A 72,089-nucleotide genomic window follows, 5' to 3' on the forward strand; every position below is an offset into this window, starting at 1 on the left:
CAGACTAATCTATTGCACAGCAGACGCACGAACCCAAAGAGTCCCTCAAATCTGCTAGCCACAGGATGGAGCTAGGATTCGAATGCTAGACCTGGGGGTTCTAGATTAGGCCGTTCGACCAACACACCACACCACGTGGTTATTTATGCCAGATCTTGAAAGAAAGAAAAAAAAAAATTGTGCTAGATCTCTGCATCATGTCAAGGTATGTTGCCACCTGACGAAATAATCAACGGAAAATGTCAGCATTAAAATCACAGTAAGAAATGATAAACTTACGTATATAGTATAACTTGCATGGTAATATAGGTATTGATCCGTTATCCGCCCTATTTACGGTTTACGCATAGCTCACGCGTACATACTAAATATCTTCATGCTTCCTTAATTGAGTTACTATCCAATCTATCATCTGAATGATCCATTTTTAGGTTTGCAATTAAGAATAATGCGAAAAAAATGGCAAAATATATAGAAACTGTTTAGCTATTAGAACATATTTATGATCACTTTTGTTTGTACGTATATAAAATTTTTATAAGTTGGGGAAGAAAACAAAAACCACTTATATCTTAATGAAAAAACAAAAGGGTGCAGTTATTGCCACCCTACAATTTTCTTAGTTCACCCTACATACATTTGAATTATTGAAAGACTATATTACTCAACCACAAAATGACTAGTAAGTATACTAAATTTCTAAAATACAAATCTGTAGGGAAAACGAAATACACAACTAATTAATTACATACAAAGACTACTTAATTTCTCATTGAATAAAATCAATCTTCAACTTCTCCACCCAAATTAAAATTTATTACTATTTTTTTGTCTTTTTGTTGCCTCCCCAACATTAATTCGTTATTCAGTTCACAAAATTATTAGTGTTAATTTCATCAAAATCTTTCTAATACCTTTTAAAAAAAAAAACCCCCACCCCATTCCCACCCTTGGTGGGGCTCGAACTCTTGACCTCTTATATATGAGACCAAAGCCTTACCACCCCACCAAACACACACACCCCATCTTTGCAATATCCTTTGTGAACATTGAAAATATAAATTTAAAACACAAAAAAACAAAAAATCAATCCCTTCTTCATTGCTTATAGTTGTTAACTTGCTAATCTTTTGACATGGATTGAAATAGACGAACATTGAAACAGAAAGAAAAAAAAAATGGAAGTAAATCAGATTATGATTTCATTAGGAAACTTTAATATATTTTAGTTTTTATTGGTATAAATTAAATGAGAGATTTTCGTTAATTTATTTATTTATTTATTTAGATATGTCATATAATCTGGAAACAGAAATGAGTTAGATAAGTAAATTTAATAATCAAAATTAATATGTAGGGTGTAATGAGCATGTAGGGTGAACAAAGAAAATGGTAGGCTGGCAATAGCCGCACCCAAAACAAAAACCACTTATATGACCATTTTCTTTATCAGTACTTCCGTGGAAAAATTTACAGTGCATTGATGCTATATCAACTTAATTATTTAAAAAAAATGCTATATCAACTTGATTAATGCATGGTAGACCAGGTTTAGACTTGTCTACCACCAATGGAGTTGGCCAATCGTTTTGTAATTAATATTGATCTACGGTTTGTATTGAAAATAATAATAATAATAATAATAATAATAATAATAATAATAATAACAATAATAACAATAATAAAACAACAATAATAAGAACAATAAGAACAATAATAATAATGATGATGATGATGATGATGATGATCACCTTGATCACCTTGAGGACCTCCCGGTGTAGGAGGCTTTCGTACGCCGATTTTCCTTATGCCCCAATGAAACCTACTGTTTTCTTCTGCAAGCGGATAAGAACAAGAAGTATAATGCTCTGCTTTCTTCAAAATTGAAATCTCAATCTCACTACATTATTTCACAATATATATGATCAAACGTACCGCTTATCTCTTATTATTTTCCCCAGAAAGGGCGCTGTTTAAATGAGCTAATGGATGTAATTTTAGAAAAATGAAGAGTAACTTGAGAGGAAAGGAGAAGGGAGATAGAGGGGCTAGAGAGTTCAACGTACTTCTAAGAAAGAACTTCAATTACAACTTACAAATGTAATTACTGATATATGTTAGTAAGTGGAGAGAACCTTACTGATTTTTGTTGCTGGGGAAAAATCAGAACACACTACTAGTGTATTGGATGCAAGCAACAGCAATAGGATGAACGGAATCATGTAAACAGCAGAGTTTTTGTGAACCATTTTACCAACTTGTATATGCAGCAAGCGATAAGTTTGGTCCAAATTTAATTGTTGCATGTGATCTTTGCTCGCTGCTAGCTTGTATATATAATGCGGATGATCGACAACCTTATATTTCATTAGTCACAATGGTATTTTTTGACTTGGAAATATTGCATTCCAAAGACGGTCATGATTTGACTCTTTGCTTTGCGCGCCGATGTATTAGACTAATTCAATTCCACTCGGTAACAAATGATCACATTCCATGCGAAATTTCTCATGTTATTCCCTGGAATTTGACTTACCATTAGGCCATGTTTGTTTCACAGAATCTGGACATTGGAAAAAGAAAGTCTTTCCTTTAGTTTGGGATGGTCAAGGAAGGGAAAATTATTCCCAAATGAAAAGAAAAAGAGGAGGAAACTGGTTCCCCCCACCCACCTCAGGAAATTGATTCCCCCCTGGCCCCACCCACTTGCAAAATTATATGACTAAATTATCCCTGCTCAAAATCATTATTTGATAATATAACTAACTGTACTTGTTGTTTGTATGATTTTTGCACTACCCCTGCAATGAAAACTAAAATGTGTATTCTGACTACATTCCTAGTCTTTCCAAACACTGGAAAGGAAAATTGCTGGGAATTGCAATTTCTCATGCCTATGGAAAGAGCAAGGAATTGATTTCCTTTCCTTTCCTTTCTGCGAACCAAACGCGGCCTAAAAGTGTTGAGATTTGGTGTAAACATAGAAGGTGGATTATAGACCTGCCGCCGCCGCCCTGCCGGCTATGTGCGAAGGTAGGTGCATTTCCACATGTTTCAATACTTATCTTCGTATTCTTGCCTCTTCTATAATCTCCTCAAGGCATTTTTACGAAGCAGAAAAATGTAAAGACGTGAATTTTCTTACTGACAGATACTGTAGTTAAACCTTTGCTCTATCCGAATATGACAGCAAATTATGTACAAGGACTCTAATTGACTTGGGATATAAGTAATGGAAACTTCAATTATTAACTCATGAGCATTGCTTATTACAAATGAAATAGCCAGTTATAGCTGGGAATAACGAAGAAAAATAATCATTTGCATTATTCGTTGAACTTATTAATATAATTAACAGACTAGTCTATTGGGAGCTGGGAGGTGGAGGAGGTTGGTATGTAGGAGGACCTCCAGGTGCTCCACAAGTCTTACTGCAGATACAATGACGAAGGAGAAAGCCTTTGCATGAGCCACGCTCAAAACCATCCTGTTGGCAAGTGACGTAGCCATCGTGATACTTTGATACTCGCATCCATCCGCCCCAACTTGCACCAGCATCTCTTTTTTAAATTTACAAAAAATGAAATTGATAACCGAGTTATATGAATTCACACATGTTCAGTGAGAGAGAGAGAGAGACCTGATGGCCAGGGGTGTAACTAAGTCAAGGGCTGGTTGGGCTATAAGTGTTTTGGTCGAAAATTTCCCAAGTATATCTATAGCGCAGGTCCGTACCCAGCCAAATCAGGTTCTTTCGAGAAAGGAAAATTTTCTGCGTGAATCATCATTCGTCTTTCGTCTTTATCCTTCATCCTTTGTCTTCTGTTTTCAGCCTTCAGCCTTCGTCTTCCGTTTTCGTCTTTCGTCCTTCAGTCTTCAGCCTTCAGATTTTCAGTCACTATAACACGTACGGGACAATGACAGCTGGAGGCTTCCCAAAGTGCCAAGTACCTGGGTTTTTGCTTATTTATGGGTTTGGTTAGTGTTCTTGGGTTTTCTTGTTTCTTTTATCTGGGTTTGTTTAGAGAGTGCAAAAATGAGTAATTTGGTCTGAAGTTTTAACATATTGGTGGAAGTGAATTATGGCTTAGAAGACAGAGCAACCCTACTCTTCTATCTCATTTTCACAATACACACACACACACACTAATTAACCCTACTTTTTCTGCACCAGTTGTTGGGATTGTGATTCATGTGCCCATTTCAATGATGCATACTCAACTCCTACACTTGTGCATGTATAGTTGTACGAAAAAAAAAATTTGGGCTTCACCCAAGAGAAAGAGATCTAAAAATATAGCTCATACCATTTTCAGATCCACCACTGCTGATGGCAATAAGAGAATGAAGAGCAACAACATGAGCTCAAAGAACCTGATGTTTTCCACATGGAATGCAGCTATAAAGTTACCAAGCATCTAAGGATCTGTTTGATGGTTTTTCAACATACAAAGACCCCCATTTTATAGTGCATGCATGTATAACAACTGTGATTAACTTACTAACTAGATAGCATCTACTTAAAAAAAAAAGCATATAGAACTTTATGTACTTTCTTTCATTTTCTCAAATCTCAGGGACTTTAAAGTTGTCTTAAAAAAAGTTCTTTCAAACAAAATCCTGAGTTTTTATGATTTGATTATCAAATGTACGTCTATATAGACTATAGAGGAGAGAAGAACTTTCGTCTTATATATATTATATATATATATATATATATATATATATCAGATCCTATCCAGAGTGAGCCCTCATTTTGAAATTAACGTGTGAGGTTGAAGTTTAGGGTCACTTTTTGGTCTCATATCCACATCTCGACCGTTCAGTTTTTAAATATTAATGTACAGATTATCTCTGCAAAAATTCAGCCAAATTGATGGCCTTTAAAGCATTGATAACTGCCTTGAAGCTAGTACGGTTCAGGGTAGACAAATTCAATTCGTCCATTGGTTTAAGTAAGTTAGATATCTTAAAAATCATTAATTTGGCTGAAACTTTGCAGAGATGATCTATATATTAGTACCTAAAAACTGAATGGTTGAGATGCGGATAAGAGACCGAAAAGTGACCCTAAACTCCAACCTCACAAGTTAATTTTAGAGTGAGTCCTCACTCTGAATAGGTTATATATATATATATATATATATATATATTCTGACTTCATTGATTTACAGAAGATTCTTTTAAATTTTTTGGATTGTGTTTTCTTTTTTTTGGCAATGCGTATTGGATTATGTTTAATGAGATCCAAGTAAAATTAGGGGAAATCAATATTGGGGCCTTGGGGGAGTACTGAGAAATGAGAAATCAATGTACCTAGAAGTCGATCTAGGTAATTTATCATGTTCGTTAAAGATTTCATGAATGAAATAGCTCACTATTTTCATAACATTATATGTTATTTTCTGCTGTCAAATTCAATATGGTATATCAGATTTTCTTCTCTGGCAAAAACGAGTTCCTTAAATCTCTTATATCAGAAAGTTCCAGTATCTTCTCAGGTACTAAGATCAACATTGAAGGACTAAAAGAGTAATTACACGAGGAATAAATCTCGATCGTCTTCTCTGCCACTTTCATGCAAATGTGCAATCACGCGCGACTGGCCACATAAAACAAAACCTTCGAACTAGCTTGGAGGTCCGGAGTCAGCGACGAGAACATAAGGATCGGAGCCGGGTATAATTAAGGCACACGCAGGCGCATTTTCACATAGTTTTAATATTCATCCTCATATTCTTTGCCTCGTGTATATTATAGCCTCTTCAACGCATTTTTACGAAAATTTCCACGACAACTTTGCAAAACTTAAAGGATGTGAAACTTTTTCATGTTTTCCCTGTTATTATGTGTAAGCCCTGTACTCTTATGTCTCTATCCGAATTTTATAGGAAATTATGTACGCATGATAACCACTCTAATTGACTTTTGATACAACCATACAAGTAATATATAGAAACTCAATTTATTCATGTGAACATGACTTATTACAAATGAATTCGCCAGTAATAGGGATAAAGAAGGGAAATAATGATTTGCATGAATATTTAGTCATTAGTTTCACTAATTAATGGGAGCTTCTTCTTCAGGAGTAGGAGGAACATCTTCTTCGGGAGGAGGAGGAACATCTTCCTCTGGAGGAGAAGGAACATCTTCTTCTGGAGGAGGAGGAGGAGGAGGAGGTTCGTAGGTAAGAGGACCTCCAGGTGATCCACAAGGCTTAGTGCAGATACAATGACGGTTGAGAAACCCTTTGCATGAGCCCCGATCAAAACCTTCCTCCTGGCAACAGATGTAGCACTCGTGATTGCGTCCAAAGCAGGGCCCCCTGAAATGTGCGCTTCGATACTCACATTCATCAGCTCCAACTTGCACCTGCATCTCTTTTACAATCAAAAAATGAGATTAATAACAATCAATCAAATTCACAAGTTAGGTCATCTACTCAAATGTACAGGGAGAGATGGAAAGAGTGGGAGAGACCTGATGGCAGCAAGAGAATGAGGGGCAAAAACATGAGGTCAATGAACCTGATTCTTCCCATTTCTTGGAGCTATGAAGTTACCAATTAAGCAACTAAGGATCGGATTGATATTTTTTATATATAACATCCCCATTTTATAGTGCATGTATACCAGATGGATTTACTTTTCACCCAGGTTTAATTAGTGGTTTCTTCTTTCCCTATGACGAAGATCATACCGTTTAGACTTCTTTCATTTACCAAATCTCATGCAACTTAAGGTTCATTCAAACAGAATGCAAACAGCGAAATTTTATGAATTGAGTCATTAGATGTATATAAAAAGGAGAGAGACTTTTTTTTTTGCAAAGAGTTTTTGTATATATATATACTAATATACACCTTTATAGACTTTATCTAAAGAAGTTTTCTCTTCTTTTATTGTCTCAGACAACCATGTGTATAGCAGTCCAGCTTAATATGATTCATCCATATGGTAAGTGTTTTCTTTTATTGGTCCATTAATTATTTGTTTCACTGTCTGCATTGCACCTCATAAAACTTGAGCAATCTTATTGATCCAGACCACGACATAGCAATGTCACTTGGTAGTCTCGGAACCATACTACTTCGTTTTTATTTTATTATATATATATATATATATATATTTTTTTTTTATAAAGCATTTTGGATTATATTTAAGTGTTTAACTAATAGCATGGAAAGATCATCAGATCATACACACACACACACACACACACACACACACACACACACATATATATATAAGCAGAGGTATAACTAGGATTAGACGATATTAGTCCTTGGTAGTGGTTTTCACAAGAGGTGCCAATTCTCTCCAAAAAGAAGAGGACTACTACACCCAGAAAAACACTACCCTCCTCCACTCTTTTATTTAATAGAAAATAGGAAGGAAAAAAATACAAGCCGGAAGAGAGAAACATTGACCAAAACCTCTCTCTGAAAAGTGAAAACAAAGAGCAACTCTAGAGTAACAAAAAAGTAATAAATGAAACAACATAACAGCAGGAACTAGAATAGGATATCTAAACACTGGCCACAAGGAGCAGACCAATAAACCACTTTATGATTAAGCAACAATAAGTGAGCATGCTGCGGCAATTAGAAAAAGTAAACCTCTCATCAGGAAGAACCCCATGCTGAACACATTGAAACCCAGCAACCGTAGACCACAATATCAACATACCATCAGCCATATATATACTTTTAGCAACCCTTTGAGAGATTGGGGAAGTCTAAGGTGTGTTGATGTTTGTCATACATCAACTTTTTAATTAATATATATTAAATTAAATTAGTTGGTGAAACCTGTTGTACAGGTCAACAGGTTATCCAATTATAATTTGACATGTGTACTTAAAAAAAAAAATTACCATACTAAGTACTCATTTATGCTTTTATACGTAATCGTTCAACAACTTGTAATGAATATCGTAAATATAGTAATTACTTTTATTACAACTATAATTATCATTAAATACGTCCAATGTGGTCTTTTGTTGTAAAATGCCTCATCGATGATATAATTTACAAAAGAAAGGACTCTAATTACAAAAAGAACAACTGGATTACAAGAATAAGGACTTGAAAAGTTTTAGGTCTAATATGATTATTTACCATATAAACAAATCATTTGTTGTAGCATTGGTAAGTGGATCGTTTTTTTTTGTAAATGGATCATATTTCATGTAATTATCATAAAAACAACCATAATTACCACTTTATACCTCAATTGTTGTAATCTATAGTAAAATGCATTGTCAAACGAGTAATTCTCTCATAGATGATGAGATTTACACAAGAAAAGTATTAATTACAAAATATAGAACTTTAATACACAATTAAGAACTCGCGCCTCATTTACAATATATACATAAAGTTTTACCACTTTGATAGCAATTCGTTGTCACATTAGTAAAATGGTTCTCAGACTTGTAATATAAAAAATTACCACAAATACGAGTTTGATTACTACTTCTACAACAATTCGTTGTCAAACTTGTAATATTGAAGAATTACCACAAATACAACCTTGGTTATTACTTTGGACCTCAATTGCCGTAAAATCTAGAAAAAACATTGTCAAATAAGTAAATAACTCCTAAAGGACAGTAATTACAAAATAGACAACCTTATTACACCATAAAGGACTCACTGCAAATTTACTTAAATATATGAAGTTTTACTATTATAGCAACACATTCGTTGTTTTATTAGTAAAGTGGTTCTGAAAACTTGTAATAATAAAGTATTAAAAAGTTAACTAAGTTTTTTTTTTTTTTTCTTTTTCCGAACTGAGGATTGGGTTCTCTATTTCCCTTTCTCTTCCGGCGTCCTTCTTAGTTCTTCCTTCTTCCTTCTTACTTCTTCCTTCTTGGTCCATAGTTAATCTTTGGCTCTCAGATTATTTGCTTCTTCTTTTTTCTTCTTTTGTTGTCATTTTTCTTCGTTCTCTATCTTTTACTTCCTCTCTCCTCCAGTCGCTCTCACCCTAAAAAACCAGATCGAAAAACATACCAAACACCAAACAACCAAATCTGAATCGTACCTTCGCCATCCGTTTCGTCTTCCTTCTCTCTTAGCCTCTCACATCCTGCTTCATTTCATATGAAACCAATTTTGGCCCAAAATCCGTAATACCCAAATCAAAAAACCTAACACCTCAGCCCCAAATACCTCCTCCAATCTCACTTGCTCTCTCGACTTCTTGCTTAGCAATCAGTTGCTTGTCGCACTCGATTTCTGTACTTGCAATCGAAATCTTGTGGCTCGTTAGGTATTTCTTGCTTTTTGGTATATGTTTGCAGTCTATTTTCGGTAAATTGGAGTTGATTTTGGTTAGTTCTTTGGTTTTTGAATGTGATTCTATTGCAGAAATTGAAAGGGGCTTTTGGGGCAGAAGAGGACTGCGCACATTGGGTCCAAGAAAGCTGAGAGAGGTAGTGATGGCTCTTCTATGGAAGGAAGAAGGTCTGGCCTTGTGCATGAGAGTTCTTCTTCACAGGTATATGCAATTTGTTTTAAAAAAATTCACCCTGTTTTGGTCTTTTTTTTATTATTTTTTATTGGATTTATATATGAATTTGGAATTTGTATGAAAAGTTGTGTTCTTGTTAATTTGTTGGAGGAGGTGTTGAATGAAGGAGGGTCAACTTGGAGGGGGTTTGAGATTGGAATATAATGGTGGCATTGAGTAATGTTAGGGGTGACCTGATGAATTTGTAGAGGTGTGGGGGTGCTGTAATTTTTTTTTCTTTGTTTGGATTTTGGAGGCTAGAAAAACAGGATGATCAATTATTAGTCCTGTTTTTTTTTTTTTTAAGGTCAGGGTTTTTGGGTAAACTTAGAGGTTGTGATGGCTTCTGTGGGAATTGAGTTTTAGAGTTTCTGTGTTGTAGTTTTATTTCAAAATTTCTGGGTTGGGATTTGGTCTTTTGGCTGTTCACTGTACAAAAATGTTTGCGGTTGAAGAACCCGTGCAATGCTAATTAAGCTTTTGTTTCTCTGTTGTGCTAATTAAGTTTAGTACATTCACTAAACTCTTAGTGCAAATTAGCTTTGGGGTTACCTTTTTACTTGTCTATGGCAGTTGGATTGGGTTTGATCGATGTTTCTCAACCGAAGCTATGATGGAGGCAAGGGTTGTTGATATTCTAAATGCAGTAAGGCTTATTTCAATAGTACTGTAGATATATAGCTTCGCTGGTATTGCTTTCATTTGTGTTGGTTCTAAAGTTTTGTCACTTTTGCGGCATGTGCTAGAGCAAGCTACCAGTATGCTTGATTAAATATTTCAACCCCTTTGCAATTGGTTAAACTATGATTTGATCCTCTTTGTTCTCTTACATTTTAAAATTTAGTATAATCAGCTTTTGATGAAAACACTATATGATTGCAGATGGAACCACTTGCATATAGGAAAATGGAATTTGAAGAATTTTGTGCTGCTGCAATTAGCACGCATCAATTGGAGGCCCTCGAAGGATGGGAGCAGATAGCATCTACTGCTTTTTAATTTGAGATTCCAGGGCTGGCAAAAGAACTGAATCGACCATTCCCATTTTCAATATGGAAGACATTAACGAGTTTAGGTGAAGGAAATCAACTATTATCAATTAAACCTGAAGCCTTTGCTGAACTGAAGGTGAAGGAAATCAAGAATGGGCGGTTGGCAATGACCTCAATGTTTGGATTCTTTGTTCAGGCTATTGTAACTAGAAAAGGGCCAGTTAAGAACCTCTATGACCACATTGCTGATCCCGTGGCCAACAATGCATGGGCATACGCTACCAACTTCGTCCCCGGGAAGTGAAGAAACCTAAATTGCTGGCATTTCATCTGCAACATTATCCAAAGTTGTTATTTTTCTGTATCCAGTAAAAAGATGCAGCTTCTTTTTGCTTGAACAACTTCTTTGTTTATTGGCCAAAAGAAAAGAAAAGAATACAAGAAAAAAGAAAAAAGAGAACTGTTTATTTGTCTAAATGCGGTGCACATTCAGGTGCTCATGTCAACAGATGCATGCTTTACTGCAATTTAGGTATATCTAAACTAGAATAAATTAAGCAGACTGCTTCTAAATGTCAAAACAGAAGTGAATAAAAATTCAAAACCATGTTATTATCACATTGATAAAGTTCCCCATCTTTCCATCTACATTAGGCAAACTAAGCTGGAATGCATTATGCATGAAACAAAAAGACAAGGAGCACCCAGTCTACATGCCTTCGGCCCATACAGTGTCTTGGGATCAATTATTACCGCAAATTTTGACAAATCTTGACCTTCTTTTTTAGAAAGTGCTTTGGCCTACATTAAAATACTGAACTTAGTCTCCTACAGTCAAATTTTGCACAGACAATCCAAGTATATACAACCTTACCGAAAAATATGCACTAAAAAACCATTGAGAAGGATCTCCATGTTTCCGAAGAATTCCAATTACAGCGCTTACCAACTGGTATCCAGGAAAAAATATGGTACAGTTATAGTTACGAAAAAGATGTAAACATGATGACTGAAACAAAAATTGTACTGTACTTGAAATTCATACCTTGTTGCTGACATATTGACCGGGCTCTAAGCATCTCATATCAGCACGGTTTAGGAAGCTATCGTCTGTTTGGAAAACCATAAAGCTGCAGAACAAATTTATGTTTTAATTTTGTACATGTATGTATCAGATTCTTGTTGAACAATGTATGAAAAGTATGAAGGCTTACTCCTTTTTATATTTTTCATATATAATTTTTCATATATAAAACTCAGCAAATCACAATCATCATCGTCAAAATCGAAAGGACCGTTGAATTCACCAATTCTCTTCAAATTTAGGGTTCTCCCATGCAAATATTCGTCCATTTGCTCATCATCTAATTTGAACCCAAGCTTCACAAATGGATCTGATATTGCTTGACTTGGCTTCCTTTCAGCGGTGAGCCGCGTATTGATCGGACTGAATTTAGTTGATTTAGTGTCCGTCCTGATTGTTTTGCCTATGACAAATTCTTCCTTAATCTGTAAAGAAAAAAAAATTAAAGTTGTTTTTTGCATCATAATATGTACACTTGTTAGTAACGGTTTTAGAAATAATTACCAAGATTTTTATTTTTTTTTAGATAAAATTCAAGTAAGAAGTTGATGCAAAACATACCTTAGGATGTGCTGCCTCAGAGTTGTCGTCACTTTGTATTTGGCATGATGATTCGTCATTAACCTCAACTTCTTTTGAACTCTGAGTTTTGAAATCATCACTTTCTTGATGGTTTTGCCTAATAGTATCATTTGCTGACAGATCTACAGTCTTTCTTTCATGATTAGCCTCGTCCCTTTTTATATTGACATCCTGATCACCATCTTGTCTCACTACTTTGAACAATCCTTCTTATATCCCTCTAAGAAGACCTCCCAATTCATCAATCTTTTCCTCCACACGCATAATGGTACTCTTCACGGATTCAACATCAGCTCGAAGGGCAACAACATTTTCTGCCTCATGTTTCTGTTCACTTGAATTATAAACTTTGGAAACCAGAATGTTTGGACTTTCATGACCCCCTTTACGCAATATCCATTTAATTAATTTTGCTGATTGCTCCTCTCCCCAAGCTGCAATTGAAGGCGTCTCACAATCAACAAGTGCCCTTCCATATCCGATGACATTATAATAATATAGTTGGAAGAACAACACACATCCAGATATGTACTTTTCTTTGTTCAGAAAAGACACATACAACGTCTAAATTCAGAAAAGACACTATTCTTACGCAGGTGCCTCCGGGCGTTCTTTGCTATGTGCCACGTACACAGATGATGATGACAACCAGGGAGTACGACTTCAATAGCCCTTCGCATTGCTTTATCCCCATCAGTCAAAACAGCAATAGGCCTTTTATTATTCATAGACGATATAAAGGTCTCCAAAACCCATGTGTAACTGTGTAAGTCTCAATCGTTTCATCCATGAGTAATGCAAAACCAAAAACTGTGGTCGATAAATGATTGTTTGAACCAACAAACAACACTAACGGCTTCTCATAAGGATTGGTTTTGTAGGTACTATCAAACACCAGGACATCTCCAAAACAAGTATAATCCACCAGAGAATTAGAGTCTCTCCAAAACATATTCGCCAACCTGTTATCTTCATCTATGCTAAACTTGCAGTAGAAATGCGAGTCTGTGGCAACTTTGCCTCTCATATATGCAAGTGCAGCTTCTGCATCACCCTCAAGTAAAATTTCTCGACGTCTTGAATCTAACTTGTTGTACAAGTCCTTCATAATAAACCCGACATTCTTAAAACCTCCTGATCTATCAACAATGTATTCATATGTATGACAAGGCTTAATAGACACTCTCTGCATAGATGTGGCCAGTGCTAAATGATGATCTTCAACTGATCTATGTGATTGAAGAAGATGCGACTCATGTGCTTGTGCAAGCTGATGTGAGTGGATCGTTATGAAATCTTCAACAATATAGGCATTAATATTCGAACGGTACCTTACTTTGAACAAGCATGGACAATTGAATCTTGTTTCTTTCTTTGGCTTGCGAACTCTTTTCTTGTTACTCATGTACTCTTCTCTTCTTTTCCCTTGAGCAGAACAAACCAACCGCAATGAAGTGACTCTCCCTGTTATGCGTATACTTAATCTCTTGTAGTCGCTTCTAACATCAAAACCCATGGCCTTTGCATAAGCATTGTAAAATGACTCAGCTTCCTCCACAGTCTTAAACTCCTGCCCTTTAAGATCTTCTGTAGACAACTTATCATACCGAACTCCCTTATATTGCATTTCATTACAGTCACTTCCATTTATCGAACTTTGGGACACCAAACCAATATCAAATATTGAAGGTTCATACGATCCATCCATGCCTGCAACAATGAAAATATTACCCAAGTATTAACAAACCATAATCAACTGACATTATGTTTGGTCTAATTTTCTAGCCCAAACCATTCTCCAAGAGTAAAATACTATAACCTATCTAAACGATTATGCTCTTGATGCCAAATAAGGTTCTCCACTTTCAATAACATATTACAGATATCAAATACTACATATAAATATAAGCACACCACACAAAAGTCTATGCTTTCATCTTCATGTTATTTATACTTTTGATTGAGAAAACCAAGTAAAATAATGCAGTTCAGAGGACTTGATGCACTATTAACATATCAACTTAATTCTTCTGTTTGGTATCATGATTGGTGATCAAACTATAACAAGACATCAATCAGTTAAGATTCACAATGGAGGAGTCCTAAAAGTGATCATAATGTGTTATTAGAAAAAAAAAAATACTCATGTCATTAACGATGCTTGTTTCAACAGATCACCTACATATTAGAGAAATTATATACCAATGAAACAACTTCCAACCAAACAATAGCACAGATTTACCAAACATATAAACACAGCCATTCAACACTTACGAGCAATTACATAGAGTTTTTCGTCTATCAGAAAATTACTAATTAGAGAATGTCTTTATTGTTAGATTTCTGTACGTTATCTTCTGTTTGTAGATTTAATGTAGGTATAAATAGGAGCATTATAGTTCTGTTATATATATATATATATATATATGTTCATGAGTACATCAAGACAATAACTAGCTAGAGGTTTACATCAGATACATTAGTCTATTATACGACATTAAGTCTTTAATTGATAGATAGCCTAACAAACTATAGCTCATGAACTGGTCAGAGAGTATGCTGGCCTTTGAAGTAAAAAATTACTATGATATCATAGTGTAGTATATGTGGTCGGACCTATTTGAGATTTTGAAATAATTATTCTGGATCCTTTATATTTTCTTTAACCATGCAATGTCGTATTTGAGTTATGATTTTCCTTCAGCCCACGAAACTTGTAATGATTCTGAATTTCTCTTGTATGTACAGTTAAAGACAGTATTTTCCTCGTTCAAAGATGTCAATGTAATTCAGTTTTCATCAATGCAAGATGCGTTCCTTGGTTTTGCTGACAAGGTAAGTCTTTATTTCTTTGACCTTTGGTTTCATACAGGTTAAACCTGTAAACCTGTTTAGTTGCTATTTGTTGATGCTGTGCAAAATTAATCTATTCTCAGATAAGGGAAGAGAGATTCAGGAATCGCGTGAAGCGATACGTTGGTATATGGTGTTGTGTAGCTGAGCATACTCTTGGCCACATATATTATGACATGTACTGGGATGAGAAACCAGGTACATGTATATATTGAATGTTGTGTGCAGGTACATATATATTACATGATGTAGTCAGATACCTTAGGTTCACAACAACACAAATCAAGAAGCATAAAACAAATAAGCCTACAAGAAGTGGGCAAAAGAAAGACATACCGTTTAAAGCCGACAAGAAGTGTATTCAAATCAAAGGATGTAGGTATGTGTTGATATCCAAATCTCGCTAGAGAGTCAATTGTAAAACAAAGTTATCAGGCTAGGAAGATATACTGCCTTGGATCCGAGTAGAAAACAATCCTGTGTATCCAATGTTCCAATCCACCTCTATGCGGATTGTAGTTTGTTGTAAAAAAAAAAAAGAGAGAGAGAGAGAGAGAACAGTACAAAGAAAACCAGAAACCTTACATAGAAGGTAGAATTCGTTTGGCATCAAACAACATAAAAGGAGAAGACGAACAAACAGAAAAGGATTCTACTTACCTAAGTATTGATTGAAACATCCACTTGTAGTGGTCGTTCTTTCTCGCTTTGTACATGAACAAATTGTCGTTCTTCCTCTTTTCCTCGTCTTCTCCTCTTTTTCAATTTAGGGTTTTTTTTTTTAATTTCATTGTAGATATGTAATTCAGAATTTTGAAAAAGAAAAAAAAAAGTTTATAAAGGCTACCTGGTAAGTAGGTCACCACTATTGAATATTTCTGACCATTAGATATATTCAACTTTTAATTAAATCTAACGGTCTAAAATATTTTAAAAACTTGATGTATGGCATACGTCAACATATGCTAGAATTTTCCTGAGATTAAAGGTTATGAAGTGTACTAGGGATTTCTTGGGATGTTATTCTTCTAGGATATGGTTTTCATGAGGTTCTAAGGAACGATTCTTTCTGTCGACCCCATAGGGGTGTTTCATTTTTGTACTGCTTGCTGAATTTAATGAAAGGACTGACCTATTACTCAAAAAAAAAAAAGGTTATGAAGCCATGAAATATATAAGATCGACAAAGTTTCCCCAACAGAATTCAAGAAATAAATCTAGGGTACGTACTTGCACATGGATCAAACGTGCTTGACCTTTAAAGCAGAATGCATATAATCCTCATTTTTGTTTGCTTTTCCTTTGTCGATTTGAGTTATTGAAAAATGCAGTGGTTGCATTTACAAAAAGAATATAATCAATGTTACATGAACTAACATTCTGGAGCTGCAAATTTATTGCACGGCAATTAATGGTGCCGGCCTTGACCCGCTTTAGGTGTAGAAGGTACCGGTACGCTTATTCTCTTCACCCTAATAATCTTCATCTCCACCTGCAACTTTGCCTGCTCTTCTGCAATTACAAAAATGAAATTAATTAAGATCTATAAGTTATAACAAGAGGTCAGGGAGGAAATTAAGGATTGCCTATTTTCTCTCCATTCTATAATTCCATTTCCTCTGCAATTACAAAAATGAAATTAATTAAGATCTATAAGTTATAACAAGAGGTCAGGGAGGAAATTAAGGATTGCCTATTTTCTCTCCATTCTATAATTCCATTTCCTCAATATTGAAATCTGTTGAGACAACAAAGAGTAATTAGCAGTGAGAGACCAACTGATTTCTGAATATCGAAAACTTCAGCATGGACTATGTTGGACGAGAAGAATAGCAATAAGATGAAGGGAATCATGAAAACAACGCAGGGTTCTCTTATCAAATACAAATCTTCCTGCTAGCTCCTTTTCTCTATCTGTAGCTACGGACGTACTTTTCGTAAGTGTTTATAGATAAAGGGAATAGACATAGCTAGCCCTTAATGTTTCATGATTTTTCATACTATTAAGGTTTTCTTGGCAAAGTCTTATTATTGATAGCCAAATTCAAACAGTCAAGGTCTTTGTGAAAGATATATGACGATACGCGCAGAAAATTTGTTATGAAGTCCGGCATCTCAAAAGTCCAGGTATGATTTGGTCAGTCAATGACACTTGATAATTTGTGGGAGGGACTCATGTAGCATGTAGACCTGGTTATGTTTCTTAACAGTTTTACTCATCTCAGAGACAATTTTACGTGACTATGAGGAAAAATGCATCTCAACTACATATATTGAATTTAATAGCTAAAATTATAACAATTTATAATTATCATTGACCCAAAGTACCAAAATCAGCCAAAATTGTCCCACTTATCCCAAATTTTTATTTCCACTTACCCTATTTTAAGTAAAATAACAATTTTACCCTTAACCAAATTGTTTATTCCCTCGATCTCTCTCCTCTTTCAGATCTCGCTCTCTCTCATCCGGTCATCCCTCTCTGATTTCAGATCTCTCTCTCTCTCTCTCTCTCTCTCTCTCTCTCTCTCTCTCTCTCTCTCTCTCTCCCCCCTCCGTCCCGGTCAAGGCCGTCGGAGCAGGGGTACTTGCCGGAGGCTCCGATGATTTCCACCTGAAATTGGCGAGTGCATCAATGCCCAGATCTGCGTCAAATACGGCAAGCCGCTACTCCAAGTCGCCGCGTGCATCGATGCAGGAAATTGGATCGTTTGATTTTTGTAGCCGTCACACAAGACCTTCATCATCAAGAAGAAGCTAGGGAAGAAGATGAAGCATAACAGGCCCATCCCTCACTGGATATGCATAAGGATCCTCTACTTTCTACGTACTCATAGTTTTTACATCTTCATAAGTTCACCTTCGCATTGTGGGTTTTCGTTTTTCTTCCATTCTATTTGCTTTTTGTGACTTCCAAGCATCAGTTACTCGGTGCTTCACAATATATGGATACATATCACAAACTGAAATTGATGCTCACCAGATGTTTGATGAAATGCCTGTGAGACATTGATATTTTTTTTTCATTATTATTATTATTGTTGAAAAAAAAAATCAGATATACGCATCCTATTGAGAAACTTAAACACAGTCATGTTCATGGTGATTTTGAACTTTTGATGTACTGCAAATTTCTTACTCTCTGTTCCTGTTACAAGGAAGTTACTTGGCAGCATACAATGCCGTGAACTTATTGTTTATATATCATTGTAAACCCATGCCCGGGTAGTCATACTGGCGTTTGTTTGTGTTACTTTCTACTTTTTTTTCTTTTTCTTATTTTGTGATACTATTTTTGCACTTTTTGTTTTCCTAAAATTTTTTAATTGAGCTTTGTACTGAGTTAATCAATATATAGTGAATAGATAATGCAGATGTGCTGCTAAAATTACTGAATTATAAAAGTTGTTTCTTGCCCCCCCCCCCCCCCCCCCAAAGAGGTCTATTGGAGGGCAATAGACTTTTTAAATTGATTTAATCTCTTAGTTTTTTTCTTTAATCAAAGTTTTATTTGTCTAATTTAGGAAGATTAGTTCCCATTCCGGCAACCGAAAGTTCTATTGGGGGGCAATACATGAATGATAGTCGTCTATTGGAGGGCAATACATGACTGATAGACGTCTATTAATAGTCGTCTATTGGGGGGCAATAGACGTCTATTAGGGAGCAACAGACGTCTATTAGGGAGCAATAGACTATTGGGGCAATAGAGGCTATTGCCCTTCTATTAGGGGGCAATAAATGTCTATTGGGGGCAAAAAAACTTTTCCGGTGAGATTTTCAGCAAATTCGGGTGGGTGGCGGCCGGCGACCGGTGACCCCAATCCGGCGAAAATTGGCCGGATTCTAGCGGCAGGTGACCGAGCTCCAGCGAAGTCTTCTATGGTTTCTCTTTCTTTCTCTAAGTTTCAAAGGGGTGAGGGTAAAATGGTATTAAAAAAAAAAATTTTAAAAAAAATCTTAATTGGGTATTAGGGAAGACCTCCTTAGAGTGTTTTGGGTAAGAGATAATTTAAAAAACTTAATGGGGTAAGTGGGAAAAAAATCTCTAAAAATAGGGTAAATGAACAAAAACCCTTTGAAAAATGTCCCTCAAGCATACAATTTTTTCTTTCTTATTTAATGAGTCATTTTGAATATTTGAACGTCGACGGTCAGGCAATCATGGTTAGAGGAGGCTGGCTATTCGTCTTAGAGGGTCATTATGTAATTTCATGCTATATATATAATCCTATTTAACCCTAATCTGACTTGTTCTAAATTCTAGTAGTGCAAAAAAGTCAGCACATACCCTAAAGGTTTGGGTTGACCTGCTTAAATTGAGTTGTTAATTTACTTTGTCAACATTGAGTTACACATGCTTGATGCTAACCCAACCGGATTGCTTATTGTTCACGTCTAGAGGCTCATCTGATTTGGGTTCGTATCAGGCAATGATCGATTAACCCAAAACTCGATGAAAAACGTGTTATCCCAAGTACTCACATTCATGGACAAGTAGCAAAAAAAAGAAAAAAAATTTCATCCAAAAATTGATACCAAGGACAACAGATATAAGTGAGCGGTTCACTACTTATAGCATGTAGAGTAAGCCATAACAAATAGGATTCAAATTTGCTATTCAAATTTGCTCACCACTTTTATTTTGTGGTGATATCACCACCCTATTAAAACTTGGCATGTCATATAAAATCAATTGAATACTTAAAATATAATTTTTTAATAAAACATCATGATTAACTATAATTGTGTTTTATAACACATGATAGTTTCATATTGAGTGATGTTATCACCACCAAAGTATTGGTGGTGAGCAAATTTGAATCCTAACAAATAGTCTTCGGTCTATAACCAATTAACCATTTAGTCTTTCTTAATTAGCCTAGGGGCCTAGCTTGCTTGCATAATGGAATACGTGCATTAATCAATTGAGTTGCGAAGCCTCATTAATTTGGCCAGCCTCTACATCCATTCTCATTTACTAATTGAATGATTTGAGCAAGCTTCAGAGACATGGCCACACCCATCATGATGATTCATATGCCTTATGGAAGTATCATTCTAACATCTAATTTGGGCGCCATCGAAAACCATATAGTTAATGCCAAGATCATGTATAAAAAGCTCTCCCCTACCTTGAGAAGTCCTTAATTTATTGATCGTCTGCTCACGAAATTAACATTGCTGCTTATCATAATACAAATCAACCTATTCCCTTATCATCATGCTGAAATCTCAACATGGATATTATTTACAATTAAACTACATTCCAACCTACAAAATCTCGCAAACAAAAATATAAACTGATCATGCATTAAGATTTATGGGATGCCTGGCCAGCTAGCAAGTGTGCCTTGTACCAACTCCAAGAAGTCAGATACATCATCATCAACCTACGTTACCTGAGTAAAAGTAAATCAAAAGTGAGCATATGCGTTAACAAACTTGTAAAACTTGAAGTAGCTAGGTAAATAGATGATCAATATTCTAGAACCGAAGCTAGTTTCACAATTACCATGGCTATCTCCAGGTGTAGAAGGTACTGGTACGCCTATTTTCCTTCCTTTAATAATATCCATATTCACATGGTGATTCCTTTTCTCTTCTGCAATATTAACAAATAGATACATGATAACATTAAACAGATAATATCATCTCAACATATAGAGAAAGGAAGGAAGGGAGAGAGGGAGAGAGAGACTAACTGGTTTTTGGAATGTAAGAAATTCCAGCAGAAACGACGTTGGATGAGAAGAAGAATAGCAACAGGATCAAGGGAATCACGTAAATAGTACAGGCCTTATGAACCATTTTTTTCAGTAGTTATTAGTTTCTCCTTAATCTCCCACATCTGCAGCTTATTTATAATGCCTGGGAAGTAAGAACACAACATAAATTAAGCTGAATCTGAATGCCAAAGTCAAGGTCTTTAGAACATTTAATTCTCTGTTGAAACTTTCATGTGTGATCTCATCTTGATGTAGCCCTTGCCCACTCCAAACTCAAGGTTTACTATGAAATTAAACTAATGAAAACTAAATCATTTTATGTGGAAAGGGTCCTCACTTTGATTCAACAATTGTTAGAAGATTGGTCATCTTCAAGACTCCAATGTCAAAGTGAATTGGTCAAATATTGAAGTCATTGTCTGGAATCAGGTAGCAGATAGACTCAAACTAGCTAGATGCATAGATATATCAAGAAAACTCATAACGCTCTAGTCAATTATTTTGTCTCCCAAAAGACCATTTACCTAGGTCAAAAATGGGATCATCTTCAACCTTCAAAGAAAAGGAAAGTGCCTGCCAATTTGATCACATCCATGCACCGAAACAGAGTTAGAAGTAAATATATGGATATGATCCAATGAGAATAATGGATTTATATTGGGTGTCATCAAATACATCAATCCATAGGTTGCAATTCCATCTAGAAAAGAACCATGTGGTGAACGCTGGAACCACAATTTATTGAATCGCATGTTTATTGACACTAATCATACATTAGTAACGAACATAACTCATAATTTCTAATAAAGAGTAGTTCAACTCTATCCAAGCAAAAACTAGACCCTAAACAGTACTGACAAAATCAAACTAGTTCTACATCCCACTTGGTGCAGAGTCAAAGAAACATAAGCCGCTGGAAGCCCTCATGACCAACAAGAAACCAGAGAGCACCTCAATAACAAGACTCTTGCAAAACTTCTACCAGTTTGGCAGGTTTGATCCTTGTTCCACATGCCAAGTTTTTGGTTGCAGAATCAATACCATGCCAGCATCAATAACGAAGGCTCAAGAGAGATTGCCATCAAAATGACTTCTTCTCATAAGAAACCAACCCATGAACTCCACCTTCCACTTGAGCAGCTCCTGTTCTTACCTGCACAATAGATTATAATCAACTGACTGTGTTTCCATCTTAGGGTTCAGAGATTGCCATCATAACACCTCAGATTCCAGCGCCAATAATAAGGCGATCATGGAGTGCAATTTTCCTTGATATAATAGGTGGCGTAGTAGGAAATCATATCATGTGTTCTATAGCATGTAAACACCCTAAACCGCCTTTGCCCATCCAGGGTGTGCAAAAAGTAACATATAGATACAGCACACTATTCCTCCCAGAAAAGAATAATAATAATAATTAAATAAGGGGAATGATTCATCATCCAGGTTTCATAAAGGACATGATAAATTGCTTTGACATACACCTACATTGCTAATGTAAAGCCAACTGGAACCTAACATTGTGGCAGCCCAGCCATGCACCTAATCTTTCAGCTCAGAGGCCCTTGATGGAAGGTAGATACCTCTGAAGTAAAAGCCCACCTGAATTCTTTTTTGTTTTTTAAACAAATCCAGCTGACCCTCTCGAATCCACTCTGGACTTAAAAAGGCCCTACCCATAACTCCAGAATCTCTGTTTATTATTTGGTAGTTCTTGATTAAGTAACCTATAACATGTTAACTTAACGAACAAAGAAAGGATGTCAATTTTTATTAACTGGTAATCCGGCTGGCACTAGCCACTAGCAATGGGATTATTGCCATAAAGAGAGATACATTTTAGAATGTAATGACACTATTCTATAACCCATTGCAAACACTTCTACAAACGTGACAAAGACAAGATGGCTCTTAATGGCATAAATCATCCAAACTAGATAGAAATTTAACACCTAGTTCTGTTCTAAAACTTAAAACGTCAGTGCTCATACATGTGACTTGTGAAACTCCATGGTATTCTGCCTTAATAGGTTTCTTCCCCCTTTTATTGGTGATTTTCACTTGAAAGTGTACAGATAAATAGAACAGATAAAGAACAGTTAATAATTGCCAGAATCGTCAACTATAACATAATTTGTGATTCAAGCATATGATAGAAATGATTCCTTGATAATAACAAAACAACAACATACGCATTATGGGTAGCCATACCTCTAGCCTTAGAACCCCTGAAGTTAAGAGGTCATGAGCAGACTGCAGAGAAGAAGCGCCGAGATCTTGGAAACCTTGTTTCACTGCTTGCATTGTGTACGGTACAAACTTTAAAACAGAACCTTTGTCTGCAACTGCACCAACCACCCCCTGTGCAATCTTTAGCTTTGCTGTATCTCCCAGATACCGTTGATCACTCCCCTTTGTCATCGCTTCAAGAGAGCCCATGCCTCGGTATTTTTTGATCCAGCGACCATTCTGGTATAGAAAAATGAAATTACTAATGTTACAGAAATACGTCTTTCAGCAGTACAAGCTAAGCATGCTGAAGGTTAATTAACAAATGCCTAAGAAATAACACACAGCATTGAGCTTGTTGAAAGCCCAAGTATGTATACACAAGTACATATGTCATTCTGATTTTGAAATAAAAATCTATGTCTATGTTCATCTGTCATTCTGATTCTGAAATAAGTACCAATTGAAAAGCCATATGAATCCTATAATACAAATATGGTCTTGGAGTGACAAAAAGATTGGCAATTTTCTCCACTTGAGGTATCTCAATAAGACTAAAAGGTCAGTTTTCCTATTCATCTACCAAACATGACGGAAAAACCTAATATGTTCAAATGCAAGAAGACGAGAGTAGAAAGCGAGTCTTTACGCAATGGCATTGTCATGTTGGATTGTAAGTTTGATTAGCATCAATGACATTGTGCCACAATAATGAAGATTAAATCAACTGCTCTCAACATGATAATGACTGAACATAAGAAAACATATCCCAGGACCTACGGTAACCCCATTATAAGTTCAGCTTTGACATATGAAAGATCCAAGATTGCATTTTAAACCCTCATACTATTGAAATTCTAGTCATCGCAGAGAGTACAACCATGTGATGTCATTCCTGACACTGTAGAATTATAAATTCGATGGTGCATCAACTCCCAGGGTTCACTAAAACAGAGGTACTTTGCAGTATTCCATATAACCATAGCTGAAGTAGTCCAAAAACCATGAGAACAAAGACCACGACATGTGACAAATCTAGAAACATACATCTTCGAGAAGAGTTTCTATACCAGCTAATAAAGGATAAACTCACTCACGTACCCCTCTAAAATTCCACAATTGAAATAAAAGATTAAATATTCAAATGATACCCATGCAAGGAAGAAAGGTGAAAGTAACAAATATATAAGATGGTGTAGGCAGTATATCTGCTTTTGCAGTAAACCTGTCGTATCTCAGGCATTACCTGATTCTCATAAGCCCCAGGGGCCTCAGTACTTCCAGCTAAGAAGCTCCCCATCATGACAGTAGAAGCCCCAAGGGTTAAAGCCTTGACAATGTGTCCAGAATTGGAAATTCCACCATCAGCAATGACAGGCACGCCACTTTGTGAAGCAACAGAGGCAACCTTGTAAACCGCAGTTGCCTGAAACATATTGCCAACATAAAAAAAAAAAAAAAAACTTCAGTACAAGAAGGCATAGCTATCACACGATCCACACTTCTTCACAAGTTAAGAATGGTATTATAGTGCTATATATTACACACCGCAGAGTTTCACACCTTTGGTTAAGTTCTATGCTGGAATTAATATCATAACAAGAGAGTAAAGCAAGCACCAATGAGCGAAAATGCCATTAATTCGACAAGTCCTCGGTCCAATGTTCATCCACTAATAATCTAAACAGTCTAATCAAACGCTACATACCTCAAAACCAATACTTGAACAAAAAGAATACATCTTTATACCTGTCCCCTCCCTACGGCGCAAACCTCTTTAGTAGTACAAATGGAGCCAGACCCCATCCCAACCCTCAACCCATCAACACCAGCTTGAATCAGATTCTGCGCCTGACTCACAGTCACCACATTCCCACCAACCACATCCAAATTCGAGTACATTTTCTTAATGTACTTGATCATCTCAATCTGATAAATCGAGTTCCTTGTGAGCTATCGAACACCACCACATCAATCCCCGCCTTCACCAACTCCTCCAATCTCTCCTTATCCGACTCCCTCGTCCCTATCGCTGCCCCGACCCTTCACGACCCGTCGGGCCCAACCGACCCGACCCCCAACTTCGGGTACCCTCTGATCCTCTCCACGTCCTCCTTCCCCACGACGTCGACAACCTCGTCGTCCCTCACCGTCGCCACCACGTCACGGCCTTTCTCCGCCATGAACTCCTCAATCTTCCCCAAATCGGAGATCCAGGCAAAACCATGTCCTTACGGCTGACCATGTAATCGTAAATCTTGACCTCCAAGTCCGCCAGCTTCTCCCAATCGCGGCTCGCCACGTAGCCCAAAAGCTTGGAGCTGGGAGCGCCGGACTCGGTGACGAGGACGTAGGGATTGGCACCGTGGTCGAAAACGTCGTTATTGTGGATGCGGTCTCCTGGGGACATGAAGACGGGGGTGGAGAGGAAGGGGACGCGGCGGGCCTTGACGGATCTGACCATGGCGGCCTGGTCGGAGGAGGCGGCGTTGGAGTGGAGGATGCCGATGCCGCCCATGGAGACGGCCATGTGGGACTCGGTGACGGTGTCCATGGGGGAGGAGACGCAGGGGATGGAGAGGGAGTGATGTACGACGAGAATGGATTCAGTTTAGCCGAAAAACTATAAAAGTAAAGACGCGGCGGAGAATCAAGAAGAGTGATTGGAAAATAGGTAACTCACGTGTAATGAGATTACTAGCCGCTGGAATATTCAAGAAGATTTGGTTTTGGACTTTTCGGGTTACTCGTATAAAAAGACAAGTTTTGATTCACAATCAGATTTAATCAACTTTTGGCCAGAATGTCCGTTTGAGATGCATGATATCTTTCCAGAATGGGAACGACGAAATCGTCAAGACTCACTTTAGTGAGCCCTATCATATTTAGGCCAAAATGTATCATCTTAATTATCCGATTCGTGATTTAATATTTTTAGGCTAGTTTTACATTCTTTTTATTTTAGGTTTTCTAGTTCATTTTGGATTTGTTTTGTTTTAATCTGTGGGCTTTAGGGTTTCATTGTTAGTTGCCCTAGGGTTTCTTTTCCCATATATAAGCAACCTTAAACGGTTGCAGAACTATCTTTTATCATATTATCAATCAAAATTGAGAGTTTTCTCTTTTATATCTGGTGGACTCCATAACCCTTTTGTTAGGTTTATTGTTGGTAAACCTAGTTATCAATCCGACTGCGTCAGGTGGTATCAGAGCAGGTTTTCCCTGTCTCTTTTATTTGCCTTAGTAGCAATGGGTGAACTTACGAAATCAGATATTGAAGCTCTTACAACAGCGTTTACCGCTGCCATCAATTCCATGATAATCAGATTGGAGAAATTCATGGATTGTTGGGTGAGAGAAACAACAACAACAACAACAACAATAATCGGAATAGAGGCGGGGAAGGAGGCCAGCGAGTTAGTGCTCCACGTGGTGGTGGATGTGATATTAATTATGATTCCGAGGATCTCATAACCAAGGCTGATATTCCTTACTTTTCTTGTCACATGAGCATGGAAGATTTTCTGGATTGGCAGGTTGAAGTGGATAGATTCTTTGAGATCATAGAGATTCCAAAATACAAGCAAGCTAAGATGGTTTCTCAGAAGCTAAAAAAATATGCTGCTTATTGGTGGGATCAATTGCAGAGTTCTCGTCAGAGGCAAGGAAAAGAGCGTGTTCGAACATGGAGAAAGATGAAAGGTCTTCTTAACGAAAAATTTTTGCCTAGAGATTTTTCAATCAAGAATTACCCTCCTAAGGTTTTTGAGAATAAGTTAAAGTCCAAAGAGTTTTCTTTGCCTGTTGAGATTAATAGTTTAATTGAAGAAAAGCCAGAAGAATTTCTAATGAAAGAAACTCCATAAGAATTCATGGATGAAGACCAAGAAGAAGTTAAAGATGAAATTGCTTATGTAGACATCATTTTTAATAATGAAGAAGTCTTGGAGCCTGAAATAAACCATTCAGAACCCGATGTCATTCAAGAATGCAACTTTAAGATTCGAGAAGAATCTACTAAGGTTGCCTATGACAGCCAAATTTCATATGACAGACTCATCTATGGTGTTGGTTTCATGATTGTGCCATCAAAATTTGCAGAGGATCAGGCCAATAATCTATAGGTGCAATTGTATATTTTTTTCTCAGGTCTTTTGTCTACCTATTCTTGTCCTTTATTCAAGAGGAACTCGAGGGCGAGTTCTTTCATAGTGGAGGAGAATGATGTAAGACGAGAATGGACCCAGTTTAGCTGAAAAACTATAAAAGTAAAGAAGCGGCGCAGAATCAAGAAGAGTGATTGGAAAATAGGTAACTCACGTGTAATGAGATTACTAGCCGCTGGAATATTCAAGAAGATTTGGTTTTGGACTTTTCGGGTTACTCGTACAAAAAGACAGGTTTTGATTCACAATCAGATTTGATCAACTTTTGGCCAGAATGTCCGTTTGAGACGCATGATACCTTTCCAGAATGGGAACGACGAAATCTTCAAGTGAGCCCTATTAGATTTACGCCAAAATGTATCGTCTTAATTATCCGATTCGTGATTTAATATTTTTAGGCTAGTTTTACATTCTTTTTATTTTAGGTTTTCTAGTTTATTTTGGATTTGTTTTGTTTTAATCCGTGGGCTTTAGGGTTTCATTGTTAGTTTCCCTAGGGTTTCTTTTTCCATATATAAGCAACCTTAAACGGTTGCAGAATTATCATTTATCATATTATCAATCAAAATTGAGAGTTTTCTCTTTTATCTCTGGTGGACTCCATAACCCTTTTGTTAGGTTTATTGCTGTTAAACCTAGTTATCAATCCGACTACGTCAGGGAGAGGCGGCGGGAGAGCTTGGTGGGGAGGAGGACGGCATCGGTGGGGAAGTCGATGTAGTGAGGGAGGAAGATGACGTCATCATAGGTGTAGGAGTAGCCCTGGTTGACGTCATCGTGCTGATGTCAACCCCGCTGCCCTACTCAGCTCGCTCTCGACACTGATGATCCTGACCTGCAGGATTATCCGTACATCTTTTGAATAGTGTACCAGGATTGCAACAACACCAAACCAGGTAAGCTTTTTGCAAAGCTCGTGAGTAAATAAGAAATGAACGATTGATTTAATAAATCACAATTCTTTTAACTCAAGTAAACAACCAACAATCTCAACAACCACAAAGAAAACGTCAAACCAACTCACGGGAAAACAACAAGGAATACATTCCCTCAATCTCCAAACCATATCACCATTTTGGTCCCATCCCACAACGCGTTAGAGCTCTAACTACGTTGTACCTGTCACCTTGGCCTAGGTTCAAGTAACAACATATTCCCAGGTTAACTTAATAACCCTCGAACTTTAGACCTCCTTGTCCTCAGAACAATATACTTCGGTTAACATTAAACCGTCGCTCTTTGGACTTTTCCCTTGTCCTCAGAGCACATACAATCCGGTTATCATTAACCGACGATCCTTAGACCATTCAGTCCTCGGAACCCTACATTCTCTACCTTTTATGCAACTCACAAGATCGTCATGAATATCACAACATTTATCAATAATCATTATCACAATTAATCATGGCAATATCAAAAACAATATCATATCATAACCAAGTTATCACAATTCCACACACACCTTAATGTCACACCATTCCATATATAATCAAGTAAATATATATATATATATATATATATATACACGTAATCATCCACTCAGGAATAACCACTAATACCAACTATAGTTCACACGTCAGAAAACCGTGAAATTCATTTTTTAATATATTTAAAAACTCATTTTCTCAAAACTATTTTTCACACATAGCAATTAAATGTAAATAATGAAATTCGGTTCGTAAATGAACCACGTGAGATTTACTCACCTCCAATCCTGCAGCGTCTTCTCAATAGCATAAAATATGGTTTCCAATCGTCCACCAACTCAAACTGTCAATCACCTAACCAAATACGATAATTAACTTAGCATACAATTCAAGAACGCACTTATATGAAGATCCAACGGTCGGATCTTCACTCGTGACCATACAAAGTCTTCGGGACAGTCCTACGATCATTATAACAAACTACAAGTCTAACGGACGGTCCGATCTTCACAGATCACAAATCGAACGATTGAAACCGGTCGAAATTGTAAAATTCATAACTAAATCATACGAACTCCAAAATTCACATGCTATAAATCGAAATGATTGTATGAACATGTAGAACATAAAAATGGGCAGAAACTGCTCTTGGGATCCCCAGAGGTGGCCGGAAAAGGTTGCCGGAGTTAGGGACAGATCCGCCGCCGACCACAGCCTATGGTGTCGGGGTCGAGCTTTTCCACTTCGTTTAATCATTTTGAGCAACTTTCATAATTAGCTCGAAATCAGAAAATGAACACAAGTGATCGAAATACCTCAAACAATCCGATTTGGCCGAAAAATTTGCAGAAAACGGCGAAGTCTCCGACGAACGTAAAATCGATCTCCCCAGGTCCGGGCCTTCTTGGTGCTTGTTCATAAAGTTTAGGTGAGTCTAATGAGCCAAGAATATCGAGTTTTGGTGGTCGGTAGCTCGAGATATTCACTTCGCACTCAAAACGGCCTGAAATGGAAACAAGCCTCCTGCCGCCGCTACAAGCCGTTCCACGGCGCAAGGCTGCCACTGGAAGCTGCGCAATGTGGGGACGAAGCCGTGGGAGGTGGTTTGGTGTGGTTTGGTGGCCGGAGGAGGGAGAACGGAGCCGGAGACGCTCTGTTTTCGGCTAGGGCTCGGGAGGGAGAGAGAGAAGAAAACGGTGCGGCTGCTAAAAATGGAAACTTTGGAAATTTTCAAAAATAGCTGGGTATATATACCCAAAATGGAAATTTTTCCAAACGCGATAACTTCTTCGTACGAACTCCGATTCTTGCGTTCCACATATGCACGAACTCGTATCGACGAGCTTTGCAACTTTCGTGAATGAAGTTTTCCCAAATTCTGTACGTACAAAAAGTCGATTTTAGTGACCCCCATAAATAACGTTTATTTCGAAAATAAACTCATTCGAAACCAAATTTCTCATACAACAACATATGAATCATGCCCAAAATTCATATATCATATAATTGAACAAATATCGAATTACAAAATATTTAACCGAGAATTTCGGGTCTTCACATCAAGTAGTGACTGCTGAGAAAGGGTGACAATTGAATTAGGTTAGAAGTTCAATCAGTTCTAACTGAGAAAAAAAAAAAAAGGGTCTAATGATCAAAAAGTCTTAGAAGAAAAAAACTTCTCATTGGATTCAGCAATCTGTGAATACAAATAACAAATAAAAATAATAATTTTATGCTATAAGAAATTTACCCTATGTATATTTTTCTTTTAAATTCATTAGGCACTTAATTTTGTTATAATCCTGTACTACAAAGTATGAGAAAGATGGTCTTTCTCTGAACCGTAAAAGATTATTATGAACAAACTTTACTCATTAATGGTGAGTATATGGAATGAATACAAGTTTACACATACAAAGAAGACACTGTAACTAGGCTAGCTTGATATCAAGAATGGACGTCGATACGACGATATCAATGACTTTTGAAGTACATTAATTATACCAATGACCAAAGTAAATTTCAACCTTGTCCTCCCGAAGGCGTAGGTGGTCTTATTATGTCCTCCGGAAGGCGTAGGTGGTCTTATTACGGTTTTATTATATTTTTATTATAAAACGTAGGGAATGATAGAGATGCCCTTGTAGTTGTGAAACGGCACATGAAAGCTCAATTGATACCATTATTGACAGCATGACGGCACATGAAAGCTCAATTGATACATGAAAGAAAGGTGATCAGTAAAAATAAGTTGGGATATCAAATTGATAGTTTGCAGAAGTACAAAGTATCGAATGATCATATGGGTGTGCAAACAATAATAGTTTGCAGAAGTACCCAAAATATATATATATATATATATATTATATAAAATTTAAGTATTGGTAAGGAATTGATACGTCCAAAATAAACGTTCAACTTAACCCTGCAAAAATGTAGTTGTTAGTATAGAATAAGTAGAAATCGTTCAAGCCGGGGATTGAGGGTACACAAGTAATTACATAAATAATCAAAGTATGAATATAAGTATGTATGAAAATAATGAAAGAATGTATGAACAGTAAATTATAAAAGGGGGGTTTTGGGTTTTGAAACACAGAAATTAAAGTAAAACATATAAACAATGCGGGATTTACAATGATATGAATGAAGATGTTAGAGATTCGGAAATCCACTACCAAAACATGCTCAAGACAAGTTTATTATCCTAGTTTCAATTACTAAGTCATCAAAAAGGTTTCAATCAAGAACAAACCATGAACGCATGCATAAGTTCTTATTACTTCCCTAGATTACTTAGGCAAGATGAACATACCATTACTAAGCCTTTAAAATAAACAATCAAGGTAGAGAACGCTATCCTATCAACAATTTATTCTAAGCATTAAGCATATGTGGAAGTTTCACTACAAGAAATTTCTCCTTTTGCAACGGGTTTATATACAAGGACTTAAAAATCCTTGCATTTGATGAGGTTGTGCAAAGAATGTTTGTATATCCTTGCGTTTGACCCTTGGACATTGCAAGGAATATGACACGTCCTTGCATATCCCCATAGAATCCTTGCATTGGATTGTCAGCTCTGTAGGGACCTCAATTAAAAATGCAAGGACTCTAGTTAATTTCCTTGCCTGACCCCTTTAACCTCAGGCCTCTTTCCACCGAATCTATCACTTTTAAACCATAAGCTGTGAGCCTGTGAGAGAGAGAGAGAGAGAGAGAAGAAAACCGAGTGTCGCTGCTCGATCCGTCTGAGTCTACTCGCTCCGACCACCGCAAATGGCAGCAATCTCTGAGCGAGTCGAGCTCGCCAAGATCTGCAGCTCGCGCGACTAGTCCAAGGCAATCCAAGTCCTCGACTCCTTCCGCAACCAGTCCTCTTCAATCCAGGACATCTGTTTCGTTCGTTCACTCTCTATCTCTCTCACTGAATTCAATTCAATTCAATTCGCAGTCAATTCTCTCGAATTCCGAGCCTCACCGATCTTCAATTTTTCATAATCGAGTTTCGATTCTTTGATTGATTTTCTAACTCTGAGGATATTGGTGTTTGCAGCAACAGAGCCTTCTGTTACAGCCAATTGGAGCTGCACAAGCATGTGGTCAAGGATTGTGATAGGGCGCTTCAGCTCGACCCTGCGCTGCTTCAAGCTTACCTGCAGATTTGTATTTATGATTGGCAGTAGCTCTAGCATCAAATCGATGCCCAGCCACCATTCCCTCAAACTTTAGCGAGAAACCCCAACAGGTGTCGTTATCTCCACCGCTCTCTATTGTCTCGCACTGGTGAAATTTGTACCTCTCTTTCCTTGTATCTCTCATTGGTTTGATTTCGAAGGCTTTTAATTAATGGTTTAGGTTTGACTCAAATGAATTTTGGGTATCATTTGGTTTAATTTTGTTTTGTTGTGAATGCAATTTGCCTAGAGTTTGTCTGATTGCATTTGAATTCAAGTGAATTTCAAGGTTTTTTATTTTTCTTTATTGCAGTACCACACTATCTACTCTTTTTTAGCCTCTCAAGCTTCTTTATGAAAGCTTCAATCTTTTGGGTGCCAAGCTTGTGTTTCATTTGTATAACATCTGTTTGAAATTGTTCTTTTTGGCTCCATTGCAGGTAGAGTTGTTCAAGCGGTGCTGATTGAAAGTACCATAAGTATTTTCTAGAGGTATAGTAACACTTGGATTTAGATTTCTTAAAAGTTAATGTTACTCAAAACCAAATTTAATTAAAAGAATTAGAGCCTCTAGTTTTGTCGGGTGATTGAAGTTATCTATTGTTCTAATCAGTTACCATGTTAGTTCTGAGTTCTTACTCAAAATATTCTAGCTTAAAGTGTGTAGTTGTACACTTATTAAATATTTTCTTTACTAATTGTTCTTTATTCTCTTCTATAGTTTGCTGCAAAAATAGGGGTTTAAAAGCTAAGAACATATTCTCTAGGTATGTTATTAAGCTTGGTACACTCAATCTATGTGTGAAGTTAAAAATTGAGGTAATATATTGGGTTCCCATCTCCATCATTATTACATTCTATTCCACTTTAAATTTTAATCTGTGCCTCAGTAGAATATGATAGTTCAAGTATTATCTTGCAATTGGAGTTTTTCTTTGTTACCATCTGCATGGGTCTAATGTTTGGTTTATTGCTAGACAAGTACTCCTGTAATTTCCTTGCTAGTTGCTTTGGAAGATAATAAAAAACTTTTCAAATATTTTGATATGTGTTGTTTAGTCATCCATGTTCAGGAATACATACACTAAAGGGGCAGGCAATGGGATCCTCCATATGCTCTTTGCTCTCCAGGGTCAGATTTATGTTTTTGCATTTCTACAACAATCATGTAGTGATATTTTTCAACCCCTTCCGTTTCCTATACTTTTCAGGACACTACTAACACTATGCCAAAAAACTTATCAGACGACAGACAGAAACTGTTGTCTGATTTGGAGTGCCACCGTTGTAGAGCGAGCCGTTGTCTGTTGAAAATTTAGACAATGGTGGAACACAATTTTCTGAGAAACATACAGACAATGGGTATGTGTTAAACGTGTTGTGTGATACTCGGTAGATGGCTCGGCAGGTGGCTCGGCAGATGCCAGGCGCAGCTGCTCGGCAGATGCCAGGTGCAGCTGCGCGGCAGTTGCGGTGCTGCCTTCTGTTGAAAATGAAAAATTATAGTGCCCAGTTTTATTAGATTATTTTGAAACCCTCTTCAAAAAAAAAAATAATAATAATAAGAGGTAAGAAGAGAACGCAATGCAGAGGCGTGTAGCCTTGGCACACTCAGCTAATTCGACGGTTTAGGCCATACAAAAGGAATTCAAATTGAACCAGCAAGATTAGATCAGCTCAAAATACAAAGGAAAAGTGATCAATTTGGATTCTAGTATGATCATTAATTACGGTGGAAGCATGTTTTGGATAAACTTCACCTCTTGCAAATTCAAAGGTGGGTCAAAGTTGCAGGTATGAAATGGTTTTTAAACAAAGTCACTCCAAACCTTATGATCAGTTTGTCATGTTCCATGCAAATCAACAACATGCATTACGTGGAGCATGCATGGATTAGACCATTCAAATATTCAAATGGAATCCAACAGTTAGAGATCAGACTCTCTCACCAAGTTTTGATTATAAAAAAGAAAAAGATAAAGTCCGGCAGCACAAGAAAGAAAGAAACCATATGGAATCCCATCTTGATTCGTTGGTTTTAATTTTGAATATGATGATAAGATCAATTCAAAATTTAAATCAATTGCAGTTCCACCTGCCTAACCTCTTAGCCTCATTCGTTGCCTATATAAAGAGGCTCTCTACAACAAGTGAGAGGAGCAGCAAAGTTACAAGAGAGGAACTGTGAGCTAGAGAGCAGAAGCAACAAAAGAGAAAAAAAAGAGAAAGAGCAGAAGGGAAAACGCAAGAGAAAGCAGAAAAGACGAAGAAGAGAAAATTAATCCGAAGCTAAGAAGAGACCACGAGAAGCTACAAATGCAAAGCAGTGGGTATAATTTCTTCTATATGCTGTCAATTATCATGTTCACTCAAGTGTTCTCTTTGTTTTGTATTATATGATTACAGAAAGCTAATAGGTAATCATGTAAGACTATGAGCACTCCAAACAAGAAGTTGATGCTATATCCTCTCTTCAAGAGTCCCTCGTTGCTTTCATCCTCACAAATCTCACACACGGCTTCCGGGCAAGACACAAAGTCGACATCAAGCCCTCGTTCATAGCCGCGGTGTCACTCCATACTACACTTGCTTTCGATGCCTATACTGCGGTGCGTCCTGCGTATAGGTGGCGGAAGCAAGCTTCAAGCTCAAGGGGGTTCACCATACTTGTTTTTGATGCCTGTATCGCAGTGCGTCTTGCATATGGGTGGCAAAAATGAGTATGTCAGGTGAATGCTTGGTGGCTGCCAGTTCACGTCAAGGATAATTCTGCAAAGTTCCCGAGTTCACAACAGTGGGGAAGCTGCTCCAGAAGGATCCTTGTATAGTGTTTCAACGCCATGCTGTTGCTTCCACCTGCATCAACGGAGTCACCAAAGTCATGTTCGGGGAAACAAAGTGGCTCACAAGTTAGACTGCAGCAGCAGATGGAAGAAAGAGGGGAGTTGCCTCACAAGATGGCTGCAGAGATGTTCGACGGATATAACACGGTGGAATAAGCCCAGTTGGCAAGAAGGATTGAACACATTCATTCAATCCATGGCAAAACTACCTCTGTGAAGATAAGAACTACCTATGGCAAAACTACTTCTGTGAAGTTAAGAACTACCTTTGCAAAACAATGGCTCGTACTACGTGTGCAAAGAAACAAGTCAGAATGGTGTTCTTCTCCGAAACTATGTATGCAAATGAAAGACAATGGTTGCACTACCACCATCAGAAGAAACAGATCGAAGAAGCTACATGGCTGGTGGCTACATGGCAACATCTCTCTTAATGCCAAGGCTCCACCGCTCCACCATCTTAATAATGGGACACGAGTTCATCCAAGAAAGAGAAAGGATACAAATTAAAGACAAACTCCACCGCTTCAAGTATAAATGAATGGGAATTATGAATCCCATATGAAATATGCCACTTGATATCTACGGTGTTGGTCTTTGAGCAAGACAACAAGTCTAAGGCTAAAAATACATGCTATGAAAGTTTGATGGGCAATTAACACCAAAACGTGAAAATGAGAGAGAGAACAAAACTAGTAAACTAATGGATTATTGATTAAATATATCCATTAATTTAATAGCTTTCCAGACAAATCTCAAACAAAGTTGGGCCTCCTACAAAAAATGGAAGCAAGCTCGTCCACTCAAATCTTCGACTCCAATCTCAAAGCTCGTCTTGATGGGTGTCCAAAGTAATTAATCACTTGAAGCAGATCACTATGGGTCCGGCGAAGTGACACAAAGCTCATTACGAAGCTCGGCACATTCGGGTGCCCATTTCAAATCAGTGGACACTCTACTAAAATCGGGTGTTCACCAAAATATGTTTTCTCGACAAGTTCAAAATACATACTCGTTGAGTAAAAATTGGTATAAAACCAAAAAATCTCATACAATGAACTACAGTGGTTTGATCCCTTCACAGGGTATGTAGGCAGTCTAGCGACCCACTAGATGCAACCACAACTCCAAACAGAATCCCTGACTCCACCAGTCAAATTCGGCCAGTCCCAAATGAATCACTGACTCCAGTCAAATTCTCCCAATAGCACAAAAATCAAATCCATTCCAGATCACACAAAGTCCGAACCAAATTCAAGGGCTTTAAATCCTCTCCCAAACACAAATCCAAAATAAATGGGTCACCTACCCATCTAAACCTCAAATGCCGGAACTACATGTGGTTTGATCCCGCAAAGGGTATGTAGGCAATCTAGAACCAAATTTATCTAGATGCAACCGCGTCCTAAACACAAAATCGAATCCCTGGTTCACTTACACCAAATTCATCCCAAACACTACTCTCATTCCAAAATCAAAAGCCTCCAATGAGTCATTCACCCATTGGAACTCTTGAACTACGAGTGGCTTGATCCCTCTCCAAGGGTACGTAGGCAATCCATTCAAATATCCGGGTGCAGCCACAAAAACAAATAAATACACATCCCATCAATTGGTTTCTTCATAAATGGAATCAAAGGGTGTTTCCCTGTAACAAGGGATTGTAATTAAGAGACACATTCTGTCTTGAATGGGTCGAACCCAAAATAATAAAAACTCTATTCACTAAATGAATACGAGTGAAATTATGTTGGGTGACATTTACGCTCACTATGTGCAGATTTTCTCTCAACATAATTTTTGGCACGCCCGGTGGGATTCATTCTCCTTTTCATCTCCATTTATGATATAACTAATCATATTTACTTGTTTGCCTCAGGGGATACAAGATGGCACCACAAGTGACTATTTACTTCCAGGAGCTCAAAGCTATTGAGTCGAAGACTGGACAAGCAACACGACCTGAACATCATGTTTCATTCTCCATTGATCAAGCTCCACTGACAAGCAATGTTCAGAAGCTCATCCATGATGTCAGAGTCATCAAGACCACTACGCTCAATGCTAACCATGCCCCTGTCAGTACTCAGATAATGATTGGTTCTATTCCAATCAGTTTGGTAGTCACACCACATGAGGTTCCAACAAGGCCCGAAGCCCGGTTCCTCAAGTCCCCACAACAAGTACATCTGCAATCGCTGACAGCTAATATAGCTTCCGAACCTCAGATAGTCAAGTTCATCTCAACCTCTGACAGCTCATCTGGCCCACAAGACAAAGTTGTTAAGGCACACCACCAACAGAATCTATCAGTGGTCAACAAAACAGCCTCTACAACTGAAAAGTCCAAGAAAACATGTATACCAGTGGGGGCATTCCCAGACTCTTCAGCAGAATCAAGACCATATATGGTCCCTGTTGTTAGTCCAAATACTCAAGAAATTTTTGAGACACATAACGGCGCAAAGCCTGAGACCATGTCAGTTATGGTCACGAACGCATCAACAATAGAAGAGCAGCTAGAAGAAATGAAGACGATGCTAGCTGAAAAGGATGCTCAAATAGCAGCACTGACTTCTCAATTAGCCGCTATGGCTAACATTGGCAATCACAAAAGTGATGAGAAGATTGATCATGAAGAGAAAATAGGAGGACATGGATTCGCAATCACAAGTCTTGAAGACATAAAAACACTAATTGCAGAAGGAATCCGTGAAGTATACACCTCCTCAAATCCACAGTTCACTGGGTATTTGAAACCCTACCCTGCTCACTACGACGCATTACCATTCCCTAAAGGCTACCAGAGGCCAACTTTTGATAAGTTCGATGGAGTAGATGGCTCTCCACATGAACATTTGGCTCATTTCTTCTCAGCTTGCGGGGAAACATCACAGTCAGATGCATTGTTGGTAAGGCAATTTGTTCAGTCCCTAAAAGGAGCAGCTTTTACTTGGTACAGTCAATTGCAACCAGGTTCTATCCTCACATGGGACAATATGCAAAGAGCATTTCTGGCACAATTTGTCAGCTCCAAAAAGAAAGTTTCGATCATCGACTTGGCTGACACTAAACAGAAGTCTGATGAAAGCACCAATGAATTCATTTCCAGATGGAGGAGCTTAAACGTCCAATGCTCGGAAAAATTAACAGAGCTTTCGGCGGTACAAATGTGCTCAAACAATCTTTTACCACAGATAGCAACTTTTGTTAGCACTGCAGAACCTCAAACGTTCGAAGCACTAGTTTCAAAAGCTAGCAATGTCGAAAGACAAGTCGCTCGTAAGAAGATTATGACACAGAGGGCATCCTTTAAAGACCATAGAGTCGACAATACAGATGAGTCACTGGCAACCTTTGTCGAAACTGACACCAAGTCGAACAAATGCAAAGGAAAAGAAGGGTCTAGAAAGCTCACTCTCAAAGAAAGAAAAGAAGTCAAATACTCTTTCGATGATGATGACGTCGAACTGATTTTCAGTGAGCTCAACGAAGCACAATCTATCAAGCTCCCTGAACCAAAACGACAGAGTGAAGTCAACAAGACCGATGACCCCAGATATTGCCAGTACCATCGAATTGTAAGTCATCCAACAAAGGATTGTTTCGTTCTGAAGAACATAATCCAAGAAATGGTCAACAAGAAGGAAATTGAGGTGGAGACATCGTCAGCAGAGTAAAATTGAAGTTTGTCTGCAATCTTATTTGTCTCTCAAAAGGTGCTACAAAAAAAAAATTATAAAGGCCTGTTGAACAAAAACCCCCCACAAAGGGTAGTTCAAGCAAAAGTTAAGGCTAAAAAAAACAAAAAAACAAAAAAAAAAAGGCTCGCTGGATTGAAAACCCGGAAGGGCGGTCCAGGCAAAAGTTAGAGCACAAAGCCCCAGAACTACGACGGCTTGATCCCTCAAAAGGGGTACGTAGGCAGTCTAGCCTCAAAAACTAGATGCAGCCACCCAAGCAAAATATATCTCCATTCCTGAATCAATCAGGAAGAAAGAGAAAATCAGATAAATGAAGCAGTGGGTGTTGTTGGCCAAGCATGAAAGCCTAATTAACATGTGCCTATGACGAAAGGATGCAGAAACTCTTTGAGGAAAAATCGTCCCGAGGGAGATCCGAGTGAGGAGAAATCTTCTCCAAGATGATTCAAGTGAGGAGAAAGCTCATCGAAACAAATCCGAGTAAGGGGAAATCTTCTCGAAGTCGATTTAAATGAAAAGGAATCTCCTCGATAAAGATCCGAGTGAGTAGAAATCTCCTCGAGCTTGATATAAGTAAGGAGAAAGCTAGAAGTTCCCTCAAGCTTGATGTAAGTAAGGAGAAAGCTCTTCAAGAAAGAGTCGAGTGAGAGGAAACCTCCTCGAGAAAAATCCTGGTGAGGTGCAATCCCTTCTAGGCTGATCCGGGTAAAAGGGAAAAATCTCTTCAAGAGCACATAGTTCAATACCTGCAAATAGCATGAAAGCAACGAAGGTACAACAGATGCTTCATTTACCAATCAAAAAAAATCCTTCGGGGGAACTACGTACGGCTTGATCCCTTAAATGGGTACGTAGGCAATCTAGTCTCAAATTCTAGATCCAGCCACAAAATCTGCGAAACCACATTCTCTCTGCCAACGGGTTGCGATCATGGCACCAAGCCTTGCACCTCTGAAGAACTTGTGATGAAATCTTAATGCAACTTTGTTCAAACACCAACTCGCCTTCATAAAGAAAAAAGAAAAGCAGTCAAGCCTCGTACGCGCAAAGTCATTCCACGCACAATGCTTGAGGGGGCAACTGTTGAAAATGAAAAATTATAGTGCCCAGTTTTATTAGATTATTTTGAAACCCTCTTCAAAAAAAAAATAATAATAATAAGAGGTAAGAAGAGAACGCAATGCAGAGGCGTGTAGCCTTGGCACACTCAGCAAATTCGACGGTTTAGGCCATACAAAAGGAATTCAAATTGAACCAGCAAGATTAGATCAGCTCAAAATACAAAGGAAAAGTGATCAATTTGGATTCTAGTATGATCATTAATTACGGTGGAAGCATGTTTTGGATAAACTTCACCTCTTGCAAATTCAAAGGTGGGTCAAAGTTGCAGGTATGAAATGGTTTTTAAACAAAGTCACTCCAAACCTTATGATCAGTTTGTCATGTTCCATGCAAATCAACAACATGCATTACGTGGAGCATGCATGGATTAGACCATTCAAATATTCAAATGGAATCCAACAGTTAGAGATCAGACTCTCTCACCAAGTTTTGATTATAAAAAAGAAAAAGATAAAGTCCGGCAGCACAAGAAAGAAAGAAACCATATGGAATCCCATCTTGATTCGTTGGTTTTAATTTTGAATATGATGATAAGATCAATTCAAAATTTAAATCAATTGCAGTTCCACCTGCCTAACCTCTTAGCCTCATTCGTTGCCTATATAAAGAGGCACTCTACAACAAGTGAGAGGAGCAGCAAAGTTACAAGAGAGGAACTGTGAGCTAGAGAGCAGAAGCAACAAAAGAGAAAAAAAGAGAAAGAGCAGAAGGGAAAACGCAAGAGAAAGCAGAAAAGACGAAGAAGAGAAAATTAATCCGAAGCTAAGAAGAGACCACGAGAAGCTACAAATGCAAAGCAGTGGGTATAATTTCTTCTATATGCTGTCAATTATCATGTTCACTCAAGTGTTCTCTTTGTTTTGTATTATATGATTACAGAAAGCTAATAGGTAATCATGTAAGACTATGAGCACTCCAAACAAGAAGTTGATGCTATATCCTCTCTTCAAGAGTCCCTCGTTGCTTTCATCCTCACAAATCTCACACACGGCTTCCGGGCAAGAGACAAAGTCGACATCAAGCCCTCGTTCATAGCCGCGGTGTCACTCCATACTACACTTGCTTTCGATGCCTATACTGCGGTGCGTCCTGCGTATAGGTGGCGGAAGCAAGCTTCAAGCTCAAGGGGGTTCACCATACTTGTTTTTGATGCCTGTATCGCAGTGCGTCTTGCATATGGGTGGCAAAAATGAGTATGTCAGGTGAATGCTTGGTGGCTGCCAGTTCACGTCAAGGATAATTCTGCAAAGTTCCCGAGTTCACAACAGTGGGGAAGCTGCTCCAGAAGGATCCTTGTATAGTGTTTCAACGCCATGCTGTTGCTTCCACCTGCATCAACGGAGTCACCAAAGTCATGTTCGGGGAAACAAAGTGGCTCACAAGTTAGACTGCAGCAGCAGATGGAAGAAAGAGGGGAGTTGCCTCACAAGATGGCTGCAGAGATGTTCGACGGATATAACACGGTGGAATAAGCCCAGTTGGCAAGAAGGATTGAACACATTCATTCAATCCATGGCAAAACTACCTCTGTGAAGATAAGAACTACCTATGGCAAAACTACTTCTGTGAAGTTAAGAACTACCTTTGCAAAACAATGGCTCGTACTACGTGTGCAAAGAAACAAGTCAGAATGGTGTTCTTCTCCGAAACTATGTATGCAAATGAAAGACAATGGTTGCACTACCACCATCAGAAGAAACAGATCGAAGAAGCTACATGGCTGGTGGCTACATGGCAACATCTCTCTTAATGCCAAGGCTCCACCGCTCCACCATCTTAATAATGGGACACGAGTTCATCCAAGAAAGAGAAAGGATACAAATTAAAGACAAACTCCACCGCTTCAAGTATAAATGAATGGGAATTATGAATCCCATATGAAATATGCCACTTGATATCTACGGTGTTGGTCTTTGAGCAAGACAACAAGTCTAAGGCTAAAAATACATGCTATGAAAGTTTGATGGGCAATTAACACCAAAACGTGAAAATGAGAGAGAGAACAAAACTAGTAAACTAATGGATTATTGATTAAATATATCCATTAATTTAATAGCTTTCCAGACAAATCTCAAACAAAGTTGGGCCTCCTACAAAAAATGGAAGCAAGCTCGTCCACTCAAATCTTCGACTCCAATCTCAAAGCTCGTCTTGATGGGTGTCCAAAGTAATTAATCACTTGAAGCAGATCACTATGGGTCCGGCGAAGTGACACAAAGCTCATTACGAAGCTCGGCACATTCGGGTGCCCATTTCAAATCAGTGGACACTCTACTAAAATCGGGTGTTCACCAAAATATGTTTTCTCGACAAGTTCAAAATACATACTCGTTGAGTAAAAATTGGTATAAAACCAAAAAATCTCATACAATGAACTACAGTGGTTTGATCCCTTCACAGGGTATGTAGGCAGTCTAGCGACCCACTAGATGCAACCACAACTCCAAACAGAATCCCTGACTCCACCAGTCAAATTCGGCCAGTCCCAAATGAATCACTGACTCCAGTCAAATTCTCCCAATAGCACAAAAATCAAATCCATTCCAGATCACACAAAGTCCGAACCAAATTCAAGGGCTTTAAATCCTCTCCCAAACACAAATCCAAAATAAATGGGTCACCTACCCATCTAAACCTCAAATGCCGGAACTACATGTGGTTTGATCCCGCAAAGGGTATGTAGGCAATCTAGAACCAAATTTATCTAGATGCAACCGCGTCCTAAACACAAAATCGAATCCCTGGTTCACTTACACCAAATTCATCCCAAACACTACTCTCATTCCAAAATCAAAAGCCTCCAATGAGTCATTCACCCATTGGAACTCTTGAACTACGAGTGGCTTGATCCCTCTCCAAGGGTACGTAGGCAATCCATTCAAATATCCGGGTGCAGCCGCAAAAACAAATAAATACACATCCCATCAATTGGTTTCTTCATAAATGGAATCAAAGGGTGTTTCCCTGTAACAAGGGATTGTAATTAAGAGACACATTCTGTCTTGAATGGGTCGAACCCAAAATAATAAAAACTCTATTCACTAAATGAATACGAGTGAAATTATGTTGGGTGACATTTACGCTCACTATGTGCAGATTTTCTCTCAACATAATTTTTGGCACGCCCGGTGGGATTCATTCTCCTTTTCATCTCCATTTATGATATAACTAATCATATTTACTTGTTTGCCTCAGGGGATACAAGATGGCACCACAAGTGACTATTTACTTCCAGGAGCTCAAAGCTATTGAGTCGAAGACTGGACAAGCAACACGACCTGAACATCATGTTTCATTCTCCATTGATCAAGCTCCACTGACAAGCAATGTTCAGAAGCTCATCCATGATGTCAGAGTCATCAAGACCACTACGCTCAATGCTAACCATGCCCCTGTCAGTACTCAGATAATGATTGGTTCTATTCCAATCAGTTTGGTAGTCACACCACATGAGGTTCCAACAAGGCCCGAAGCCCGGTTCCTCAAGTCCCCACAACAAGTACATCTGCAATCGCTGACAGCTAATATAGCTTCCGAACCTCAGATAGTCAAGTTCATCTCAACCTCTGACAGCTCATCTGGCCCACAAGACAAAGTTGTTAAGGCACACCACCAACAGAATCTATCAGTGGTCAACAAAACAGCCTCTACAACTGAAAAGTCCAAGAAAACATGTATACCAGTGGGGGCATTCCCAGACTCTTCAGCAGAATCAAGACCATATATGGTCCCTGTTGTTAGTCCAAATACTCAAGAAATTTTTGAGACACATAACGGCGCAAAGCCTGAGACCATGTCAGTTATGGTCACGAACGCATCAACAATAGAAGAGCAGCTAGAAGAAATGAAGACGATGCTAGCTGAAAAGGATGCTCAAATAGCAGCACTGACTTCTCAATTAGCCGCTATGGCTAACATTGGCAATCACAAAAGTGATGAGAAGATTGATCATGAAGAGAAAATAGGAGGACATGGATTCGCAATCACAAGTCTTGAAGACATAAAAACACTAATTGCAGAAGGAATCCGTGAAGTATACACCTCCTCAAATCCACAGTTCACTGGGTATTTGAAACCCTACCCTGCTCACTACGACGCATTACCATTCCCTAAAGGCTACCAGAGGCCAACTTTTGATAAGTTCGATGGAGTAGATGGCTCTCCACATGAACATTTGGCTCATTTCTTCTCAGCTTGCGGGGAAACATCACAGTCAGATGCATTGTTGGTAAGGCAATTTGTTCAGTCCCTAAAAGGAGCAGCTTTTACTTGGTACAGTCAATTGCAACCAGGTTCTATCCTCACATGGGACAATATGCAAAGAGCATTTCTGGCACAATTTGTCAGCTCCAAAAAGAAAGTTTCGATCATCGACTTGGCTGACACTAAACAGAAGTCTGATGAAAGCACCAATGAATTCATTTCCAGATGGAGGAGCTTAAACGTCCAATGCTCGGAAAAATTAACAGAGCTTTCGGCGGTACAAATGTGCTCAAACAATCTTTTACCACAGATAGCAACTTTTGTTAGCACTGCAGAACCTCAAACGTTCGAAGCACTAGTTTCAAAAGCTAGCAATGTCGAAAGACAAGTCGCTCGTAAGAAGATTATGACACAGAGGGCATCCTTTAAAGACCATAGAGTCGACAATACAGATGAGTCACTGGCAACCTTTGTCGAAACTGACACCAAGTCGAACAAATGCAAAGGAAAAGAAGGGTCTAGAAAGCTCACTCTCAAAGAAAGAAAAGAAGTCAAATACTCTTTCGATGATGATGACGTCGAACTGATTTTCAGTGAGCTCAACGAAGCACAATCTATCAAGCTCCCTGAACCAAAACGACAGAGTGAAGTCAACAAGACCGATGACCCCAGATATTGCCAGTACCATCGAATTGTAAGTCATCCAACAAAGGATTGTTTCGTTCTGAAGAACATAATCCAAGAAATGGTCAACAAGAAGGAAATTGAGGTGGAGACATCGTCAGCAGAGTAAAATTGAAGTTTGTCTGCAATCTTATTTGTCTCTCAAAAGGTGCTACAAAAAAAAATTATAAAGGCCTGTTGAACAAAAACCCCCCACAAAGGGTAGTTCAAGCAAAAGTTAAGGCTAAAAAAAACAAAAAAACAAAAAAAAAAAGGCTCGCTGGATTGAAAACCCGGAAGGGCGGTCCAGGCAAAAGTTAGAGCACAAAGCCCCAGAACTACGACGGCTTGATCCCTCAAAAGGGGTACGTAGGCAGTCTAGCCTCAAAAACTAGATGCAGCCACCCAAGCAAAATATATCTCCATTCCTGAATCAATCAGGAAGAAAGAGAAAATCAGATAAATGAAGCAGTGGGTGTTGTTGGCCAAGCATGAAAGCCTAATTAACATGTGCCTATGACGAAAGGATGCAGAAACTCTTTGAGGAAAAATCGTCCCGAGGGAGATCCGAGTGAGGAGAAATCTTCTCCAAGATGATTCAAGTGAGGAGAAAGCTCATCGAAACAAATCCGAGTAAGGGGAAATCTTCTCGAAGTCGATTTAAATGAAAAGGAATCTCCTCGATAAAGATCCGAGTGAGTAGAAATCTCCTCGAGCTTGATATAAGTAAGGAGAAAGCTAGAAGTTCCCTCAAGCTTGATGTAAGTAAGGAGAAAGCTCTTCAAGAAAGAGTCGAGTGAGAGGAAACCTCCTCGAGAAAAATCCTGGTGAGGTGCAATCCCTTCTAGGCTGATCCGGGTAAAAGGGAAAAATCTCTTCAAGAGCACATAGTTCAATACCTGCAAATAGCATGAAAGCAACGAAGGTACAACAGATGCTTCATTTACCAATCAAAAAAAATCCTTCGGGGGAACTACGTACGGCTTGATCCCTTAAATGGGTACGTAGGCAATCTAGTCTCAAATTCTAGATCCAGCCACAAAATCTGCGAAACCACATTCTCTCTGCCAACGGGTTGCGATCATGGCACCAAGCCTTGCACCTCTGAAGAACTTGTGATGAAATCTTAATGCAACTTTGTTCAAACACCAACTCGCCTTCATAAAGAAAAAAGAAAAGCAGTCAAGCCTCGTACGCGCAAAGTCATTCCACGCACAATGCTTGAGGGGGCAACTGTTGAAAATGAAAAATTATAGTGCCCAGTTTTATTAGATTATTTTGAAACCCTCTTCAAAAAAAAAATAATAATAATAAGAGGTAAGAAGAGAACGCAATGCAGAGGCGTGTAGCCTTGGCACACTCAGCAAATTCGACGGTTTAGGCCATACAAAAGGAATTCAAATTGAACCAGCAAGATTAGATCAGCTCAAAATACAAAGGAAAAGTGATCAATTTGGATTCTAGTATGATCATTAATTACGGTGGAAGCATGTTTTGGATAAACTTCACCTCTTGCAAATTCAAAGGTGGGTCAAAGTTGCAGGTATGAAATGGTTTTTAAACAAAGTCACTCCAAACCTTATGATCAGTTTGTCATGTTCCATGCAAATCAACAACATGCATTACGTGGAGCATGCATGGATTAGACCATTCAAATATTCAAATGGAATCCAACAGTTAGAGATCAGACTCTCTCACCAAGTTTTGATTATAAAAAAGAAAAAGATAAAGTCCGGCAGCACAAGAAAGAAAGAAACCATATGGAATCCCATCTTGATTCGTTGGTTTTAATTTTGAATATGATGATAAGATCAATTCAAAATTTAAATCAATTGCAGTTCCACCTGCCTAACCTCTTAGCCTCATTCGTTGCCTATATAAAGAGGCACTCTACAACAAGTGAGAGGAGCAGCAAAGTTACAAGAGAGGAACTGTGAGCTAGAGAGCAGAAGCAACAAAAGAGAAAAAAAGAGAAAGAGCAGAAGGGAAAACGCAAGAGAAAGCAGAAAAGACGAAGAAGAGAAAATTAATCCGAAGCTAAGAAGAGACCACGAGAAGCTACAAATGCAAAGCAGTGGGTATAATTTCTTCTATATGCTGTCAATTATCATGTTCACTCAAGTGTTCTCTTTGTTTTGTATTATATGATTACAGAAAGCTAATAGGTAATCATGTAAGACTATGAGCACTCCAAACAAGAAGTTGATGCTATATCCTCTCTTCAAGAGTCCCTCGTTGCTTTCATCCTCACAAATCTCACACACGGCTTCCGGGCAAGACACAAAGTCGACATCAAGCCCTCGTTCATAGCCGCGGTGTCACTCCATACTACACTTGCTTTCGATGCCTATACTGCGGTGCGTCCTGCGTATAGGTGGCGGAAGCAAGCTTCAAGCTCAAGGGGGTTCACCATACTTGTTTTTGATGCCTGTATCGCAGTGCGTCTTGCATATGGGTGGCAAAAATGAGTATGTCAGGTGAATGCTTGGTGGCTGCCAGTTCACGTCAAGGATAATTCTGCAAAGTTCCCGAGTTCACAACAGTGGGGAAGCTGCTCCAGAAGGATCCTTGTATAGTGTTTCAACGCCATGCTGTTGCTTCCACCTGCATCAACGGAGTCACCAAAGTCATGTTCGGGGAAACAAAGTGGCTCACAAGTTAGACTGCAGCAGCAGATGGAAGAAAGAGGGGAGTTGCCTCACAAGATGGCTGCAGAGATGTTCGACGGATATAACACGGTGGAATAAGCCCAGTTGGCAAGAAGGATTGAACACATTCATTCAATCCATGGCAAAACTACCTCTGTGAAGATAAGAACTACCTATGGCAAAACTACTTCTGTGAAGTTAAGAACTACCTTTGCAAAACAATGGCTCGTACTACGTGTGCAAAGAAACAAGTCAGAATGGTGTTCTTCTCCGAAACTATGTATGCAAATGAAAGACAATGGTTGCACTACCACCATCAGAAGAAACAGATCGAAGAAGCTACATGGCTGGTGGCTACATGGCAACATCTCTCTTAATGCCAAGGCTCCACCGCTCCACCATCTTAATAATGGGACACGAGTTCATCCAAGAAAGAGAAAGGATACAAATTAAAGACAAACTCCACCGCTTCAAGTATAAATGAATGGGAATTATGAATCCCATATGAAATATGCCACTTGATATCTACGGTGTTGGTCTTTGAGCAAGACAACAAGTCTAAGGCTAAAAATACATGCTATGAAAGTTTGATGGGCAATTAACACCAAAACGTGAAAATGAGAGAGAGAACAAAACTAGTAAACTAATGGATTATTGATTAAATATATCCATTAATTTAATAGCTTTCCAGACAAATCTCAAACAAAGTTGGGCCTCCTACAAAAAATGGAAGCAAGCTCGTCCACTCAAATCTTCGACTCCAATCTCAAAGCTCGTCTTGATGGGTGTCCAAAGTAATTAATCACTTGAAGCAGATCACTATGGGTCCGGCGAAGTGACACAAAGCTCATTACGAAGCTCGGCACATTCGGGTGCCCATTTCAAATCAGTGGACACTCTACTAAAATCGGGTGTTCACCAAAATATGTTTTCTCGACAAGTTCAAAATACATACTCGTTGAGTAAAAATTGGTATAAAACCAAAAAATCTCATACAATGAACTACAGTGGTTTGATCCCTTCACAGGGTATGTAGGCAGTCTAGCGACCCACTAGATGCAACCACAACTCCAAACAGAATCCCTGACTCCACCAGTCAAATTCGGCCAGTCCCAAATGAATCACTGACTCCAGTCAAATTCTCCCAATAGCACAAAAATCAAATCCATTCCAGATCACACAAAGTCCGAACCAAATTCAAGGGCTTTAAATCCTCTCCCAAACACAAATCCAAAATAAATGGGTCACCTACCCATCTAAACCTCAAATGCCGGAACTACATGTGGTTTGATCCCGCAAAGGGTATGTAGGCAATCTAGAACCAAATTTATCTAGATGCAACCGCGTCCTAAACACAAAATCGAATCCCTGGTTCACTTACACCAAATTCATCCCAAACACTACTCTCATTCCAAAATCAAAAGCCTCCAATGAGTCATTCACCCATTGGAACTCTTGAACTACGAGTGGCTTGATCCCTCTCCAAGGGTACGTAGGCAATCCATTCAAATATCCGGGTGCAGCCGCAAAAACAAATAAATACACATCCCATCAATTGGTTTCTTCATAAATGGAATCAAAGGGTGTTTCCCTGTAACAAGGGATTGTAATTAAGAGACACATTCTGTCTTGAATGGGTCGAACCCAAAATAATAAAAACTCTATTCACTAAATGAATACGAGTGAAATTATGTTGGGTGACATTTACGCTCACTATGTGCAGATTTTCTCTCAACACCTTCAGACAACAGTGCTGGTTTTGAAGCAGTTGTATGTTGAGCTTCTCAGACAACAGACTTTTATTTTGTGTGTTGTCTGACTGATATTCAAACTTTAGTTCTTTGACTATAACTGTTGTCTGATTAACTTTGGGACAACATAACTGAATTTCTTCTGTTGTCTTATTAACTTTGCGACAACAGAGTTTAATTGCTTCTGTTGTGTGAGTGTAGATTAGAAGACAGTGATTTGTTAAAAACCGATGTGTGATATGAAGGATTGTGGTGTAATTTGTCCCCATTTTTGGCCATTCAGACAACGGGCAGTTATAATTGTATCTATTTTGTTGTCTGATTATTTGAACATATCTCATTCCTGAATTAAATTGTGCATATGATCCATTTTACTACCAAATATAAACATTCCAAACCATCAAATATAAACATTGCAAACCACTAATCATTGAACCCAACATTTTAAACAAGAAAAGCATTCTAGTGCATGCCCATCTACTTAGGACATCAAAAAGCTGATACATATATATGTTATTCCAAAACATGCAACACATGGTTGTGTTGCATGACAATGTACCAGCAGAGAAGCACAAAAAAAAGAAGATGCTTTCCTTAGCAAAAATGGACCAGCAACAAGCGCGCTACTTCATGGCTCATGCACATATATGTTGACAACAAACTTTCCCCACTCATTTCGCACTTGATCAATATGTACTTGGGTGTATTGGCTGCTGCCTCTCCTCTCCCACTGAAATTGATTTGTTATATCAAAGGGATTACTTAATTATTTTGGTGAATGAGGCATGAATATAATAACAGACATGTCTTTGTCCTCAATGATATCTCTCATGTAGCGCATGATAAAGTACCCGCACTCCTTGTTGCTAGGTTGAGGAGGAATGCCCTAAACACAAGCAAACGAATCAATGAGTTAGAACTCAATATATATATATATATGAGAACGTCTTCCATGCTCCGAGCAACAAATGCTCGGGCTTTTTGGGTCCACCCACATGACTTTCACGTGCCTACTTATTAAGATGAAATTCACATGGGAAAGGCTTAGCCTGTTCCCGGTCATTTGTTTCTCAATTAAGTTTTTACCAGTTATAGGGTGAATCTATTTGGGTTGAATTGGGTTTTACCCAGAGCAGACCCAAGTGAAATGATGAGCCAATCTCTACACCTGTAATTACCTCTGATGATAAGAGGGAGATCTTGGATCAAGTTCTGTAGCCTGAAAGTGTTCATCACCGTGCTCGTCACCCATCACCACAACCCATTCTCTCTAGCTACATTCTTGAAAACTTTTTCTCACCTTCAGCTCTTTAGTTTCTAGGACGCCATCTTCTCCGGGCAATCCTTGTGTGGGAGACTTGGACGGGCAGGTTGATGGGGTTGAGATCCGGCATGAGGGGATTAAGGGCTGATCGATAAGGGCGAGGTTAGGTGACCGTAGAGATCGACGCAGTCAATGGAAGGTAGCGGTTGGGTTGAGGATGATGGGACGACGGCGGGAGAATTCCGGATAAGCTGCTGGCAGTGCGTTCCTTGCAGACCTCAATCCTTTTAATCAAAGAAGAAGAAGGGAAGAAAAAACAAAAAACACGGGTGCAGGGGCTGGGATTGTTTATTTATTTATTTCATTTTTTTCGATGACTTTTTTTTTTTTTTTTGGTTACAGACTCTCTCTTGTTTTGTTTGTTACACCTTAATCTCTCTTCTTCTTCTTCTTTTTTTTTTTAATATATAATAAAGTAATAAACTGAATTTGTTTTGATTTATTAGTTATTGTTTTTGTTTCGACCATATTAGTGACATAGAAATAAAATAAAAGGAAAGATTGAAAAAATTAAATTTTCTAACAAGATGTTGACTTGATTAAATTTTATTTATAAATTTAACGTTTAAGTGTTTAGAAAAACTAACTACAAATATCAAGTCCCTCGAGTTTTTGGACATGAGTAATAGAGGTATATCATTTGAGAAATGGTCTTGAAATGCTCTTATGGCCCATTTGGATGGCAAAAAATCATGGTATGGAATGAGAATTAATATCATTTTCCATTCAGATATGTTATTTGGTTGTAATTAGAAATTGAAAAGAAAATAAAAAATTAGATCTGACTGAAAATTGACTCCCTCATAAAACCTTAATAGAATTACCTAGTCAGGGAGTGGTATTCTATTTCCATTTCCCACTATCAAAGGCAAAATTACATTAATTATCCTTATAAAAAATTTATATTCTCACACCAATATTCCTTATAAGTTGATCTGTACTTTAATTAGTAAAAGGGCATTGTTGAAAATTATAATTTTATATTTCATTTTTATGACTTACCAAACACTACAATAAGAATGGAAAATTAATTCCGAAAAATGTTCCAAACACTCACATGGAAATACCAAAACATATTCTATTCTATATCGGTCTGGAAAATAAAGTAAATCTTTTTTCTATTTTGACATTCCTACTAACCAAACGAGGCCAAATAGTATTAATTACGGATTGGCAAATTGTGTTTTAGGGTTAGTAATAATGAAGACATTATGGTTGACAGAGTAGATGGTTGTTGAATCAAAGTCAAAAACGGATAATATTATGAAAATGAGTATAAAATATCTCAATCAGTGCATCCAACGGTTGGTTTTCCCAAAGTCTTATGTTTTGATGAGATTGCTCTAATAGGAATGTAGTAAACAAATATAGTGTTACTAAGGTGTCACCGTTTGATGATATGGATCGATTTTTCAATTTTCAATTTCGATTTTTAAGATCACACAAAATCCTTAATGCGGTCCAACTTGTTTATTAGTTGTATAAAAAAATGTACCGTCCATAACCAACAAGATGGCGGAAATAGATTTTATCGAAATTGACCGTTGGATGTTATCAAGACAAGAAAAAATGGTTATGGTCAAAATTTCAACTATTTTCTTCGCCGTTTGGGTCTCGATCTAGTAGGTCAACCATAAGCCCTAAATATCACATAAAACTAATATGCTCATAACCGCTCATTTACAACTTCTTTTTTTGATCTGTGGGCTCTCATTCTCTCGTGGGTATAATCTATATTAACTAATGTAAAAATTTCAGAAAGTTTATCTACTCGTGGTTAAGCTCCCCTTAGGGAGTTGTAAGTGTAAGTGGTTGACCGCTTTATTTGACATCTAAATGATGGCAGATCAGATTAATTTTTTTACACAATATCTATTAATACGCTATAAATAGATGGGTAATATCAAATTTATCGATTTTCAGTTTTGATTGTTTAGATCACACGAAATCCTTATATGCCTACTAATGTAGTTTAACTTTATTTATTAGTTGTATTGAAAAATATACCTTCCATGAGGAACAATGTGGAGGAAATAGATTTTATCAAAATCGGCCGTTGGATGTCATCAAGATAAAAAGATATAATTATAGTCAAAATTTCAGCTATTTTTGAAGTTGTTTCGGGCTTGATCTATTAGGTCAACCATAAACCCTAAATACCACATAGAACTAATATGTTCATAACCGCTCGCTCGCAACATCTTTTTTCGATATGTCAACTCTCACACTCTCGTGGTTATGACCTATATCAAGTAATGTAAAATTTTCAAAAAGTTTATCTACTCGTGGTTAAGCTCCCCTTAGGGAGTCATAAGTGTGTAAGTGGTTGACCGCTTTATTTGACATCGAAATGATAGCGGATCGGGTTAATTTTTTTACACAATATCTATTAATATGCTATAAATAGATGGGTAATGTCAAATTTATCGATTTTTAGTTTCGATTGTTTAGATCGCACGAAATCATTATATGCCTACTAATGCGGTATAACTTGTTTATTAGTTGTATTGAAAATTATACCTTCCATGAGGAATAATGTGGAGGAAATAGACTTTATAATAATCGGCCGTTGGATGTCATCATGATAAGAAGATATAATTATGATCAAAATTTCAGCCATTTTCAAAGTTGTTTGGGGCTCGATCTAGTAGGTCAACCCTAAACCCTAAATACCACGTAAAACCAATATGCTCATAACCGCTCATTTACAACTTCTTTTTTCGATCTTTCAGCTCTCACTCTCTCGTGGGTATGATCTATATCAACTAATGTAAAAATTTTGAGAAGTTTATCTACTCATGGTTAAGCTCCCTTTAGGGAGTTATAAGTGTATAAGTGATTGACCGCTTTATTTGATATTGAAATGATGGCGGATCGGGTTAATTTTTTTACACAATACCTATTAATACGCTATATTTAGATGGGTAATGTTAAATTTATCAATTTTTAGTTTTGATTGTTTAGATCGCACGAAATCCTTATATGCCTACTAATGTGGTATAACTTGTTTAATAGTTGTATTGAAAAATATACCTTCCATGAGGAACAACGTGGAGGAAATAGACTTTATCAAAATCAACCGTTGGATGTCATCATGATAAGAATATATAATTATGGTCAAAACTTCAGCTATTTTCGAAGTTGTTTAGGTCTCGATCTATTAGGTCAACCCTAAACCCTAAATACCACATAAAACTAATATGCTCATAATTGCTCACCCATAAATTTTTTTTTTTTCGATCTGTCAGCTCTCACACTCTCATGGCTATGACCTATATCAAGTAATGTAAAATTTTCAGACAGTTTACCTACTCGTGGTTAAGCTCCCCTTAGGGAGTTATTAGTGTATAAGTGGTTAACCGCTTTATTTAACTTATTTTTTTTTTTTTTGAAAGAGATTTATTTGACTTATAAATAATGGTGGATCGGGTTAATTTTTTTACACAATATCTAATAATACCGTTTAAATAGATAAATAATGTCAAATTTATCGATTTTCAATTTCGATTTTTTGTATTGCACAAAATTCTTATATGCATACTAATGTGGTATAACTTGTTTATTAGTTATAAGAAATATGTCTTCCATAACTAACAAGTTGGAGGAAATAAAATTTATCAAAATCAATCGATGTTGTCAAGACAAGAAAAAATGGCTATGGTCAATGAAAAAATGGCAATAGCCGCACCCAAACTTATTTTATTAACTACACCCTCCAAAGGGCAAAGACCGTCAACGGAAACAAGTCTTGGGACACCAACCGTTCACATATTACATTATTTTAGACTTCTGGTCCAAAATTGATCCAATTTAATCTATATTTCGACCTTGATCCTTTAAGTCAACTGAATAAAGTTTTATAATCCTATTTTATTAACTACACCCTCCAAAGAGTGAGATCGTCAACGAAAATAAGTTTTGAGACACCGACTGTTAGATGTGAAAATTACATTATTTTAGACTTCAAATCTAAAATTGATCCAATTTCATCGATATTTATAACCCGATCCTCTAAGGCAACGACTTACATTTTACCAAATAACAAGCCGATTCAAAAACAGTACTTCCTAAAAAAAAAAAATTTGAAAAACACTAGTACGTGGCTCGAAGCCTCGAACCTTGAAAAGCCATCACACACGTGGCCTCACCACTCTGTCAACCCCTATCACCCTTTCATATCTCGTTAACTGATATACAAGCCGGAAAAACGATATCCGATCAAACCAGAAACCTGGGCTTGACTGTCTCTGCCCTACATCCTCCAGACCCTCGTATGGAGTTCTCAAATCTCATCATGGAATCGACAGTGAAGCACAACCTGGTGTTGAAATTCATAGGCTGGACTGGATCCAGAGGTTAGGTGACCCAAGTCTGAGTCAAGTTTCTCGATGACTGGAACTGGTTCATCTTTTGTTGGTAACAGTTGTAGACGCGGAAGCCGGAGTCAGTGGCGGTAGAGAAGCAAGTGTGGTCCTGGCTGAAAGTGCGGTGGAGGAGGGTGGTGGGGGATGGGGTCGGGTTTGGGCATGTGGTTGCGGTATATTGAATAATGAGGTCGAGGTCGAGTACTCGAGTTCCTAGCTGCATAGCATGGGTTTGATTTATAATGAAAGATCAAATTTTGATTTGGAATTTTAATATTTGGTACATTTGGGGCATGAGCTTGAATGATGGTTCTGTTCTCGATCTTGATCTAATTGAATTGGGAACTCTGGGTTTTTGTTAGTTATGGCTTATGGGTTTTGGGAGTGAATTTGTGGATGATAATCATGTAAAGTCAGAACCAGTGTCCCGTGGTGTTGATGCTGATGATGGGGATGGTGTTGAGATTAGGAACAATGATGGCTCCTGTGCTAATAGGATTGGAAATGGACCTAGCAGATCATTCAAACGCGATCCCGATAGCAGCCCAGAGATTCACTGGAGCCCATGGCAGCACATCATTCATACATATGTTGATTAAAAAAAGCTAGGGAGCATCGATTTTTTTTTTAAAATTTTTTTTTTTATATTCTCTCTCCCTTTTTACTTGTTCCAGATTCGATTTGCTGGTCAAATATTGAAGAGGGAATTGAATTTGGTGTGGAAAATCAAGATCAGAATGATTCAATCCGTCAAATCCCAAATCCCAGCTAAATTCTGCAGGGGACGGTGAAAAAGAGTTTTCTGGGTTGAGGAGCATGGTGAATGATGAACACCCGGGTTCCTCTCTTACACAACTATATCCAAGATGCACTTCTAAAAAGTGATAAACAATCTAGCCAAGACCAGGTAGAACTCCACTCAGTTTGCGTAAAACTTAATTCACCCCAGTCTGCTAGCCACCCTCAATCTGGACGATTGTTAACAGAGATTTTACCAAGAGAAAAAGAGTAAAATGATCATGGTGATTTCTTGAACAGAAAACGAGCTAGCAGGTCAGCCGGTTTATATAAATGAGTGGTCAGGATTGTGAGAAGACATCTGACGGTTAGAAAGTGTGGTGATGTGCCCGAGCACTTCATGCTCTGAGCATGGAAGAATTTTCGTATATATATATATATATATATATATATAAAATAAAAGAACTGAATATTTTCTACCTCTGGTACATTGCAATGCAAGTTCCATTTACTTCCCTCATGCTTGCAAGATCCAGTGGTCAAAGACTCGCCCATATAATGCTTGCAAATAAGAAAGAAAAAAACTATCAGATTGACAGGGCTTATACTCTAAGGCATAGTAATGATCCTAATTAAAGAGACATAACCAAAACCTTCTCTATTATATCTTTTAAAACACACACAACCTAGCTTTGTTATATCATATTTAAAGTGTTATAAGAAGACATTCAATCCCAGACTTAAAATTACATCTAGCTCACACGTGAAACGAAACTGAAGAAACAATCATCATATAAGCTTACTTGAGAAACACCATATGCTTGTGTACCAGTACGTGGTCAAACGTGTTGGTGACCTGACCAAACAAATGTGAGAAAGTTAAACAAAGTCTAAATATCTGTTATGACTTAAGAACATAGGAACACAAAAATGACAAACAAAAGAGAGCAATGAACAAATACTAGTAAGAACATATAAATACATTAGTCTATAATAAAAATTATTACATTCATAGATTACCTCATATAGAACATGATCTCTTGCATCATATAACAGACTTGTGGTGCAACTATACATTCATACAAAAATAAGTATATGTGCTTTAAGCTTTCTGAGAAGTGGTGTTAATTGGAGAATTCAAAAACAGAGGTATGAAAAATGTACCATTACGCCGGAAGATATATGCCCCAGCATTCTACCAAAACCAGAAACAAAAACAAACAGCGAATCATAAATGGAAATAAGTAAACAGTATAGCAAGGATTATTTAATCATCAGTTTTCAAGTAGTCGAATTAAAAATACAAAGCAGAGAGAAGATAAGAACTTGCAATAGAGAACAAACTTCTATTCAGTATGGACAACCTGAGGAATCAGAGGAGAGCACAAGTATGCTAGTACTTTCATGAATGAAATGATAAATACACTCAGAACCTTAACAATATCTGTGTCAAGCCAAAGAAAAGTTAATTAGCAGGACATTCAAGACGCCCTACAACCCAAATATGGGCAACCAAACAAATATCGTGCTAATAAAAGAGAATTGAGTGGCAAGTTGGCTAATTAATCAACACAAGTCTCCCAGATCTGTTAATATCATTCATAATGTTTAACAAAGAGCTCTGGATATGGGCATCCTTAGAGCAAGGACACATAATATAATCAGGACCATGAAAGATATATACAACTAAATGCAAAGAGTATTATTACTAATACCCTCATCATGTCTCAATAGGTAATGCATTAGAACTTGAATCTAGGCTTTCAAGTTTCAAATCCAATAGCAAAAAGCAGAAAATAGGAAGCAGATTATTTAACTAGATCACACAGAGCTTTCAATTTCATTGAGTGAGACTACTAAAACATGACCATTATTCCCAATTTCATTTCATTTAGTCTTCATTACCCAAAATCCCTCATAATTAATCAAGTATATGACCAAGTCAAAATCGTTATCCAGCAAAATACTCAAACCTATTCCTTCCTTTCATTATTATCAATTCCCAGTTGCAAACCAAACCAATCAAAACAGGGTCAAAAAGTCGAGACCTCCATAAAAAATTGACAAAAACAAACAAATAATTCCACAATATAACCAAATTTCACATACATCGTCAATAAAGATTCTCACGCTAACACCATACCGCCAGATCCGTAATCACATCCAAAAATTAAATACCATAATAATGCAGAACGCTAGAAGAGAAAACACCGTTTGGATTCCCAGAAAAATTCCAAAATGCAGCAAAATAAAAAATAGGTGGATCAAACTAACGAAAGATGCAAGCTTAACTCCAATATATACCAATTCAGCCAATTTCAATTCTTTCTTCACCAATATATACCGAGCTTCCCCTCTCATTCTATTCACTAGCTTCTCCAAACGTTCCAACTCCCCACATTCATTCCGGGGAACATATAGGAAAATAAAACGTGAACATTCAGAACTAAGGCCAAATGGTTTCAGAGAACTATAAACGCAAAAAGATAACTCTCAATTGCTTAAACTAAGAAGCTCAAAAGACCCTTACCTCTCTCTGGTTTTGCTTTCGCTTTTCGTTTTGCTTCTCTTAGATTTCACTCTAGATTTGGGGATCAAATGGCGCTTCAGTTGTGCCCCATCTTCGATTCCGAGTTCGGTCAGCATTCAATCTTTTCCATCAGGTAACCTGCAGTTGACAAAAAAAAAAAAAAACAGTAAAATTTAAGAAAGATCATGACAGATGTATCAAGTACGAGTGTGGACCGAACCTAAATCACATTGCTCAAGCATATACAGAACACCCATCAAAAATGCCTCTCTTCCCTCTGCTGGTAAAGCTTGTGTTTATACATAAGCCTCTGAAACCTTCACCAAAATTACCCAAAAAAAAAATTACACCAATCGAAATCAACGCTTAAAAACCATAACCGTAAGTGAAGAACAAGCAATTCCAACTTACAAAGTCTGAGCCTCGATGGTGAGGCCAGAGAGGCAGAGGAAGAGCCTATCGCTGACTCTGTAAATCTTCGAATTAAGGGACATAGTCAGAGCATTTGGCCTTCTTCTCTCCTTCAGCATCGCCGAACTCATCACTACCTCTTCTTCTTCCTAGTCTCGACTAGTGTGAATCGGAATCGAAAGTCAGGAAATTTCGGAGCCGGCAACGTCGATTCAGGGTGCAACTAAGCCGTCATCATCGTAGCTGTGTTAGGTTAACCGACAAAGCTGGAAGCAGCGAACATAAGCTGGTTGATCTCCGTCGGAGGCGGCGAAAGGTGGAGAGGGAGCTCGAGTTTGTCGTCGAAAGGATTCAGAGCTTCATCTATTTCTTCGACTTTGTTGGGGTCTAGGTTTCTTCGGCTCTCTTGGAGCTTCAGATTCCACCGGAGAATGGAGGAGGAAGGATTGTGATGGTCAGGAGGAGGAGGAGCGAGTTTGGGGAGGAGGAGGTCGATGGGTTAAGAATGAAAATTAGGGTTTGAGCACGCTTTCTCTCGGGGTCGGGTCTAATTTAGTTTCGTTCCCTGCTCTTATCGAATCTTCTTGCTTGAGCGCTGCCGTCCTGATCTTATCGAATCTCTTGGATGCACCAGCCACCAACTCGTGAGATCTATTAGAGGTTTCGAAGACCCAGCCTTCACATTCCTTGATGAGCTTCTTCTTCTCAGTACGCAGAATCAGCAGATCGAAGAACCTCCCAATTTTTTCAGTATGAAGAACCCTAATCTCAAGTCGAGATAGCAGAGAGAGGAGAATTACACGCCTCTTCAAATTCAAAAATCTGAAATCGAAGAAAAGAGGGGTTAGGGTTTGCGACTCAAAGAACCGCAGAGAGGGGAGTGAAATTAGAGAGAGAAGATGGGTTTGATTCTTTTAAGAGAAGAAGACGGGTTCCGCTTTCAGAAGCTAGAAGAACATGGGTTTTACGGCTTTTCGCAAAGACTAGCTAAGTAGGAGACAATGTGGTAGACAAAGGTGCATTAAGTTTAGTTTTCTACTTTGTATAATCAAGTCAGACAACACATAAATGAATTTTGGTTGTCTGATGGTCTATACTTGAAACTTAGAGACGACCTAACAAGTAAATCTCCCGCCTAGTGCGAATCACATACCAACTCACTTCTCCCGCTTAGGATTGTCATCTCACGTTCACACAACAAAAATAGGTTATTCCGTTGTAGGAGCTTACATTCATGTACCAGCATTTCACCCAAAAATTGGTCTTTTTAGGGCTAATCACTCTCATTTTGGAGTACATTTGATTTTCTTCCAAACTTGCACAACGGAAACAAAAAATGTGTTGTATGTTATTTTGCAACTTACTCTCATACGACAAATACGACTATACTGTTGTACAAGGTCAGTCAAAATTTCGACCCAAATTTGAGCAAGGTGAGGGGGGAAAAATTTTTCATTCAGACAACAAACAAAACCTTATAACTGTTGTACAATAATCTTGCACCTAAAAAAATTGATTTTTGACCTCCTTATACAACTAAATCTCATTAAACGTGTTGTGTGAAGCTGTTTTCGTCAACACACAACGGAAATTTTTTTTTCGTTGTCTAAAAAGTGTAGTGTGATGAGAATTTTGGCATAGTGTATTATCCTAACCTGGTTATTTGGGCAGCTCTGAGAGGACTGGATCTGCAGACTGGCTTTTTCAAGTTGAGGCAAATTAAAGCTGCCCCTAATAACTTTGATCCTGTAAACAAAATTGGTGAGCAATTTTGGTTGTGTCGATAAGGTATTGTAGGTTTCATTTACTATCTTAATTTATATGCCTTAATTTCATAATGATCGAAAATTGGATAACCTGTTCAATGCAGGGCATATTATTGGATGGCACTACAATTGCAGGCAACTCTTTTCAAAATCAAAGCGAGAAAATCGTGAGTTTGTGAATGAAGTAGCATGATATCTGGTTGACAACATCCAGATGTGGTTAGGTTATACAGTTGCTGCATTGAAGGAAATTAAATACTGTTGGTATACGAATACATGGAAAATAACATCCATGCACATTCTTTGTTTGGTAAGCATATCTGATCTAGAAAAAAAAAAAGATACTAAAATGATTTATCAAGCAATTTAATTGATTGGAAATCTATGTTACTTGCATGTCCAGAGGAAAAGAAAGGTGTCCAAAAATTGGATTGTCCTACAAGGCAAAAAGTATGCCTACGAATAGCAAGATGTTGTAGGATGAAAAGGTGGTTGCTTTTCAAGACATCAAAGCTGCTGCTATAAGGTATTGAATAATTTCCCCTTAATTCAGCTCGAGGTGATTTGTATTTCCTGTCATCAATGATTTTCCTTTTGTTGATTTATACATGAATATCTATGAATTTTTTCAGGTATGGATGTGAGGATCATAACATATGAGACTGTTTAGACAATATCATTTATCTTAAGAAGGTTCTCAGTATGAAACACTGTTCTCAGTAGAAAAAAAATTAAACCCATAGTATAAACCCACAGCATCACGCGGGAATACTACCTAGTGGGATCAATAACAACATGTTTGCTTCCAAGGGGAGGAGCAGGGCAGATCCTATTTTCCTAGAGGTCATGGATCTAATCAAGGGTCTTTCTGGAACAAACCAAAATATGAACACAAGAACTTAAAATATTCCAGCAGCCTTTGGCTTCTGTTAAACTACATTTTCTGCTGTATTATCTCACATTTGGGGTTTGAAATAAACTGTGGTTGTTATTGTTGCACTTTTACATTGATTGTTTTGAAGTTCATATTTTGGGTTTCTTCCAATATTCTCAGATTGAAGCAAGAAAATGACGACTTGAAGGCTCAAATAGAGTTTTTTGAGGGGATTTCTGGAACAGATGAGTTGGGATGACTTTTCCCACACAAGAATACACTCACCCCAAGCTTCAGTGATTTGCATTTGCTAATTTCTGGTCTAGTGTCTATTTGTGCATATGTGTCTTATTTTGCTAATCTTGTTATAGATTAGTGTAGCCTTAATTATTGATGTACAAACGAAATAATTGTTTTTAATTCAAGGAATAAAAAGAGGTCTGGAATGACATTTGGGGTACATTTCTTTTTTTCAGTTTTTTTTTTAATTTTTATAATATTAAATGCAAGAAATGATATGCAAGGAATTTTCCTTGTATATCAGCTAACCATGGTTAACCTTAGGTGTTCAATTCCTTACATTTGAAATGAACAATTCCTTGCATTTGGTGAACTCAAATGCAAGGAATTTTGGGTCGTTGTTTTTGCTCTTTTGCAAGGGCCTATTTGCAAGGACTCAAATGTAAGGAACATTCCTTGCATTTGGGTTAATGCAAGGAATTTTCAGTTTTTTACAAGGAAAAATTCCTTGCAAAAGACCATTTTTCTTGTAGTGTTTGATCGAAACAAGTATGCAAAACTAGTGTGGAACGCCTACCTAGCATGCAATCCTCTATATTTGGTTTAACCTATTGTCCTATAGGTTTTAGTACCATGGAAATAAGCATTATTAACCGTTTAGGAGATTAAAATACATATTTCTAGCCCCACTGATAGGAGCATTTGAATGCGATATTTTAATAGTTATTTCCTCATATTTTACTTAGTTATTTCCTTAAATATATAAATTGTAATTTAATTTTTATTTTCTAGGTACATTGGAATAAATGAAGAGAAATGACAAAAAATGAGGAGTCCTGATGACAATAGGATACCTGGATAGGCTAGGAGAGCCCAAGAACAAGATGTCCTCTACAAAGGTGATATGGATTGGGAGTCATTTTTGGCAAGAAAATATGTTTAAAAATCAGATTTTGGGACATTATTAGACACAAACTGATTTTGGCCGAATTTTAAGAATATATATGGATAATGACATCTCAATTAAATCCTAAATGCATGATTATGGCCAAAGGGAGATTTCAACAGATAAGGAAGAAGAAATTCAAGGGATTGCAACAAGCAGAAAGGTTGAAAACAGGTCCAGATACATTCCTTGATTTCCACATTCATTCTTGGCCAAAATTGAGGAGACAAATCAGAAAATAATCATGCAATTAATTCAAAAATAATCTCCCTAAATCAAGGTGTTAAATTGGAAGTTTCTCATTGGTTGGATGACATAGCAGAGCTGACGTGGCATTATCTGATTGGTTAATGCTGTGTGGATCAATCTTGAAGACTTGGAGACTAAGTTGCCATCCTCATATAAATAGGAGCATTCTAGACATCACAATAAACAACACCACAACACCATCACACCACCACCACATCACAACACACCAACACCATCAACACAACACCACAACACACCTCTCTCTATTAGAAAATAAACATTAGAAAAATTCTCTCCATTCTCTAGTCTTCAGAAGCTCTGCGTCTCAACCAAGGAGGAGAAGAAGTCATGCAATACATCAAGATCCTAACCACCATCCACCCTTGTGTCATCCCTAGAAGATTGCTTGCTTTCAAGGATCTTCGAGTTCTTCGTCTCAAGGCCATGTCATCCATCATTCACGGTGTATTTCATACTTTCTTTTATTTCCTTTGTTTGATTTCGTAGAGTTATGAATTCTAGTTAACAGGACGTTAAGGGCAAAGTTTAAAGCCCATTTATATGTTTTGAAATAAAGTTGTGATTTTTTTATGTTGATTTATATGTTGCTTATGTGAGATTGCTTGATTGATTTTATTATAGAAAACTTTTGCATGTTTGTGTTCTTTATGTGCCAACTTAGGATATATGCATGTAATTGGAGCTAGATTTAAGTAGTAAAGGCTTTGGACAAAAGTCGAAATCAATTAAGAAGGATTGCAAATAGGTGAACTTATTCATAACTAGGTTGTGCACTTTGATTGACATCTTTTCTTTGTTCTTAATGCATTGAATGTGTTCTTGATTAGCTAGCTTTCTAGACTATGATTGCATGTTCAATAGGATTGATTTAGGTGCTTTCACGTAGATTAATTATTCAAGGAAAGTAAAATATGTGAAATCGTTTGCTTTGTAACGTTTCACATGGTCAACTTCTTTCTCATGACATAGAAGATCAACTATAGGAATTGTGATTGGATTTCATTCATATGGATGTGGTTTTGATCTTTGTTCGTTGCGTTCCACCCATTGTATATATGTTTTTATGTTTTCTTTATTTTATTTATTTTAGTTTTTTATTTAATAATCCGAAACCCCCCTTATTTGTGTTTACTTGTATATATTTTTATTCTTTGTTGTATTTTTGTAAATAATACTTTTTACTTTAATTAATTAATTATTTGTTCTTACAATGACAGGTGTACCCTCAATCCCTAGAATAGAATGATCTCTATTTACCATATACTAACGATGACATTTTATAGGGATAAATTATGCGCTTGCTTTGAGTGTATCAATTTTTGGCGCCGTTGCCAGGGATTGAAAAATCACTTGTTTTTGTTTATAGTTGTTGTATATAAACTGTTTGGAAACTTAGTATACATTAACTAGGTTGTTTTTTTTTTTTTTTTTTATATTGTTGAATATGAGTTTTAATTGTAAGTTGTAAATTGAGAGGAATAGGTGAAGTCGTGTTTGTTAATATTGGCCTAAACCCCTTATTGGTACCTAGTTCAGGTCCCTTAAGGTTGAGGGCGGCCTTTATTAACACTTGTTGAACTGTCTTCACACTTATGAACTTTTTCATCTTAGTAAGTATAGCCTATGTGGAATGGTATCTAGGAAGGGGACAACGTTCATGACCGGTTTTTGAATCCAGAAGTGCTTACAAATGGGCCTAAACCACTATGTGGGAGTAGCTCATGCCAAAATGGATTTTTCCTCTCGTGTTCGTCCTCCCCCACTTGGCCATTTTAGTAAGGTTGCCCAAAGGATGCTAAAGAGAATTTGTGTCTAGACAACTATACTTGGGCCACACGTCCACTTGATTTACCGCTTGGAATTTAATTCAATATCAATGATATTTATAACAAAAGAAAATGTTGTGATACACTAAGGTATATTGGATTAAACATAGTCTTAAATATGGTAGTTGTTTCAGTCCCATTGCACATCGAGACTCCCTGTTCCCTTACCTAAGTGTTGAAAATAATTGTAAATAAAAGAAAAGAAAAGAGATACTTGTACATAATTTTCGTAAAAGTGTTATTAATGGTTTATGAGAGTAAGAGTTTTATTATGGGTTTCTGACCATAACGGAATAAGTGAAGGACTTTGTTTTTAACATTAGTCATCCACTCTTCTCTTTCATGTGGCACACCTTAGTAGCACAGGGTGTCTAGGTTGATTGGATACTAGAAGTGCTAGCAAAGGGTCTTGTCCCCTGCTAAACAAGTGAGTTGAGCTCTGCCAAAATCTTTCTTCTACTACCTGGCTCTGTGTGAAAAGAGTTACCAAAAGATTGAGGAGGGCTACTAATATTAAGGATCGAGCCCTTAGGCCGCACGTCTAAACTTTGGTTAAGAGCTTATAATAGGATTCAAGCTTTTATTAATTGTTTATAAAAATGTGTTTATTTGTGACGTTTTATACTCTTGGTATTGTGTGAAAATTTTGTACATTTTACTTCTCCTTATAACTGTAAAGATTGTGACGTTTTGTATCTTTGTATGGTGAATAGTGACGTTTTGTACTTGTGTCTCTGTATAAAATTATGTACATTATACTTCTAATTATACTTGTCTAACCCCAAAAAAAAAAAAAAATAGTGAATAGTGACGTTTTATCAGTATAAATTAGGGGTCATCATGGGCCGGGCTAGGGCCGGCCCTACCCTAAATTTTAGGGCTTAGGGTCGGGCCGGGCCGGGCCTAGTCAAAGTCAACAAAATTTAGGGCCGGGTAGGGTCGGGCCAGGGCTTAAATATGCTAACCCTTACCCGCCCGAAAAGCCCGATCCGTTAGGGCCGAAAGGGCCGGGTCGGGCCGGCCCTCAAATAGGGCCAAATAGGGCTGAAATGGGCCAAAAAGGGCCTTATTTTGTTTAACAAAAAAAAAACATTATTTTTTTCTTCTCAAAATATGGCTTAATGGTATATATTGGTGATATAAGACTCATTGTTTTTTATTGAACATATTTTATATTAATATTACTTGTAACTTATAACATTTATTAATATTACTTAAGGTGGTTATATTCAATTAACTATCTATATAAATCTCCCAATATTAATTGTTGTCTAAAAAAAAATAGAAATAAAGAAAACAAAACTTATGAAATCAATTACAAAGAAAGAGATAAATTGCATATTATAGAAAAAAGAGAAACGTAATTAAAAAATAGAAAAAAAATATGGCTTATTCGGGCGGGCCAAAAATTTCGAAATGGAAATTGATCAATCTGACAATGCTCATGGAGGGTAACAAGCCTAATAAACTAGTTATACTACATTACAAGGCATATAAGGATTATGTGCGATCCAAAAATTTTAAAATGAAAATCGACCAATCTGAAAATTCTTATATGTTTATACAATAGTGATAGGTATTGTGTAAAGAAATTAGGCCGATCCGCCGTGAATAAGGCGTCCAAAGTAGCGGTCAACGCTTTACACAAGCAAACTTCCCTAAGGGGAGAGGCACCATGCGCGGACAAACGTTGCGGAATTTTGACATCCGTAAGTAGACCCCCTACCCATGAGAGTGTGGGAGCTGAAAGATCGAAAAAAATGAATTGCCAAGGACCGATTAAGAGCATATTTGTTTTATGTTCTATTTAGGGTATTGAGTTGACCGGGTAGATCAAGGTCCAACCGAAGGCGGAAATTGCTGAAATTTCTACCACTAACATATATTCATATGAAAACAACATCCAGCGGTTCATTTAAAAAAATTCCATTTCGTCCCCCATTTTGCTCATGGAGGGTAACAAGCCTAATAAACTAGTTATACTTCATTACAAGGCATATAAGGATTATGTGAGATCCAAAAATTTTGAAATGAAAATCGACCAATCTGAAAATTCTCATATGGTTATACAACATTGATAGGTATTGTGTAAAGAAATTAGGCCGATCCGCCGTGAATAAGGCGTCCAACGTAGCGGTCAACGCTTTGCACAAGCAAACTTCCCTAAGGGGAGAGGCACCATGCGCGGACAAACGTTGCGGAATTTTGACATCCATAAGTAGACCCCCTACCCATGAGAGTGTGGGAGCTGAAAGATCGAAAAAAGTGAATTGCCAAGGACCGGTTAAGAGCATATTTGTTTTATGTTCTATTTAGGGTATTGAGTTGACCGGGTAGATCGAGGTCCAACCGAATGCGGAAATTGTTGAAATTTCTACTACTAACATATATTCATATGAAAACAACATCCAGCGGTTCATTTTAAAAAATTCCATTTCGTCCCCCATTTTGCTCATGGAGGGTAACAAGCCTAATAAACTAGTTATACTACATTACAAGACATATAAGGATTATGTGCGATCCAAAAATTTTGAAATGAAAATCGATCAATCTGAAAATTCTTATATGTTTATACAATAGTGATAGGTATTGTGTAAAGAAATTAGGCCGATCCGCCGTGAATAAGGCACCTAATGGAGCGGTCAACGCTTTGCACAAGCAAACTTCCCTAAGGGGAGCGGCACCATGCGCGGACAAACGTTGTGGAATTTTGACATCCATAAGTAGACCTCCTACCCATGAGAGTGTGGGAGCTGAAAGATCGAAAAAAGTGAATTGCCAAGGACTGGTTAAGAACATATTTGTTTTATGTTCTATTTAGGGTATTGAGTTGACCGGGTAGATCGAGGTCCAACCGAATGCGGAAATTGTTGAAATTTCTACCACTAACATATATTCATATGCAAACAACATCCAGCGGTTCATTTTAAAAAATTCCATTTCGTCCCCCATTTTGCTCATTAAGAAGTTAACATTACATTGGTAAAAAGGTTTCAACTCGACCAATTGATTATTTTTAGTTATGTTGATTACTTGATTTATTTCAAAATTGGTATTACATGAATATATTGTCCAATTTGAAATAATAGGTTTGTAATTATTACAGTTAATTAGTTAACAGTAATTATTGGTAAATATTAAAATACTCATAAGATTATATTAAAACGGCGGCGTTTTTGCCGAATTAACGGTTAATTCTTTAAAAAAAATTATTTTTTTCTTCTCAAAATATGGCTCAATTTAAAAGACTCATTTCCTAATATGGTAGATTGAAATAATTTTCTACACTTCCATAGTTTTATTACTTTTATACATATAACACATGTAATAGAAAATAACAAAAATAAAATATAAATTTTAGGGCCGGGTTAGGGCAGGGCTTTAAGGGCCGGGCCGGGCCTAGCCCTTACGGGCTCAATCGGGCCGGGCCGTAGGGTAGGGCCGGGCTTTATTTGTGAGACCCATACCCTACCCTAAATAAAAAAGGGTCGGGCCGGCCCGCCCTAATGGAAGGGCCGGGCCGGGCTTCGGCCCTACGGGCCGGGCGGGCTTAGGGCCCAAGGGCCATATGATGTGGCCTAGTATAAATCATTAATTTGTATTTCTTTTATTGTATAGTCACTAACTTTATTTAGTGGAGGTCCGTTTGGCTGAAAGACGTTAAATTCAAGCGCTGCTTGAGAGGCAACCCAATTCAAAAGCAGCTGTGAAGGAGTCAATAACACAGATTTGCTTTCTCTTTCCCTATTTCTTTTACTTTTCAATTTTCTCCTTTATTTTTGTAGTCTTTTCGTAAATTCCATTCCTATATGCTTAATTGTTTCATCGCATGCTTATGATTGATTACATTGAGGACAATGCAATATTTAAGTATGGGGGAACAGATTTATACTTTTGTCTTGACTCATATATATTGAAAAATACAAAAAAAATCGAAAAAATGTCCAAAAAAAAAAAAAAGTTTCGTTGCTTTTATTTATTGAGTCTTAGTCCTTTGTTTTTATTTTCGAGTCATAGGATGCCTTTTAACTGTCTACGATGATTCTATATCTCCGAAATTATGGCTAAAAGAGGATCACAAGATTGAGATGATTTTAAAATGGTATTCTTTGGTTAATTGAGATATATGAAAAATGTGTGCATGTGTAGTGGATATGGATTTCGTAACTTCGGTACAGAATATGAGCATGTTAGGATGAGTGGATATGGATTTCGTAACTTCGGTACAAAATATGAGCATGTTAGGATGAGTTTTGATTCATAAAAACTCATGTGAGATATTTGAGCTCATGTCCCTTTTTCTTGGAGTGAAATGAAAAATATATTCTTATTTTCTTGGCGATGTTTTGATGATCTCATTTTTCTTTCATTTGATTGATTGCTTGCCATAGATTAAGTTTGATGGACTAGAGAATGCTAGAATTCTCTCTTGTGCTTGTTGAGACTTTTATCAATAGATGGCCCTGATTCTGGAAGGGATAGAGGCACCTTAGAAATTACCACCATTGTCAAATAAGCCTGTGTCCCCATTTGTACCCCTCGTGGGACTCCCCTAGACAAACCCCTTTGAGCCTCCAATTATAAGCCTTTTCTTTCATCACCCTTAAAATCCATAACCCTAAACCTTAGTATAGTTGCAATCCTACCCATTGTTCTAAAAATTTGGTAGAGCTATCTTTTGAGACTTGACTTGAGGATTTGGCGTTAAGGATGAAGATTGAGAAGAGGTGAAAGTTCAAGTGTGGGGGTAGACTTGTCCATGAAAAAAAAAATTATGTGGAAGCCGTGAAAAAGAAATAAAGAAAAAAAAAATGTGTACGGCTAGAAAAGAAAAAGAAAAAAAAATATGTGTTTATGGATTTTAGTCCCCCATACTTGGTGAGTTTGGAGATCATTTTGAATCGAAGGCCTACTATTGAAAAATTTGGTCTTTGTCCAGTTCACTAGTTTAAGGGAAGTTTAGAATAAGTTTGGGTCCAACATGAAGACATTATGCGTTTTTATTTTGTCTCTTTGGGAGTGGCGTTGTGTATGCCTTGGTGGATTTCTAGAAGTCTCTACATCTACATGAGCTGCTAAGTTTTTAGGAAACTTTGTTAAATTCCTTACCCGTTCATTTCTTAAAACCTTGAGCTTTGCCCCATTACAACCTTTAAGAAGACCTTCTTGATCCTTAAGATGGGACAGCCTTTGATCTGTGGAGATGAGTTACAAGAGTTGAACCTATGGCTTGGGTCCGTCCGTGCAAGTAGTTGATATCTTTCATGAGATCTTTGAAAAAAAAATATGATGTATATATGTGCTTTCGTTTCTTACAATATGTGATATACTTGTTATCTTTCACATGTACTTGAGTGTATAAGGTTTTAAGCATTACCTTGATCTGAGAGAAGAAAGAGTGGATATACCTTGTGAGGATATGAATCATACTTGTTTGAAACATGCTTAACTGAAACCATCACCATTGTTCCAACCAAGTCCTACTTGTGTATGTGTAAATTATATGTTTTAATTAACTCTCGAATGCCTAAACATTGATTCTTGGTTAAGTGCTAATTTTGATGATGTGAAAGTAAGAGATTTCTGAGACAAAATGTTGAAGGACAATAGAGTTTTCGTTTGTTGTAGTGTTTGAGTCTCTCTATCTTTGTTTTTGTTAGGTCTTAGTTGTGTCTGTGTTGTAATTTTGCTAAAGGACTAGCAAAAGCTAAGTATGGGGGAATTGGCGCCAAAAATTGATGCACTAAAAGCAAGCGCATAATTTAACCCTAAAAATATCATTAGTAGTATAAGCAAGTAGGAATCGTTATATTCCGGGGATTGATGGTACACCTGTCATTGTAAGACAAATAAAGAATTAAAATAAAACAAAGTATAATATTTACAAGAATATATACAAGTATACACATATTTACGAATTAAGGAGGGGTTTTTGGAATTGGGTTTCGAAAATTAAAAGAATTAAAACAAATAAAACTATACAAACACAAGTACAAGAATGGAACATAAGAAACAAAGATCAAAACCAATTCCATAATCAAATTCGATTCAACCCCACAATTGTTCTTTCAAGTCATGAGAAAGAAGTTGATCATGTAAAACATTTGAAGCAAATGATTTTCTATTTTTTACTTTCCTTGCTAATTAATCTAAGTGAAAGCACCTAGATCAATCCTATCAAACATGCAATCAAAGTCTACAAAGCTAGCTAATCATAACATGTTTAACGCAATACACATAGAGAAAGGCTATCAACTTAAGTGCACAACCTAGTATGAATAAGTTCATCTATTTGCAATCCTCTTCAATTGAACTCGACCTTTGTCCAAAGCCTTTACTACTTATGAAATAGGCTCACAAAACTATTAGGTGAATTGTTTACCTAAACCTAGAACCAATTACATGCATATATCCTAAGTTGGCCACCAAAGAACATAAACATATAAAAGTTTTATGTAAAGCAAATTCAATTGAACAAACTCACATAAGCAACTTAGAATCATAAATAGAATTCGAAAACTTTATTTAAACATAGAACTGGGCTTAAACTTTGCCCTAAACGTTATTGTTAACTAGAAACAAATTCCTAAGAATTCAAACAAGGAAACCAAAAATGATTACAAGGAAAAAGAATGAAGTACACTGTGAGTGGAGATGGAGATGAAGAGCTTGAACGTTGGATTCTTGAATCTTGGAAGCAAGTCTTCAAGGTGGATGATGGAGGTTGATCTTCACGGCTCCTTCTTCTTCTTCCTCTCCTTGCTTGAAGACGCAGAACTTGTAACTAGAGAATGGAGAGGGAGAGAAAGCTTCATGTTTGGAATTGTTTTCTGAATGAAGAGGTGTAAAACGTCAAGAATGAGGGAGTATATATAGGGGACGTTAGCCTTGGTCTCCAAGTCTTCATGAATCTTCTATTATTTTTCCAAAGAATTATTTAATAATTCTGCATAGCTTCGACCAATCACGTAGCGCCATGTAAGCCTGGTGTGTCATCCAACCAATCAAAAGCCTTCAAAATAAGTCCCAAATATATTATTGCCGAATATCCATGAATTAATTCTGATTTTGTTCTTTATTTTCAGCCAAAATTCCTTTAGGAATTGTAGGAACGAATTTGGACTTGTTTTTGAATCTTTTCTTCCTTAAACCTCTCCATGGACTACCTTTAACGTCATCCCTTGATTTTCTCTTGATTTTCATGACAAAATGCAGATTTTATTCCTTATTTTCGTCCAAAATATATTGAGGGGCTTTAGGAATGAATCTGGACTTGTTTTGAGCTTTTTCTTGTTGCACAATCCCTTGAAACTCTCCCTATAATATTTCCAACGTTTTCCCTTGATTTCTTCTTGATTTTCCACATTATCTTCAAGATTTCCCATGGCAAAATCAGATTTAATTCCCAAAAATATCTCCATTACGTCCAACAACCCAAATTAATTGGGCTTTTCACCTTTTTGCCGAAATCCATAATTAATCTAGAAGATTCTTGGGCCTTGTTGCGTCATCTTCAAGCCGTGATGATCTCCGACGACATTTTCATCATTATTCCGATCAAGTTTCTTGGTTGGCTTCGGAATCTTGCTTGGTACACTTTCCTCTT

General features: G+C 37.5%; 3 protein-coding genes, 2 long non-coding RNA genes and 1 pseudogene across 5 annotated transcripts in view; 1 reads left to right on the forward strand and 5 right to left on the reverse strand.

The window, feature by feature from the left end:
* The window catches only part of LOC112168149, a 2,443-nt gene extending 154 nt beyond the window's left edge, over positions 1-2,289 (reverse strand). Inside the window, exons 1-3 of the long non-coding RNA XR_002924085.2 lie at positions 2,141-2,289; positions 1,752-1,835; positions 1-217 (exon numbers count right to left, since the gene is read on the reverse strand). The exon at positions 1-217 is cut by the window's left edge and continues 154 nt beyond it. This is a non-coding gene — a long non-coding RNA (uncharacterized LOC112168149). The remainder of the gene's footprint in view (positions 218-1,751; positions 1,836-2,140) is intronic.
* A 3,774-nt stretch (positions 2,290-6,063) lies between these two features.
* LOC112203309 (glyceraldehyde-3-phosphate dehydrogenase, testis-specific-like) lies at positions 6,064-6,381 on the reverse strand. The gene has a single exon (XM_024344297.1). It carries the CDS (start codon positions 6,379-6,381, stop codon positions 6,064-6,066), a length of 318 nt encoding a protein of 105 aa, XP_024200065.1.
* Positions 6,382-11,567: 5,186 nt separating this feature from the next.
* On the reverse strand, positions 11,568-15,471 carry LOC112203310 (protein FAR1-RELATED SEQUENCE 5-like). Its single transcript, XM_024344298.2, has 4 exons — positions 15,369-15,471; positions 12,159-13,889; positions 11,728-12,022; positions 11,568-11,643 (listed from the first exon to the last, which is right to left on the reverse strand). Exon 2 carries the CDS (start codon positions 13,885-13,887, stop codon positions 12,904-12,906), a length of 984 nt encoding a protein of 327 aa, XP_024200066.1. The 5' UTR covers positions 13,888-13,889; positions 15,369-15,471; the 3' UTR covers positions 11,568-11,643; positions 11,728-12,022; positions 12,159-12,903.
* A 4,674-nt stretch (positions 15,472-20,145) lies between these two features.
* On the reverse strand, positions 20,146-20,866 carry LOC112201851. Its single transcript, XR_002936933.2, has 3 exons — positions 20,738-20,866; positions 20,548-20,637; positions 20,146-20,434 (listed from the first exon to the last, which is right to left on the reverse strand). It is a non-coding gene; the product is annotated as an uncharacterized LOC112201851 (long non-coding RNA).
* A 598-nt stretch (positions 20,867-21,464) lies between these two features.
* On the reverse strand, positions 21,465-32,405 carry LOC112203311 (annotated as a pseudogene).
* Positions 32,406-33,055: 650 nt separating this feature from the next.
* Positions 33,056-60,568, forward strand: LOC121049565 (probable LRR receptor-like serine/threonine-protein kinase At1g53440). The gene is made up of 3 exons (XM_040507287.1): positions 33,056-33,392; positions 60,233-60,322; positions 60,432-60,568. The coding sequence occupies exons 1-3, from the start codon at positions 33,326-33,328 to the stop codon at positions 60,518-60,520; spliced, it is 246 nt and encodes an 81-aa protein (XP_040363221.1). The 5' UTR covers positions 33,056-33,325; the 3' UTR covers positions 60,521-60,568.
* Positions 60,569-72,089: the final 11,521 nt, after the last annotated feature.

Source organism: Rosa chinensis, chromosome 5 (assembly GCF_002994745.2).
Source record: "Rosa chinensis cultivar Old Blush chromosome 5, RchiOBHm-V2, whole genome shotgun sequence".
Lineage (NCBI taxonomy): Eukaryota > Viridiplantae > Streptophyta > Magnoliopsida > Rosales > Rosaceae > Rosa > Rosa chinensis.

Bases quoted from the DNA above. Each gene is read 5' to 3' on its own strand.
- LOC112203309 (XM_024344297.1), bottom strand. From the start codon at position 6,381: ATGCAGGTGCAAGTTGGAGCTGATGAATGTGAGTATCGAAGCGCACAT.
- LOC112203310 (XM_024344298.2), bottom strand. From the start codon at position 13,887: ATGGATGGATCGTATGAACCTTCAATATTTGATATTGGTTTGGTGTCC.
- LOC121049565 (XM_040507287.1), top strand. From the start codon at position 33,326: ATGTTCAGGAATACATACACTAAAGGGGCAGGCAATGGGATCCTCCAT. The intron at 33,393-60,232 runs GTCAGATTTATG...TTATTTGGGCAG, and splicing joins TATGCTCTTTGCTCTCCAGG to CTCTGAGAGGACTGGATCTG. The intron at 60,323-60,431 runs GTGAGCAATTTT...TGTTCAATGCAG, and splicing joins TGATCCTGTAAACAAAATTG to GGCATATTATTGGATGGCAC.